Genomic DNA, 72,089 nt, shown 5'->3' on the forward strand with positions numbered 1-72,089 from the left:
CACGTTCATTTAGTATCATGGGATCATGGGACATGATGTGGAACGTGTTCCTTAGGGGAAGGAACATCATGGGTTAATGGACTAAACATGTACTCTAGTTTAATCCCACGTTCTTCATGATTAACACTATAAATATAGAAGTCTAGATAAGTTCCAAATGTGTCTGACTAAGTAATTAAGTGAGTTTAACTAATTAAGTGTCAGTGCCTTCATTCTCTCAATAAACCATTTGTTCTTTGCCTTCTTACTCTAATTCCACTAAGCTTATTTCGATCAATTGTATTTTGGTTTTTGGGGTAAAGGAACTTTGAGTGAAGTTCTGTAAGAGAGGCTTTGAGTGAAGCTTGTATGTGTGAGAAAACTTCGAGTGAAGTTGAGAGGAACTGCTGTTAAGGGAACAGTGGCTCAGGAACTTGAGTTTAGGAACTCAAGGTGTGGCTCGAGTTAGAATTAGGTTGTAACAAAGTTGTTTGGCCTAATTAGTGAAAGTGTTGAGTTTAAAATCCCTAGTGTCGAGGTTGTTTCTTCTTGTTGGGCCCAAGAAGTTTTTCCTCGTAAAAATCCCTTGTTTCCTTTAGCTTGTTTATTCGTTTAAGTTTTAATTTCCGCAAAAAGTTACGTTTATTTCTACACCTACAATTCACCCCCCCTCTTGTAGTGTTCCTAGGGAAATAACAATTATAGTACAAACTAATATAATTTGTAAAGTGTTTAGAAATTGTGATGAATATTTAGATGTAAAGTATTGTACTCAAATTAAATTTGTAAGAGTTTTTTTAATTGAGTAACAAATTTTCTCATTATGTCAAGTTACTTTGTTAATGCTCATTTAGTTTATTACTGGATTTTTAAGGAGACACCAATACACACATGACCCCATCTTAAAATCTAAATATTCAATTATATATTTAGCGAACCACAAAAAAGACTTTTTATAGGGGACACCATAACTAATAGCTCCCATTGATTTATACAATATATAATATAAATAGATAGATAGATAACAATTAACAAGAAGTGTCAATCCGGAAACAAATCTACTTAGATTCAATTTGGTCATTTCTTTTCAAGCCATTGCTCTCCACAGAACCCAAAGGTGGGAAGAAAAGAATAAAGAGGATGAGATAATTAAGGTCTCAATGAAAGGTGGACATGGAAGCTAAATGACGTGCAAATGTGCAATGTAAGGGTCACTACAAACAATCTTACTCACACTATTCTTTCTAAAAAAATCTCTTTCTCTAAAAATATTCTCTCCTCATCCTTTCTAAGTTTTAGAGGAGAAAAACTTCATATAAGACCTAATTCACAAATTTTAATATGATAATCAATGGACGATAATTTTGACTCAAGCGAATTTCAATATGATGTATGTTGTTCATTTTTTTCGTCATTATGCATTGTCGAACGATTTTTATGTATCGATTTGCCTTATTTCGTGCAATCTACATGAAACAGAATAGACTGTTTCGTTCAATCTGCACAAAACAATCTATTATGTTCATGCAGATTGCACGAAACAATCTCTTCTGTTACGTGCAAATTGCACGAAACAATTAATTTTATACCTTCAATAATTTTCGCAGTTTTCTTCTAAATTGTAACTCACAATTTGTTGTTTGCTGTTTTGAAACCACGAGAATGGAGAAAGGAGGAAGAGAAATCGCTAAATTTGTTGTGTTGTTATAGAGAAACCACTTGAAAATAGAGGGAGAAAGTAGCCAGAAATTGATAGATGATGAATAGAGTTATGAGAGATATTTTAGGTATTCTACTAGACTGTGTTAGTAAAGCGAGGTTGCATTTAGCAACCATGATAAACATTAACCATTAACAATCAGATGATTTACGCTGAAAAGCCAAACAACCCATCTACAACCATCCACCTGTCTAGTGCACAAACAACCCCGTACCTCACGCACACATAATACATTTTGTGAGAGGAGATGCGAAAACTCAGGAGATCAAAAACATCTGGATTTTGGATTAGATAAAATCATAAAAGAAGTTAAAAAATTCTGCCGATGTTATTTCAAAAAGCAGGCGTTGTGGCGAAGAAACCGTTGCATGTCACTTTCGTATCTTCTTCTTCTTCGCTCTTTCGGTAGTCTCCTGTAATTTAGCAGAGTGTGAATGTGAGTTTTGCATCAATGGCGGCGAAGCTCCATACGTGTTTTTTAAGCCATGGATTGATCGGATTGAATTCTAAACACTCTAATTTGTGCTCTGCTGATTTCTCTCGTCATTCTCATCGATTGCCTCCTGCTTCTTGCAAGATTCGTCAGCGTAATGTGAGGTGCGCTTTTCTTTTACGTTGATTGGTCTGGAATGATGACTGATTCATTTTGTTGCAGTTTTTGGTTTAGAGTTGTGTTTTTCAGTTGTAATGATTGTGATGTTGATTAGGATGCTCGATTTCAGGTTTCTATTCAGTATTTTAGAGCTTGATCGTTGATTTTGTGTATTTTTGTACTTGTTTTGTGGTATTTTACAGACGGTGAACTGAAAAATGATGTGTTTTGCATGTTGTGGAAAGCGCAGGAGTAATTGATTGTTTGCGTTGTTATTTATTGAATCTGTTGCAGTTTTTGGTTGAGTATTGCTTTTTTTGAGTTCTAATGATTGTGATGATAATTAGGCTATTCGATTTCTGGCTTGAATTGATTATTTTAGAGCTTTTCTTGTTGATTTTGTGTACTCTTAGTACTCATTTTGAGGTGTTAAGGTTAGTGAACCAAGAAATTGTGCGTTTTGGATGTTATGAATGTGTTCTTGTTCAATATGAAACATCTATCTTTACTTGTTTGTGCTCAGAGTAGTGGGCTAAATTTCTTTAACCCAAAAATGATGAGAGTACAAATTTCTATGTACAGAACTCCTCAAATGATGAAAGCACTAACCGAGAAATCTCGTTACCATATATCTCCATTACAGAAATAACGGGAAGGCAACACTATTTCTAATAGTAATTACAGGAGTATAACACCACATAATTGGATTTTGGATGTGAGAGTAATTCTCTCACTCTTTATTGTTAAGTGCATCTCCTCAGTTCTATGGTGCAGACAGACACAGTTGAAAAAAAATGCCTTGTTGCATAATAGATAACATGGTTTATTGGATGGTGGTTATTATTCAAATGTCATCTTCATGTACTTTCTTAAAACGGTAAAAGAATGTTTTAAGGCGTATGATCACTTGTTTTATTGGAATTTGAAGTTTCTTATTAAAAAAGGTCGGCCTAGTTCAGCGACTTATATATCCAACTTTGGGTTCTAATCTTCACTTGTTGTCTGGATGCCCTACTTAATTTACAATATGTATTCTTTTTCTGCCAGTTCTCAACATAAAAGACGACAGGTAAAGAAATCCTCTCCGGAGAAGCTCCGCATAGATGCAAACTTGAAGCCAAATGGCGAAGATGCTGAATTTGGTAATGCTTCAATCAATGGTGTGTCAAGCTCTAAACAAGGGAGCATGCCCAAGAATGGTGTTGATAATAGTGTGGTGAATAAGCTGGACAATGAGAGTAATAGCTTATCCTTGTTAGATGACAAAGTTCTGATGTTGCCACCTCCACGTGACAACAGTTTAACCATAACTCAACTAGACAGCAGCAGTATGCAACACAACGATGATATCAATGCCGATCCTAAGTCTTTGGTAAGCTTAGTGTCATGCTGAGAAATTATCAATTAGCTATTATATAATAATTCTTGGTTTAGATTTCCTGATTTGATGGCTAAAATTTGAGAGAAGACCGATAAGTTCTTTCTCGACGGACGTTGTAGGGTGCATAAAGCACTAAAAGAGATGAATTTGTATCAGTATAGTCAGTGTATTTAAGTTTAATCTATTGTCAGTAAATACTTGGTTTATGGATGTTAATTTATCATCTCTATTATATAAGGGAAGGGGGAGGGTAGGGGGGAGGGGGGCACCAAACGTCCATGAAAAAACAATATCTCAACTTTACTAAAAAACAAAAAAATAAGCTAACTACTCTACGTGGGAACACTAACTTTCAAAATCAACATTAACAACTTAACTTTATTTCCTTAAAAAAGTCTCTAATTTAATGGCACAACTCTCTCTCTCCATAATTAATTATTACACACAACTTCATAGATTATAATTTTTTTTTTTGGTAAAAACATCCTAAAGAAACTATCAGTTCTTCCTCTTCCCTTCCTATGCAGATGTTTACATGCTTTGGCATGCATCGCGTGCATATACGGCTAGTTTCATGTACCAGCTGGTATCAAGTTTAATAAACAATAGGAGAGGTTGGAGAAGTAGAGGGAAGGATGAGGAATCTTTCTTCCTATTTTGCTATTTTCTAGGATGTATAAATAAGGTTTCTAGGCAACCACAAGACTCGAAGCTCTTTCCATGTCCTTCTCAATTATCTACGTCATAAAAGTGGGACGTTGTGCCAGACTATCTACGTTCTTGGGTAATGACGCGAGACGTTATAGGCCCAGTAAAATCATAACACAATGAATTATGTCTCTTATTGAATACTCTTACATATAGGCATGTCAAAATACTTTCCTTCATGTAATATAACTCATGTTACTTGCTTTGGATATGCTACTGCTCCCAGCTATTGTACATTATTTCTGAAACATCACATGGGCTTTCATGGGCATCAACCATCCTATATGATGATCAAATTTGATGGCTTTTTTATATAAAGTGCTGGTTGATTATCAGAGGGATCATTTTAGCTGTGGTGTTATCGCGCCTAGCTTACAATCTTACAGGGATTTGACTAGGGATGGTGATGAAAACTTACCCCCTAGCATTCTATTAGGGAGATAGACTCTGTATCTATGGACACCCGTGGGCCGTGGCTATTAATCTCTCTTAACTGCATCTCTTCTTAGACTTTGTGTCATCTTGCATATTATTGGTCTTAATCAGAAGTATAATATGTTTCATATTACGACCATTCCTTTCTGTGTCAGCGTTAAAGAAAAAAAAGCTGGTATATGAAGGTGCACAAGCATAGGCTCCCTTAGCAACATTTTGAATGATTTTGTAGTTTCATGTGCTAATTTTTCATCTACCTACTTTATCTAAGAAACATTTTGCAGGCGCATTTTGCTTTTTTTTTTTAGGAAACAATCTCTTTAAAGCACCCCTTTCTTTGTCATATTGGCCTTTGTTGGATGATTGAGATCAATCTCACTTCTGTTTTACTCTTGTTAGAGGTAAGGTTGTGTGGGATTTCTATCGGAAGTTTGTGTTTATGCATTCTTCCATTCCTTTTGAATTCATGGAATTAGACACATGAATTTTTTGATTTTCCTGTCAAGTACTTCCTGGTGTCAAGAGTGCCACATAGGTTGCACTTTCTTGTTCTGCAATTGTGGCCCCTTGTTGTGCAATATGGGTGAAAGTACGTTCAAAGGTGGTTTCAGTGGAGATATAGACTTAGTGTCGCTACTGTTTGTGTGCTTGATATGGAAGTTGCTTGTTGTACTCAACCCTAAGCATTTGGTTTGCCCTATTGGAACAGTTTTCGACTTTGGCAATTTCACCGGTACACTTCAGACCGATGGATTTAAATATATTGGAATTTTGGCCGAACCGACCGTGATAAGACCATTTCGCTGACATTTACTTTATTTCCCGTATCGAGATGCTACTTTTCAGATTTTCTTCGAGAGATTCCCACTACCCACTGCTCCCTACACCTCTTCCCAATAATAGCATAAGCAAACATAATAGAATAGATAGAGAGAAGAAGAGGCAAGCAAACAACAATCAATAAATCTGGTGATTTTAAGCGAAAAAATGCTATTTTAGTTATTTTCTTATAATATACAGCATTGTTACATGGAACGCAAAACATTCCGAAACGTGGTACGGAAACGGGAACACGGAATGCAGCCACGTTCCAGGACGCGTCCCCTGGAACGTGGAACGTGGAACGTGGCCACATACCACGTTCCCGGTATCAATATGACTAGAAGAAGGATGAGGGATTTTGAACGGTTTGGATGTAATAGTAGATGTGTTGACAGATGGGATATGACCGGAAGAACCAGTGGGGGTTTTGAGCGTTTTTGATGTAATAGTAGATGTATTGAGAGGCGGGATATGAATGGAGGAAGTAAGAGGGACTTTGAGCTGTTTTGATGTAACAGTAGATGAACCAAGAGGTGAGATATGACCAGAAGAAAGATGAGGGATTTAGACTGGTTTTGATGTAATACAAGGTGGGTTTTTCCATATAGCTAATGGTTTGCTAGTTAGTTGCACTTTCTGTATTCAAACATGGAGACATAACCTTTGTTGTGGTGACACTTGATGGGTAAAATGGTCCAAATCTAACATTAGAAGGAGCCTCATGTGGCTGTGATTGGAGGATTTATTTTTTGTTTCGTTGTGATGCATTTTCGGTCGAAGGAGAGCTTTGTGCAGCAGCACCTGCACCTGGTGACGGCGAAGATAATGAACTGGGTTGGTCATCTGCATGTACAGCGAGGGACGTACATGCAGATGACCAGCCGACTTCATTGTCTTCGCCGTCACCAGGTGCTGCGGCTGCACAAAGCTCTCTTTCGACAGAAAATGCATCACAACCAAACAAATAACAAATCCTCCAATCACAGCCACATGAGGCTCCTTCTAATGTTAGATTTGGACCATTTTGCCCATCAAGTGTCACCACAACAAAGGTTATGTCTCCATGTTTAAATACAGAAAGTGCAACAACTGGCAAGCCATTAGCTATATGGAAAAACCCACCTTGTATTACATCAAAACCAGTCAAAATCCCTCATCTTTCTTCTGGTCATATCTCACCTCTTGGTTCATCTACTGTTACATCAAAACAGCTCAAAGTCCCTCTTACTTCCTTCGTTCATATCCCGCCTCTCAATACATCTACTATTACATCAAAACCGCTCAAAACCCCCACTGGTTCTTCCGGTCATATCCCATCTGTTAACACATCTACTATTACATCCAAACCGCTCAAAATATCTCATCCTTCTTCTAGTCATATAACAATATGATCAACCAGGTGATAGTTTTTTTTAACTAAATATTGAAAATTTACATTTTATTATTGTACTGTTATAATATTGTGGTATAATCATGTATACTCCTAAAAAACATCTAACAAGGACTATAAACTGTGACGCGTTCTCGTTGAATATATTTGTTCAGTTCCTATAAAACCACAACCGTCTCGCGACCATGATAGAAATTGTATTTTCGAACCACGACATACACTAAGTATAATTTTTCAGTATTTTATACGTTGATAAGAAATTTCTCAAAGCTACCAATAATAAATTGTCCTTTCTTGCTTCATTTTAAAATAATGGTATGGTGACCATATCTTTTTTTCTGATTTCCAGTCCTTGAACTTAGTTGGTGCAAAGCAGCTATCATCTATTCAATTGAAGGATTTGATCAACATGATACGAAGTGCCGAGAAAAGTAGGCAGGCTATTGATGTAGAACTTCTTAACACTCTTATTTGATGTTATCTATGAATAGTTGCTTACTAATTCTGGGTTTTTGGCCATGTGTTAGATGTTCTCCTCCTCAATCAAGCTCGAGTTCGAGCACTTGAAGATTTAGAAAAGATTCTCCAGGAGAAGGAGGCGCTGCAAGGAGACATTGATGCCTTGGAGTTGAAACTGACAGAAACTGATGCACGAATCAAAATTGCAACCCAGGAGAAGATACATGTTGAGCTCCTTCAGGATGAGTTGGAGAAGATGAGGAAGGAAGTCTCTAAGAGGAGTGATGCTGAAGAAGTACATGATATTTCTTACAATAAAGATCATAAATCATTGAACAGTGATTTTTATAGTCTCAGCAATGAGCTTAGTGCACTTAAGGCAGAGAATGCATCCTTAAAGGATGATATAGAAGCTCTTAGAGCTGAACTTAGCAATGTCAGCATAACAGATGGACGAGTAACTTTACTGGAAAAAGAGCGTATGTATTTGGAGTCCACTGTAAAGGATTTGGAGTTGAAACTTGAAGCATCTCAGGAGGATGTAAAAAAACTTTCTATGCTTGAATATGAATACAATAGTTTGTGTGAGAAAGTACATAATTTGCAAGCATTGCTTGATAACGCAACCAAGCAAGCTGAACACGCCGTAGTAGTCTTGCAGCAAAATCAGGAGCTTCGTAAGAAGGTTGAGAGGTTGGAAGAATCTTATGCTGAAGGAAATGTTTATAAGCTATCATCAGAGAAGATGCAACAATACAATGAACTAATGCAGCAAAAGGTAAAGTTATTGGAGGAGCGCCTTGAAAGGTCTGATGAAGAGATAAACTCCTATGTTGACATTTACCAAGAATCAATGAAGGAATTCCAAGACACGCTTAATAATCTGAAACAAGGAAATGAGGAGAAAGTTGTTGACGGACCTGTCTATGATATGCCTTGGGAATTTTGGAGTCAAATGCTGCTAATGGTAGATGGTTGGTTGCTTGAGAAAAAATTATCATCAAATGATGCAAAACTATTGAGAGAAATGGTGTGGAAAAGAGAAAGTTGTATTTGTGATGCATACTTGGAATGTGAAGAAAAGACTGAACGTGAAATGTTGGCTAAATTTTTGAGTCTGACTTCTGCATCTACACGGTATGCTTCCTAGTGTACTTAAAACACGTGTGCCATGTTTTGGAATTCAATGTCTCCAACTCCATCTATCTCAAGATATTTGTTATACTCAGGTCTGCTTTACATGTTATTCACATTGCAGCAGAGATGGCACCAGTTGCAAAGGTAAGTTGACTGCTATATTCGGTAGAAGCGTTGTTTTCTTCTATATTTGTGTGTTTATATATGTGAGTATAAAATTGCGATCAAAGTCTTTAGAGTTCCAAAGTCCAAAAACAAATGGTAGAAGTAGAAGAAGAGGGAGTACGTTACTTATTACAATTTTGAGATAATAAAGTCTTAAGCTTTTTATCTTTTATGTTTGGTAGATAGTAGATATATTTTCCATCTTGCACCTTGTTAAATATTTATTTCTACACCCAGACTTAAAGAGAAAAGTTTGCAATAACTTGATTATTATAGGATTGATCCTACATTCAAAAAGTTGTGCATAATTGTGTATTTTGCTTAGTTAAGATCAAGCGTTCAACATGTTCTTCAAATATTGTCTTCATGTTCATTGATGCAGAAGTCCTTAAATTGTACTTGAATATCACAATTTAAATTCTAGAAGCATATTTTGCAATAGGGAAATAAGAGCCATTAGAATCCTCGTTCACTGGCTTGTTTCGTAATGTGTACAACCAAAGTATCATAGGACATAGAGGGGATATCATTGAACCACCTTTACTTGGGGATCTATTATTTTTCCACTTTAGCACCTTAAATTGCTAATTACATAATTTTTTTCTATGAAACCAATGTACCAATCATGTATTAGTATGAACTCAAGTCCAGCACTTAGAGAAATTTCATCAAAGTATCTAATTTTAGAAATCTTATGTAGATGAAACGTGGTAGGAAAAATGTAAAAAGAGACGATATTGTTACATATAATGAGAAAGATATTGGGCCAAGGAGAATTGGCAAAAGTACGATGATCAAAGTAATCCTTCCAATCCAAATAGCTTTGTGTTACGACCCTGGCCCCTTGGAAGTAGGGGATTCAAAAGTATAACACAACTAAAATGTATGTTTCAATATCTAGTAATCATCATCATGATCCTAGACGAAGGAGACTCCATTATCCTAATCAGATGGAGGAGCTTCATGGGGAGATTAGGATCGCTGATATGGGTCGCGCCCAAAGGTTAGAGTTCTAATTATTGAGAAGAGACAAAGGACTTCATTGTTCTTCTGTTTGACATAGGCACTGAAAGAACTAAAACATGACTCTCTCCATATTGCAAAAATTGAATATCCTATGTTTTGATAATCTGCACTTGGAAGTAAAAATGTAAGTACCTTGCATTTGGTTTTAAAGTTTAAAGCTTAAAAATTGAATATCCTATGTTTTGATAATCTGCACCTGCATTGTGTTAGTTCTAGTAGCAATAGGGGCCAGTTTAAAGTTTAGGATCCAATATGGGGTCGTAGGGGTAAAATTGGCTAGTTGATTACCGGATTGGGTATTGAAGTCTCGTATTTGGTGCTGCATAGTGTTGTAATCAAATCTGTGTAATTGTTTTTAAAGGTCTTTTTGCATGTAGCCCTTAGGACCATGTATGAACATTATATTTATTTCCTAAAATAGTATTTATTCTTGTAAACGCAACACTTTCCCATTTGAAGAATGTCATATCTGTTCTAACATCACTTAATATGGAAACTTCTGAGTGATGCAATTCCATATTTGCCCTTATGTTATCTCCAAACACCCACAACTAATTCCTAAATCATACCAGTTATAACATAACAAATTCATCACTTTTCATCCTTCCAGCAAACTCATCCAGCTCAATCGCAAGTCCTACCCCTCCCCAACCGCTTACATGAGCCCTAGTCACACAATGACCTTGAACCAAAGTTAATTGGGCTATTCATTTTAACTCGAGAGTCGAGGTGTTGAATCTTTGACACTTGGAGTCTTGGACACTTCATATTGGGTAAAGTCACATAACTTCATTTATAATATAGCAGAGTCATGATAAACTCGTGTTCAATACGAATACTCGTGGCCAAGTAACATAACCAACGAATCATTGGGTTGATCACCACCATCAAGTCGTTATTCCTATCACTGTCACAATCAGGAGCCTGACCCCATTGTTTATCACACCACCGTCACCATCACTAATCCCAAAGACAAAGAGAAGAGATAAAGAGATAAGGAGAAAAAGGAAGAAGCCACCATTAATTTCGACATGCAAGAACCGATTTCGCCTTCACCACCATTATTTAAACCCACAACCATGTATGATCCTCCACTACCGACAAGCGGAGAGAGAGAAAGAGAGAGAGAGAGAGAGAGGTGGGGAGATATATGTAATTAGAGTGTTGATTTACTGTGCCAGTAAGAAAGACGAAGGAGGAGGAGGATGTAGACACAATGGTGTGAAGTGGAGGGAAGAGACAATGAGGGAAGGAAATTAAGAGTTCTTGATGCGACCAAGATTAAGGAGGTGGCTAAAGGAATCGAGGAACTGAAGGGGACGTTCTCGGGGAACATAGTGGAGGTGGGAAGATAGAAGTTGGGGTGAAGCTGACTCAGGAGGGGTCATTAGGTGGTGGACTGTTAGTGGATGGGTGGTCTGGAAGGAGATCAGAAGGTAAGGTTGGTGCTGGTTAATATCTGGCGACATATTGAGCGGAGGTAAGAGGGGCTGAGGTTAAATAAATAACTTGATAATTAGATGGTATGTTTACCCCTTCACCGTTTCTCTTTCCTTTGCCTTAAAATTATGTGCAATTCCTTTGGTTGCAACCAAAATGAAATGGTGGAAGTATCAATTTAGGAATTTATGACATAATCTCACGGCAATTGATGTCATCAATGCTGATTTACTGGTTTGGGCTTCATAAGAATAGCCTTCAGGGCTATGTATTACATCTGCCTTCTTTTTGTCCTTTTATATCTTTGAATCTTAATGTTTCTTTCTTGTGCTTTGAAGGTTGGAGGTCTAGGAGACGTGGTGACTGGTCTCAGTAAAGCACTTCAGAAAAAAGGACACCTGGTGGAAATTGTTCTTCCAAAATATGATTGTATGCAATATGATCTTATTCAAAACTTACGGGTACACTAACTATTGTTGTCTGTTCATTATGGTCGAATGTTACCTTCTTTTAGGGTGTAGCCTCAGATATATTACTTTTTGTATGTTTCATGACCTAGTTGTTCGTGCAGGCTTTGGACGTGGAAGTAGAGTCGTATTTTGATGGACAGCTATACAAGAACAAGATCTGGATTGGCACAGTTGAAGGTGAAGCATTTTATAAGCTCGTGTAGGCTACCTTATACGTCTCGAACAGTTACCACTTGTCAAAGTGGCAATTCTAGAAATCTGTTAATTTATATAAACAAAATAGTTGATGAGAATACATATCTGGACATTTAAGTTGTATTTTTTTTCTTTTCCTTCTTGACAGGCAACATATCTACTGTGCGGTAAAATTAGTGCAAGATTTGGATAACCTATTATTACTCATAACTTTTAAAATATCTGCAGGCCTTCCTGTCTACTTCATTGAGCCATATCACCCAGATAAATTTTTCTGGAGGGGACAACATTATGGGGAGAATGATGACTTCAAGCGATTCTCATTTTTTAGTCGTGCAGCACTTGAATTGCTTCTTCAAGCTGGGAAGAAACCGGACATAATACATTGTCATGATTGGCAGACAGCTTTTGTTGTATGTGCACAACTTCAGGTTCTACAGTCTTATTTATTTGATGACAAATTTAATTGAATTACCATTGTATAGGCACCATTGTACTGGGATCTTTACGCACCAAAAGGACTAAATTCAGCAAGGATTTGTTTCACATGCCACAACTTTGAGTATCAAGGCACTGCTCCAGCTTCAGAACTGGCTTCGTGTGGTCTTGATGTTTACCAGCTCAATAGGACAGACAGGATGCAAGACAATTCTGCTGATGATAGGATTAATCCCGTCAAGGTAGAACAAAATATCATGTGTAACCAGCTAAACTTTTGCCTACCTATAGATGTTTACTGATATATTCTAGTATTTTAGGGTGCAGTTGTGTTCTCCAACATTGTCACAACAGTGTCACCCACTTACGCGCAGGAGGTTCGGACCCCTGAGGTATGAATGTGATCATATAGGAAGATGTTATCATACCACATCATTTTTCGAGCTTTAATCAACCCGGGGGGGGGGGGGGAACGTAGTTTTTGTGTTTCCCGTGAATTTACAGGAATAAAAGGATCCCCCTATCTTAAAAAGAATCAGATTTTTAGCTAAGACTGTAGAGCTGTAGGTTACATTGCGTTTGATGGAGGAAGATCTTTCAACATTTCTTCTCTATTCGAATATATTATGAGCCATAGGGCTGAAACTAGTAATGCGCATTGATGCAAAACCTTGATCATTTCTTTAAACTCTGGAAATCTCACTTTTTGATGAGAACTATGATATGATGCTAGTTTCACTACTGGTGCCTGTGATTTGTGACTTGTGTGTTATTTCACCTTTTGGGAGGAGGAGAATCTTGTGATTTTCAAAACTAGTGGTTGATCTGGGAACTGATCAGCTTCATAGTCTAGCCACGTGATTGTTAGAACATAAAATCTAAACTATCCTGTACAAAAAAAATAGAAAATGTTAATAATGACCTAAAATCTTAATCTCAAGACCTGTGTTTTGTTCCATATACCAATTTGCAAGTCCTGGCATACATAGTTCATGTTGGATTGTTGTGAAGTTGTGCTCACCGCTTTTTCAAATTTTACAGGGTGGAAAAGGCCTGCACACAACACTTAATAGTCACTCCAAAAAGTTCATAGGAATCCTTAATGGAATTGATACTGATACATGGAATCCGGCTACTGATTCACGTATTGAAGTGCAATATAATGCAAGTGATCTTCAGGGAAAAATGGCAAATAAGCAAGCTCTACGAAGGCTTCTTGGACTACGTCTTTCAGACTCTATGCAGCCATTGGTTAGTTATTAACTAAAGTGCTTAGGGAACATTAAAAGGCTGCATATTTGGTCATGCAATATGCTTTAGTTATTTATCCCTTTATTTGCATCTTATACACTTTAATAAATATTATCTTTTGTTGTGGTGCTATATGATAATTAATTAACATTCTTATTTTGTGAAGCTATCATAATTAGTAATAATGCTTCTTTGGTATCTCAGCATTAATGAATGTGTTTTATCGTAGTTTGACAAAAATTCCTCAGTTGAAAACTACAAGAGTTTGTTATTTACATTTGATGATTGAACGATGTAACATTTTCTTTACCTTTAATATTCATGATGATACAAACTTGGACTAATTGTGGTGTTACATAAGTCTTAGAGGAAGGTATAAAAGAAAGATAATTGTTTAAAACTTTTTTTTAGGTCTATTATTAAGTGTATATTATGTTATTAGTTGCTCATAGCCTCATACAAATCTGATCGTCTTTAGAAGTATGTATTCAGCTAATTTTCTTCAGGTTTCAGCTTATCTCTAAATATGGCTTATTGTTTGCTAATTGTTGACATATTCATTCTCTGAGTTGGAAAGAGAGATAATCTTGGCACCTCTGAATGCCATGGTCGTGTGGGAGTCTACTTAGCTCCGACTCTTTCTTCCTTTTTGTTTCCTGTTCTCCGTCCTCTACCCTGATTTTCTTCTCCTTTCCTTTTTCTTCTATTTATTCTTCTATACACCGGGTTTTTGGTATATTAGCCAACTTGGCCACCTCCATACCCAATGCATCTTCCATAATTTCTTTAATATTGCTTTACGTCATCTGTATCAATTATATTACAAATGATTACATATTATATTCGCTGTACTCAATTACATTTTCGAGACCAGATGCTCATCTAGTAGGATGAACCCAAGTGATTGAACAATGAATACGTAAATTCGTAGTACTGAGGCATTAACTTCAATTTCTGCCATTATGCTATATTCACTTCAGCCTTTCAGTAGTTATTTGTTACAACGATTGACTTCATTGCTGACTGAACAGGTTGGTTGCATTACAAGGCTGGTTCCGCAGAAGGGAGTACACTTAATAAGACATGCTATATATCGGACAATAGAGCTTGGAGGGCAATTTGTTCTTCTTGGTTCCAGTCCTGTCCATCATATTCAGGTAGTTTCAGTGATGATGGGTGAGAAGTTGTTCTGTACTCTTGTTTTATGTGAAAAGCTATGGTTACTGAGGCATATGAAGCTAAAGTTTGTTAACACAACACGGTCTATAAGCTGTGAATTCCCATCATAAAATACCTGCTTTTGTTCTAGTTCTGAGGTTGAAATGCTGAAGTGTGTCCATTTAGTCATCATAGAAAAAGCAGCCATTTGTCTTAAGCCAGTTCAATTTGAATATTCTTATGTCTGCCAATGTCTGATTTCTCTCAAGAGGTGGCTTTATGGTTTCAATGTACATCAAGTCATCAAGAACATTGTCATGCCACCAAAACGCTCCCGCCTGAGGCAGGATGAAGAGTTGAAAGTGGACAGCCTTACACTTCCGATGCCTCTAAAAGACATTCTTTGGTCTTGGTAATGAAACCCAGTTCAATGCTGCCATATTAATTTTAATGTAGAAGGTTGTTGTCATTAGATGTTTCTGTAAACAGAACTGTTGCTACTCACAAGATATAAGTAATGCACATCAATTACCTAATTTGCGATACGAGAATGGTTGGTAACGTGATAAGGTACTTAGTTTTGTAAATTGTCCGAAACTATACCACTAGCTTGTACAGATTTGCCATTTTCAGAAGTGATTCAATTTCAGGATGGTGGGGTTAGTCTCACTTGGATCGCGATTCACAGATGTGTGTTGTGAATTAGGACACTGATGCAGACACTTGATGAATGATTGCCATTCTGAAATCAAAGAACAGTCAGTCAATCTATTGGTTCCATCAGATATGAACAGTAGGGTTTGGAAGTTATATGGACTTCGTAAAATCTTGGATTGAAGTTGGAATTGGTAAAAAAGTGAATAGATAGAATCTTCGAGTTATACCAGGGAGAATAAGTCAAGTGATTATTAGGAATGACAGGCACCTGGTTACTTTTTTTTGTTTCTATCCTTTTTTTACCAGGACAGACACTCAATTATGTGATTGAGTTAGATCAGGGTTACCTAATTCGCCCCTACCCCCCACGAATCATGTTTCGATTCGTCCGTTCCGAAACGCGATTCGTTTGCGCACCAAATCGGTGGGGAACGCGACTTAGATCGACAAAACTGGCGTTCCAAATGGTGGGTAGAGATTTCGAAATTTAGGGTATGAATAAACCCTAATTTTGTTAATGGAAGGGGAAATATAACAAATTTTGTGCTGTAATTATGGGGCTTTTGATAGGAATTTGAAATCGAGTGGATTGAAGTGTTTTTGAAGCAACCCAAATACACAATACATTCTAGGTTTCAATTTCGAAAATCCCAAATTCTCTCTTAACTCACCTGCGAAAAGTGCGAAGTTCTGGGATTCTTCATCGCGTCGCCGCCTCTTTGCCCGCCGGTCACCGGTCTTCTCGGTGGTCGTTTTATTCTCCTTCGCAATTCAAAATTTCGAAGCAACTCAGCTTTTTCTTCTCTCTCATCTTCATCTTTTGGTAAATGGTACTGTACTCTGGTTTACGTTTTTGTTTTGAACGTGGGGAAGGGGAAGGGGAAGGGTTAAAAACTTTAAATGACACGTGAAAGTGAAAGTACAGGCTTACAGCTGTCCAACAGATTATTTTTTTAAAAAAAATATGAAGTTGTATGACTTGTATTCTTTGCACTACTTTTGTACGTCTTTCTCTGAATTATGTTTTTTTTTTCTTTTCTCTCTCTTTTCTCTTTCTTTTTACTAAATCAAATTATTTATATATATATATATATATATATATATATATATTGATTTTAATTTTTATCATATAATTAGTGCGTATTATGTTCCATCGAATTATGTTCCTAAAATCCGTTCCGAAAAAATTCCCCATTGCGATCCAAATTCTTTCCACTAGCGAATCGCGTTCCCGTTCCGCGATCCAAGGCGATCCGCGAATTAGGTAACCCTGAGTTAGATCATGTTAATGTTCTTGTAACTGCAGATCACTGTCAATTATCCATGATATAGATCAGATATATTTCTTTCTAAGTTTTGCTTGTCTAATTTCACTAGTTTAAACATCTTGTTGCCCTTTTTCTATGCAGAGAGAATTTGAAGGCATTGCCAACCAGTTTCAGAATCATGATAATGCTCGGTTGATACTGAAGTATGATGAGTCACTATCTCGATCTATCTATGCAGCATCTGATATATTCATCATCCCCTCTATATTCGAGCCATGTGGGCTCACACAGGTAAGTTTGAATCTAAGTGATGCATTCTTTCTCAGTAACTACTATCCAAAAGCTGCTTTCCACACTGGCCTGCTTCCTCCGCAAATTTTCTGATATGTGCTTCACCAAGGGGAGAGCATAAGGTGAAAGGATATGTCAATTGTCAAGTTAGAGGTATTAGATATGAATGTAGTAGTTAGGACAGTAGGAGTCTAATTAAGACTAAAATATATATACTAGACCACAAGAAAACATTGATTTATATGGGGTTATTGCTGTGAGAGAAGTTCTCTCAAATACAAGGTTTTTCCTGAAAATTACCGAGACTTTTTGGGAGGTCATCAAATCCCACATAATTCGTTTTTGTTTCCGAAGTTGAGCCTTAAAAATATATCCGTCAATTTCTAGATTGATTTCTGCTTGAATTGTTCCCACAGAAATATCCTTTGTTTTTGGCTTTTCTTTCAAATCAATATAAAGTACCCAATTTAGTCTACTTTTAGGAAATTATTATTTAATTATAAATCGGAAAGTTTCTAGAAACTATGTTGAATTTATTTTATTGTCCGCATCTTTGTGAGGATTGAGAATGTTTAGGTGTGACTAGATTCTGCAAAAGTTCCATACTTAGTATTGCAGAACGATAAAGACGAAGATGATGCTCTATAACCTTAGATTTAAATTGCCATCATATTGCCGAAATTGAAATTTAAATGCCGTTCTGAATGTTTTTTGAAGTTCAGGAAATAGTTATCCATATATTGGAGTCATATTTGTTTAGGGTGTTCACTTCAACTTATTTTTCTCGAACTTATTCTCTTTTTTTCTGGAATTTTCTGAATTCTTTTGAATTTTCCTAACCTATCATATTTTTTCTCAACTTTTCAAAACTACTCTCTACTTTTTGTTAACTTTTGCTTATATATTCTGAACTTCTCTTATTTTTTCTATACTTTCTAGAACTTTATTGTTATTTTTTCAAAAAAATTTCTACACACAAGTTAAAATAAGCTGAACACAATAGACCCTTATTTCTGCGATTTATTCCGTTGTCGCTCGACTTTGTTCAAATATTGCTATTCGGTTGTCCTAGGAAAAAAATTGCATATATCTATATCAACTAAACCTTTTCATCTCCTCATAACTTGTTTTCTACCATTTTTCTCGCTCTATCCACTATTAAATTCTTTTATTCAGATTAACAGTCTCACATCCTTGCCTGCGTTTTGATGTAATCGGGAATGATAATCAGTGAGATAAATCTGATTGTCATTTATTGCCTTGCAGATGATAGCAATGAGATATGGTGCCATACCTATTGTGAGAAAGACTGGTGGCTTAAATGACAGGTTGCTTTTTGTTGCTTTAGAAATTGATTTGTTGGTCTTAGGTTAAATTTTTGATACACTTCACTTATTAGTCTTTTTCTATTGTAAACCTATAGTGTTTTTGACGTCGATGATGACACAATACCGCCTCAGTTCCGGAATGGATTTACATTCTTGTCACCTGATGAACAGGTTAGTCGGACTGGCAATACCGGGTTTCTTTGCTTGTGGATACTAGTATGTTTGTGGATAATAGCACATCTTCATATGAAGAGTTGTTAGGTTTGGAAACATGACACACTCTTGAGTTTTGATATCACCTTTTTGTTTCTTGGATCGGGAAAATCCTTTGCAGGGTTTCAACAGTGCGTTGGACCGCGCAATACAGTACTACAAAAATGATAGGGAGAGTTGGGAACAGCTCGTCCAAAAGGTTATGAGTATAGATTTTAGCTGGGATTCTTCATCTGGTCAGTATGAGGAACTTTATGCTAAGTCAGTGGCTAGAGCAAGAGCTGCAAAACGTGCTTAATTTCTTTAATCACAGTACCTGTACTACTGGGTACTAGTCTGGAGGAGCACTGTTATCATGCAAGGCATTCAATGATAACTACTACATACAAGGGCCGGTCATGCTGACTTGTTAAGGTCGAGGTCACATCCCTTTTGGTCATACTCATTACAGAGTATATGCTGGTTAGCATAGGTTTGAAGTACTCAAGAGTGATCTTTGACATGAATTCATTACAGTTCAACAGATTGTGGGTCATTAGTCAGCTGGGTCAAGCAACAATTCGTTATCATCAAAAAGGTTGTCTTCTTTATGTACGATACTCTCAGGTGATTGCTGCCTTATATGCTGAACGGAGGAAAAAATGCTTGTACTGTATCTGTACAGATTTGTACTTATATTTGTAGAATAGAGGTTCTGCATTTTGTTTCAGGAGGCAGGCAAGTATATCTTGTATAGCACAGCCACATTGTATATATAAATACTCTTACATAACAGGAAAGAACTGGAGTTGATGCTTATTGAATATTGTGTGCTCAATATTTCTTTTACATGATAGTGTCATGAAAAGCCAAGAAGTAACGCTTGCCTCGGGAAAAAAAAAAGTAAGAAATTGTTCCTTCATACAATCAATAACTTTGTAGGTTTTGAAAGAGAAATTTGTCATCTCGATGGATGAAAGTAATAGTGAAAAAATAAGTACCTGTCAAGATAAATTTTTTTACTTTGACCCAGAGAATGTATTTTCATGTTCAGATTTGCTCTTGCATTTTTTTTTGGATTATGAAAAATAATTGGTACAAACACCAACCCCTGTTAAATTACTAGCATGCAAGTAGGGGTGTTAATGAGCCAGGGTGGCTCGCAAACAGTTCAAGCGCAGCTCGGTCAAAGCTCGGCTCGAGAGGGCTCAACTCAAGTTCGAGATCGGCTCGTGATCTTAGCGAGTCGAGCTTGAGCTTAGTAGAGTTCGGCTCGAAAGTTTGTAAACATGTTCGTTAAATATTGCGGAGGAAGCAAGAGTAATAAGGGACCTCTTGTAATTATATGGGCATGTATAGATAGGAGTAGAATGTATGGTTGTTTGGGCTTGCCATATTTAATGGAAATTAGTCAAACATCCATACTTATACTTATAAAGAGTTTGATAAAATATTGGGTTATAATTATTCTAAAGTCTTGGTTAATGTTAAGCTGAATTTTCTTTCAATTTTTAAAATTTTGATTTCACGAGCCGAGCTTATTGCCATCAAACATGCATACACTGGATCAGTGTTTGTGAATTATTTAGTTAAGTTTTATAAGTCCCACATCGGTGAGGCAAAAACAAAACTTCACATCTCCAAATAGATACATGTTATAGAAAACATGACACATTGGGGAGGAAGCAAAGAGTAATAAGGGACCTCTTGTTTTACATAGGCATGTATAAATAGGAGTATAATGTATAGTTGTGGGCTTGTCATATTTGATTAAAATTAGCCTGACAACCATACTTATAAAGAGTTTGACAAAACATTCGGCTATATCTAAAGTCTGGGTAACGTTAAGTTCAATTTTCTTTAAATTTTGAAATTTTGATTTCACGAACTGAGCTTCAAGCCAAATTTTTGAGGCTCGACGAGCTTTGAGCTCGAAAGGCTTGGTATAAAGCTAAACAACCCAAAAGCAAATATATTGTTGGGATGGGGATTTGAACCTTGGGCAATGTCTTGGAATTCAGGATGGTACTCCACTGAGCTACTACCTCTCCCCATTGTTGTTAAAATCCCGATCCGAATCTTACGATTCTACGATTTTACGATCCTGGAGGACCTCACCGATCCCGATCCTACGTAGGATCTTAATTCTGTAGGATCTTTCGATCCTGCTCAACCACAAAAAATCACATGATAGGATCTTAACACGATTCTACGATCCTACAACTCTACGATCCGATCCTACCATATAAAAATCATAAAGTAATTTCACATATTATATTTCTCCTATTAGATTTTGATCGCATGTTACTTCAATCTTATTGTATTGAAAAACTATCATCATTTGCTAAGTAAGAAAATCATTATTAATATGTGTAAATTTTTAACATGAGGTTTTCACCATATTTTAGTATAATTATTATCTCTATTTCACCGAATTGTAGGATCTTACGATCCTACGATCCGATCCCACCGATTCGATTCTACCAGCCCCTACGATCCAAAGTAGGATCCTGATCCTGATAACATTGCCTCTCCCTCATTTGCTCTTACTATTGATTTTACATTTCATGGATTTGCTTGCTGCCGCCTTGTTTCTATTTATTCATACTTAATTAACTTGGATTCAAAGCAGAGGCCACATGACATCCTCGTAGTTGGGTGCAGGTACTTATTGAGGAGAAACAGGGCATAATTGGCCTCTAGGAAGCAACAATAATATAGAGCTTGCAATTAACTAGCACACAATGTCAATATCATAGTAATGGAAATTGTCCAACAATGTCAGCAAAGCAAGTGACCAAGCTAATTAAGCATTATATCAATCCATTAATTTAGGTAACATATTTACATTGAATAACAAGAAGTTGTAGCTAAAAAGTAAATCACTTGCCGGGAACAAAGTTAGTTGCAAATGCCCATGCATTGTTGTTAACTGGGTCAGCGAGATGGTCGGCAAGGTTCTCCAATGGACCTTTACCAGTAACAATAGCTTGAACAAAGAATCCGAACATCGAAAACATGGCCAACCTACCATTCTTAATCTCCTTCACCTTCAATTCGGCGAAGGCCTCTGGGTCATCAGCCAAGCCCAATGGATCAAAGCTACCACCAGGGTAAAGTGGATCTACCACCTCACCAAGAGGCCCACCTGCAACACGATAGCCCTCAACGGCACCCATCAAGATAACCTGGCAAGCCCAAATAGCAAGAATACTTTGTGCGTGTACCAAACTTGGGTTACCCAAGTAGTCAAGCCCACCTTCACTAAAGATTTGTGATCCTGCCTTGAACCAAACAGCCTCGCCAAACTTAACACCGTTGCGGGCCAACAACTCTGGGAATACACAACCTAATGCGCCCAACATGGCCCATCTGCAATGGATCACCTCAAGCTCACGGTTCTTGGCAAAGGTTTCTGGGTCAGCTGAGAGTCCAGCAGTGTCCCAACCGTAATCACCAGGAAATTCACCAGTGAGGTAAGATGGTGCTTCACCAGAGAATGGACCCAAGTACTTAACACGGTCTGGGCCGTACCATGGGCTGCCTGATGAAACTTGCTTGGGCTTACCAGCAGTTTTCCTCATTGTGATTCTTCCCTCACCAAGAATTTCGGAGGCGTTCGGGCCGAGATTGACAGCCTTCCCAGCGAGTGAGGGAGAAGAGAGAGCCATTGTGGAGGTTGCCATTGCAAAGAGACTAAGAGGAGAGAGAGTGAGATTAATTTTAGTGGGTTGAAGTTGGCTTGTGGTGATGAATGAAAGTTTTGAGGTTTGGGTTGTATTTAAATAGAGCAAAAATGGGATATGATCTTTATCTGCTTTCTTATTTGCTCAGGAAGATTTTGGTGCTATCCTAGTTGGCAATTTCTAAGCCATGGAGTGGGAACTGGGAAGATTGTATACACTAAAAAATAAGCGGGAAGATTTGATACCGTTATGTTTGCTGACCAATGCCGGAATGACATGTGGAGATTAAGGGATTGCAAAAATCTAGTAGAAATGTCTTGCTGAGGTCCTTCACGAGTTGCAACTTGCAACCAACGATCGCTATCTGGCCAACGCAGCTACATTGGATTACTGATAAGATTTGACACATATATCTAGTATAGTGATGGCCATTGGTGCGGGTTGGGCGGGCCGGACCGTGGGCCGTAGTGGGCTGGGCTAAGATTTCACGGTCCAAGACCAGACCGTGAAATTCATGGGTTGGGCAAGCTGGTCCGCGGGCTGAAAAATCTTGGCCCACACCGGTCTGTTACCGGTTTTCACGGTTCGTGGGTCTGATGGGCTGGACCGGGCTGACGGGTCGGCATGAGAATTTTTTTTAAAAAAATTATTTAATCATTGAAATTATTCATTATTCTTACATAAAATCTTTAAAATGAATTAAAAATATATACAAATATTAATATTAATGAATAATTTCATTATTTTTTAAATTTGATTGAATTATAATATATGCAATTTGATTAAAATATATACAATTTGATTAAAATATATACAATTTGATTAAAATATACATAATTTGGTTCAATATTTACTTGGATTGGGTTGGTTTGGTTCATGGGTCTGGTTGGACCGGTTTCATGGTCCGGACTGGGCGGTTTTAGTAGTGGGCTTTAGTGGGCTGGGCTCAAGAAATCTTGCCCACAACCCACCCACCAATTTCACGGTTCGAGCTGGGCTGGACCGGGCTTTTTCTGGCCCGGCCCACATGACCCACGAGGTGGGCTGGGATGGGCTGGATTGGCCCACACTGTTGGCCATCTCTAATCTCGTACTCTCTCCGTTTCTAAATAAGTGTAACATTTCTTATTTTCACGTTTGCCATTGCATTATTTTAACCATTAATATCTTCAATTATACATAAGTAAAAATTATAAAAAGTTGATATTAAAAAAATTCACATTCAGACGAATCTAACAAGATCTCACATTACTATGTTTTTCCTAAAATGTAAATCACCAAAGCTCATTAAAGTTTAAACTGTGAATAGTAAACACTATGCAAATGTTGCACTTATTTAGAAACAGAGGAAGTATTTACTACCAAATAGTATATCAAAACTCCCAAGATAATCACTTGGAAAAATATTTTAAATGGACACGATGTATATTAACTTAGGGTGCACCAGATTGGTATTGATATTAACTTCATATAATAATTGTATAGAGATATAGTTACCATATATACAATATAGTGGATTTTATTAACGAAAAATATATAGTGACATTATATGCAATATGGTGGAAGATTTAATTTTAATGTTTTAAAGCAGGAATATGTAAGTTGTGTAATATATGTCGTGATAAAAAAAACTAATATGAACCCGGTGCACACTAACTTAGTGTACACCTTATCCATCTCACGTGAGTTTTACTGATTACAATTTTCCGTTTTTGCCGCGTTCAGTGTTGCATGTTATAGTGTATTTTAAAAGATATAGTGTATTTTAAAATCATAGTGTTTTGCTGAGTTTTTTTGCATGATAGTGTTGCATGTTATAGTGTATATTGACATGATCATATAGTGTATTTTGAAATGATATAGTATATTTTGACATGATAGTGTAGCATGATATAATGTGTTTTGACATAATATAGTGTATTTTGAAATGTTATAGTGTAGTTTATTTGTATATTACACAAAATTATCATAATCGATCGTTATAGTGTTTGACATGATAGTGTATTTTGACATGATATAGTGTATTTTAAAATGATATAGTGTATGTTTGTTCTGACAACTGTTTTTTTTTAAATTTTAGGGCGAGAGAATCTTATTGAAGAGAGAGAAAATCGTGCGGATTTTGGAAAGTGGGAGTGACTAATTTGTAGTGGGACACATGTCTGAGCCTGGTCCACACTATTTTTGATGTGAAGCGGGTTCACACAAGACGGATTGATATCGTGATACCTGCTTTAACATGTAGAAAGATATAGTATAGTTTATGCATGATATAGTGAGTGTTTGAATGATATAGTGAGTTTCTACATGATAAAATGAGTGTCTGAATGATATAATACATTCTTAAGAAACGTTGTAATTTTTGTATCATATAGTATGTTTCAGAATGATATGGGGAGTTTCTCCATTATATAGTTAGTTTCTAAATGCTATATTGGATTGTTTAGAAATAATATAGCATATTTATAAATGATATAGTGAGATCTGCATGATGTACTAAATTGTATAGAAATAATACGTGCTTTTGACTTGGTGCACGCTAATGTTAACGTGAACAGGGTTCACGTAAGTCTGACTGTTCAATTGGATAAAAAAATTTTGTGTGGCAATGGTAACTGGTAAGGCTTTTATTCAAAGAAGAGAAGTGTTCTGGTCTGCTAGAGTATTTGAAAACTAAGATCATTTATTTGCTTTAATTGGTGCATAAAGTAGGAAATCACGATGACTGTAAAAGGAGTAAAAAAAACTATTAAATCTCGCGTCGATCTAGTTCTTTTAAAACAGGTACTCTTCAACAATGGATTACTCGAAACATTCGGTATCAAGCTAAAAATGACATGTCATCTGAAACATGGCCTATCTTTTTTGCTATTGTCATTTGGTGGTTATGGAGATGGAGGAATTGTGTTGTTTTTAATAACACTCAAGCTATCCCGGTTAATCTCATTCCTTATGGCGAGATTTGAGGAAACTTGGAGGACCTTAGGTGACAACATTATGGTTTCGGGGCCTACTGCTCCTCTGCGAACTGAAGCCTACATTCGCTGGCTGGCACCACCTGATGGTTGGTTGGGGTTGAACTCGGATGGTGCTGCCAAAGGGTCCCCAGGACCATCCGGAGGAGGTGGTGTTATTAGGAACAGTGCTGAAGACTTTCTATATGCCTACTCACTCAACTTTGGAGTTTGTCACGCATTTATGGCGGAACTCAAAGCTGTTGAGTTTGGGTTGGATTTGGCGAAGTGTATGGGAATTAGTAAACTGCAGGTGCAGATGGATAATCAAGCGGCTATCCCAGCATTGCAAGGAATTGAAACCTACGGAGGAGCATGTACACACATTATCCATAGATGCGGGAAGATGATAGAAGACCCAAGTTGGATCGTGGAAATCAAGCATTGTTACAGAAAAGGAAACAGAGCTGCAGATTGGCTCACCAATCAAGGAGTTTATCAGAACAACAAGATAGAGTTGATTCAAGTCCCCCCGTTAAATCTAGGTCGAATTTTGTTTGAAAATGTCGTGGGTGTTGCTATACCCCGCTACATTCCTTTCTAGTGTGTTTTTCTTTAATTGGTTTTTGTAGTGTAGCTGTTTTGTTTGTAGTTTTTCGCGAGCGCTGCCTCTTCTTAAGCATCAAAAAGAAATCTTGCGTCGATTACCTTTGTTTCAGGCGTTTCAGCCTCTAACCACTTCCGATTTTACTTTAAATTCTACCAATAGAACTCTCATACTCCTCGTCCAATGTGTAGTGCTAATTGAGTTAAGCACGTGAAAGTCTGTCAATAACTTGAGCTTGACTCATTAAATGCTAGACTTAATTCGGTACTTTAACGAGCCAAGTTGAGCTAGCCGAAACTCGATTCGATAATAAGCTCGTGCATTAGTTGTTCGATAAATTTTGTAATCATTATATAATTCTTCCGTTTCTTTTTAGTTGCAACGGTTTAATTTTTACATTATTCACCAACTCTACTTGGTTTTTGTAGTTAAGGAAAAACATATTTATGTGGAAACTTGTTAGATTCGTCTCCATATATATTTTTCAGATATGTACTTTTATAATTTTTAATTTTCGATAATTAAAGATATTAATGGTTGAAGTTATGTGTTGGCAAGTGTGAAAGTCAAATAGTTGCAAGTAAAAAGAAATATAGGAAGTATATTACCTCCTCAGTTCTGTTTTAAATGAAACATTGGGTGAAATAACACTATTCATTGATAAACTTTGACTCCAATTTATCGCCATTATATAAAGAAAAACATAGTCAAGTGAGATCTTGTTAGATTCGTCTCGATGCAAACTATCAAATTACAACTTTTTATATATATATATTTTACGTGTGCACAACTAAAGATATGAATGATTAAACAAGCGTTTCGGGTTGCGTGAAAAAGCAAACGTTTCATTTAAAAGAGAACGAAGTAATAAGTATAATATTTCAATTATAAACTATTTTTAGGATAAATATAAAACTGATTATTTATAAGTTACTTGAAATGACTATCAAAATTAAGAACGACTTTACATTAAATACATATGGTAATAGATTAATAAAAATAGATAAAACTTTATTGAGTTTGTCTTGTAAGAGATTGCCTACTTTTAGATTAAAACTAGGCAATGGTAAGCCCAATATCAAAAAGAGAATTAGCCCAATAGTTACTAAGTTAATTTCTTTCGGTGACTATTTTAATCCATTTAGTGACTAGGTGTACTTTTTATATTAAAATTAAACCGTCTCTTTTAATAATTTTTGAACTTTATTGTGATCTATTTACAAGAACTAATCAAGTTCATCTGCTCGCAAGCAAATCAAATTCGACTTGAAACCTTACAAAGTCGAATCGAGCTAGATAATTTGATGCTCCATAAGAAATATCTCGACTGGATAAATAAAGAGTCAAGTCAAGCAAAAGACAACACATAACCGACTCGCTCGAGAAGCGTCCCTTACTACAAAATTTCACATTATGAGCAACTAAGATTGATGACCTTCCCCAAAAAGTTAGTAAATAAAAAAAAAAAACCTCATCGTATTAATAACGAACACTGACTAGTAAATATATTACAAAATTATTTATCACAAGAGAGGTAAACACTGCCTATCTACCACTACTTAAAGTTACCAATAGGTTAAGGAATGGTATAAACTATAAAAAATGTCTCGACTCGTGAGTATATATGAAATTATGAAAAGAAAGATAAGCATTAAATCTCTACCTCTACCAATCCTTTGTATTAACAGTTTTTTCACCATATACTCCTAGAAAAAAAAAAAAAAAAATTGTTGCATTAACATCATGCATAGGTAGTAATTTAGAATTTAGTGGCTGATATACACCAACAACAGGATGATATCAGACTAATGCTATAAAAGATGATAAAGTTTATCTTATATTAGTTTCAAAACATTAAATTTGAGGTTGGTATTACTCACTCCGTTTCATTTTAATCTACACACTTACACTTTTCACGCATGCCAATGTAAAACTTTGGGGACATATATCTTTAGTTTTGTATTTGTAAAAATTATAAAAAGTATATATTAATAAAATACATACTAAGACGGATCTAACAAGATCCCACATGACTATGTTTTTATTCACGAATAAATCACAAACGAGGGTCAAAGTGCAATTTGTGAATAGTGTAAAATGTCAAAGTGTGTAGATTAATATGAAACAGAGGGAGTAGAAACCTATTTTGGATTTTGGCCATATTTGCTCAACTATATAAGACAAACATTTTTCCACTGTATCCACTTCCTCTTAATAAGTGTTTCCAAATATCAATTTTTCATTGGTTTTTTTACTAATATTTAATTAATGATATTAAATGTCATTAATAGTTATTGTAGACCTTAAAAAGTTGAAATAATGAAACTAACGGTGTGCCTCACTTATTTCTATTATATAAGCTAAGGGAGGAGGTATGGTATCCTCATTTGAAAAGACTTTTTAACCCTTAGTTCAATATAAATTATTACCTATTTAGATTTTGAGATTTTTCTCAATCATAATCTTTCCTAATTATGTCAAAGTAAGTTCAAAGTAACTAAAATAAACTGTCATAAAAATATGTATTGTGAGAGAAAAAATTTATGATTGAAAAATAAATTAACATAACTAAAGCAGTTTTCAAAGCAATTATAAAACCAAAGACATAAGAATTTTAATTCTACCTAAACTCTGAAATGAAATAACAATACCAACATCTATTAACAAGTCAACAAAATAACGAGAAAACAACTTATTTATCAAGTAATTTTTATATTTTATATTTACATGACTACATGATATTTAATTAGAACTAAGGATGATTATAAATTACACCCCTTAAAATTACATTTAGAAAAAATTTAATAATAGTCGTCAAAATAATCCACGCACGCATCGCGTGCAAAGAAGACTAGTTTATCTATTGTACCTCAACGTATTCGAATGAATTTGAACTTATTAAAACTTATTGCGGATTATCTTATATTAGCTAAAATAATCAAAATGATCCTCAAAGTTATTTTTAAAATGATGACGTAGAAAAACACAATTTTTATTACGGTTTTTTCAACAAGTACCCCCGAGTTTTCAAAAAAATCAATTGGTACCCTCCAAGTTTTCAAAATTCATAGGGTACCCCTAAGTTTCAAACTAATACACGCGGTACCCTTAAATGCCCTTAATGACTAACGGCGTTAACCGTAGTTAGTCATTAACCCTAATTTTCTGTTTTCAACTCTAATTAACCTTTAAACCTAACCCTAACCCTAATCCTAATCCTAATCCTAAACCCTAAACCTAAACCTAACCCTTCCCCCACCCTCCCACCACCCCTACCCCCTGTCCCACCCCCACCCCGCCGCCCCAGCCCCCTCCCTCACCCAGCAACCCCCTCCCCCACCCTCGCAACCCCACCCCCACCACAGCCCCCACCCTCCCTCCCCCACTCCACGCAATTTTCGCAGCCCCTGAAATCTCACCCCTCTCCCACACCCCCCACTCCACTCCACAGCACACCCCCAACCCCGCGCCACCACAACACCACCTCGCTTCCATTTTCGCACCCCTCCCCCACCGTCGTTGCACCACCCTCCTCCAATTTTCGCGAAAAAAGTCCCCCCACAGCGAAAAAACAGAGGGAAGAAAATGGAGTTGCGGGCGGCGCGGGGGGGCAGGCGATGGGGTGCGAAAATAGAAGGGGGTGGTGATGTGGTTGGCGTGGGGGTGGAGGGAAGGTCAGGGGGCGCGCGATGGGGGGAGGGGTGGGGGACTGCTGAAATGAACTGAGAGGGGAGGAGGGCGGCGTGAGGGTAGGGGAGGGATGCGGGGGTGGGGGAGGAGGGCGGCGCGACGACGCGAGGGTGGGGGAGGGGCAGGGGTGGTGGGAGGGTGGGGGTGGGTGGTGGGGTGGTGGGTTAGGGTTAGTGTTAGTGTTAGGGTTTAGTGTTAGGGTTAGGGGTAAGGGTAAGGGTTAGGATTAGGGTTAAGATTAGGGGATTAATTAGGGTTAAAGTAGAAAATTAGGGTTTATGACTAATGGCAGTTAACGCCGTTAGTCATTAAGGGCATTTAAGGGTATCCCATGTATTAGTTTGAAACTTAGGGGTACCCTGTGAATTTTGAAAACTTGGAGGGTACCAAGTGAATTTTTTGAAAACTCGGGGGGTACTTGGTGAAAAAACCGTTTTTATTATACACCTTAGCATACCATTTGTATAGTTTACCTAAGACAGTTGTTCTTGCTCATTTAGGAGAGTTCAAAATGAGCAAATGATAAGTAGGATAGGAAAGTTTCAAATGAGTATAAAAAAGTTCTGGGAGTAACATTTGTCCATATACTCAAAGGGTTCGTTTGATTCAATTTATTTGTCTTATTTTATCTTATTATTTTCGAAAATGAGTGAAGATAAATTAAACCATTATTATATCTTATATAGTGAATGGTTTCATTTTAGAACGACCTTTTTTTTTTCCACAATCCCACATTCTCCACTGTCCGCAGATAAAAGAAACGAATATACTACTACTATCATTATTTTTCGATTGTTATGGTAACGACGAAGTAGTTAACATAGTCAAACGTAAATTTATGAATATTGTCGAAGTTCAAAATGTAACCATTGAAAAGAAACGGACAAAATACTACTATTGTTTTTGTAAGTGAAGACGCTGCATTATAAATTTCCTTTGGGTACCAAGGATGTCTTGGCGTAGTGGTTAAGATTGAGGTGCTGTGAACGATAGGTCAGAGGTTCGAATCCCCCTCCACTTCTTTGTACTTTGTGCTGCCTTCGTGGCTCATATGGATCAAAAAATAAATAAATAAATTTCCTTTGGGTTCTGGTAGTTCGGAAGGAAATGTAATTTTCCATTACCACCTGATAAATGATTACATATGAACATTAATTTTTTGTAATTTGCTAAATCTTCCATTCAAATAAATTAGGATTGTCACGCAAAATATCCAATTAAATTCAGGCCAACCAAATGTACAACCTACAAATACTACAATTGACATTATAATTTATGATCTTCGACGTTCAAAGAAATCAATCCATATAAGCTAGCTATCTCAGGCAGTCAGGCATCTTGTTGCCATCGAGCAGCAGGGCAATGTTTTTGAAATCTCATAAGACTACTTCACTTTACTTGCCGGGAACAAAGTTAGTTGCAAATGCCCAGGCATTGTTGTTAACTGGGTCAGCCAGGTGGTCAGCAAGGTTCTCCAATGGGCCTTTTCCGGTAACAATAGCTTGAACAAAGAAGCCGAACATCGAAAACATGGCCAACCTACCATTCTTGATCTCCTTCACCTTCAATTCGGCGAAGGCCTCTGGGTCATCAGCCAAGCCCAATGGATCAAAGCTACCACCAGGATAAAGTGGATCTACCACCTCACCAAGAGGCCCACCTGCAACACGATAGCCCTCAACGGCACCCATCAAAATAACCTGGCAAGCCCAAATAGCAAGAATACTTTGTGCGTGTACCAAACTTGGGTTACCCAAGTAGTCAAGTCCACCCTCACTAAAGATTTGTGATCCTGCCTTGAACCAAACAGCCTCGCCAAACTTAACACCATTGCGGGCTAACAACTCTGGGAATACACAACCTAATGCGCCCAACATGGCCCATCTGCAATGGATCACCTCAAGCTCACGGTTCTTGGCAAAGGTTTCTGGGTCAGCTGAGAGTCCAGCAGTGTCCCATCCGTAATCACCAGGAAATTCACCAGTGAGGTAAGATGGTGCCTCACCAGAGAATGGACCCAAATACTTAACACGATCAGGGCCATACCATGGGCTGCTTGATGAAGCTGCTGGCTTGGTTTTCCCACCAGTCTTCCTCATGGTCACTCTTCCCTCACCAAGAATTTCCCAGGCGGTTGGGCCCAGTTTGACGGCCTTTCCAGCAAGGGAGGGTGAAGAAAGAGCCATTGTGGAGGCAGCCATTGCTAGATTATTGTGGATGTTTATAGATTTGTATATGAGTTTTAGAGAGAAGTATGTATAAGTTGATGTTTGTAGATGACTGAAGGATTTCCTATTTATATGAGTTATTCCTTAACTTAAGCTACAGGGGGTCCTTATCCTAAGGGATCATTATCTCTATTGCTATTGGCTTAGATTTTTGGCTGATCATCTAGGATTTTTCATGCTTACTTGGCTATTTGAGCACCATCACTATTCTTTTGTATTTTAGCTTGACATAATCAGGAGCCACAAGAGTTGAAGAAAATGAAAGTATACAAATTCGGGGAAACTGAAGTGCACCAATAGAAAGCTTTCATTTGGGTGAATGGGTTGAAAAGATACTTTAAAAGATAACATCTCTAATTCTCAACGATGTGAAATTTATTTCCTTATGTGTCAATGCTATTATCTTATAGATTTTCTAACATATTTTAATTTTAAAAAAGCTAATATGAACCCAGTGCACACTAATTAGCGTGCACCCGATCCATATCACGTGAGTTTAGGATAGTGTATCTTGATATGATATAGTTTAGAAAAAATTGTGAATAACCACCTGTCAGATACCCTTGTTTCAAAATAACCACCCCAATTTCATTTGCATTTATTAACCACCTCTACTTAGCTTCACGTTTTTAAATACCCACCTCTTAACAGAAAAAGGTGACTCCGTTAACAATGGGGCCCATTTTTTTTTTACTGACCTAATCTCCCTCCAACAAACCACACATTTCATACTTTTCTTCCTATTCTCTCTTTCCTCTCTCCTATTTCTTCTTCAAACTTCAATTATTGTTTCACCTTCCCCTCCCCATTTTAAATTCTTCATTCAATTTTCCGGACAAGATTCTTTCTCTATCTAATATGCAACTCAGTTTTTTATAGTGAGAAGAAGGTGTGAGTGACGGTGGTGTTACCGCATTGTGTCGTGAAGTTGGGGCCCAGTGAAGTTGATTATATGCCCTAAACAAGGTGTGAGTGACAGTGGTTTAAGCTGAATAATATCAGTTTCTGATATGGAAAAGTGCAAGTGTGTGAATATCAGTTTCTGTTCAGTTTGTGTGTGATATGAGTTTGGAAAACATATATCAGTTCATCGATGAATCTGTTTGATATATCAGTTCAATAAATTGACATATGGATGATGATATAGCTAAGATAGGTTCATTCTTCATTAAGAGTGAATGTCAAAATACATGATCATTCCACCATTACATAGCCTAGTTAAGTTCATTCTTATTAACTAACTTGGTTCATTTTTCCTAACACACCTACTACAACAATAAGCTTTCTCACTACTGGAAAGCAAACTAAAACAAAAAAAACTCCCTCCTAACTTAGCTAATACAACACTAATTGCATCTTATATTGCCCTAGCGGCTGCAATCAACAACATACATAACACACAAACAAACATAAATCCCTTGCATAATCCACCCTTCATTTGCTTTGGATTGGCTTTTTTCTTCAGCTTTAATTCACCCTTCAAAGTCTTATACTTGACCTCCAAATTACCATAATCATTCACCAAACGTCTTTATTGTCCTTGTAAACTGCTCACTTCATCTTCCAATGACCTAACTCTATCCTCCAACAACCTCTTCCGCAGCATAAGTTGATTGATAAATAACTTCTGCCATTTAGTTTGTCTCTCATCAATCCATCTAAAAAAACCGCAGCCGCTCCTCTCCGTTTCATGCTCATAGAATTTGCAAGACATGAACCTTCGTCCGGGATTCTTGTCAGTCCAAGAAGTCCTCCTTGCAACAAGGAGAGTACAATGGCAAGCAATTGATTCCCTTTCAGCCATAGCAAATTCCTAACAAGTTCATAAAGGTAGAATTTTTAGAATTCATAAGAATACAAGAAAAAACCCTAATTTCCCCTAGATAAATCCATTAAAACCCAGGAAATTGCAAAGAACATACCTAAATTTTGAGCTTCAAGAGGAATCACAGTGGAATTGAAGTAAATCTTTGCCAAGTTTGTTTAGATTAGGTTTGTCAATGTTAGAGATATATATATATATATAGGTCAAAGTCGAGCAAAATTAGCGGGAAATTTAATAAAAAGCGTGTCAACATGCCTCAGAGGTAACAGAGTCACCTTTTTCTATTAAGAGGTGAGTATTTAAAAACGTTAAGCTAAGTAGAGGTGGTTATTTAAACGCAAATGAAATTGGGGTGGTTATTTTGAAATAAGGGTATCTGGCAAGTGGTTATTCACATTTTTCCTATAGTTTATGTTAAAATGATATAGTATATGTTACTCCCTCTGCTTTTTTTTACTTGCTACATTTGGTTTTACACAACATTTTAGGTGATGTCTCTTTCAAAGCCTTTTAGTGTACTTTTTCACTCTTTTTGCATTAAATGAAGAAGGTCAACATCAGTTAATTAAGGAGTTATGGTGGATATTTTATAGGGCCACAAAGTTAAACCATCCGGTTTTTTTGGGATTAACTTTGGTGGGAAATTTTTGAAAATTTTCACTTCCCTCCAAATGCAAATAAAAAAGCACCTGTTGGACTAAATTTAAATTTGGAGCCACTTTTTTGTCAACATTTCACTTCACATTTCAGCCATACACAAAGGTTTCTCATCACAACATTTTGTAACCATACATTTTTTTGTAACCATACAAACTTCAACTTTCAGCCATTACAAGGAAATTGATAAGAGAAAAAACATGGGGAGGGGGGGGGGGTGATCACTCTCAGTTAATTCTCATCATCGAGTGATTAGGGACTAATTTTTTTTTTTTGTAAAAATTAGCATTTTGCTTCACTTGAGGAGAGTAGATGAGTTTCTTTGGCAACATCATGGTCTGAAATAGCATCTCAGACCATGGCTTCTCAAAGCCCTCAAATACCACCCTCCTCATCAGCTCAATCCGTATTTTGAAGGCAACATGAACCACCAACAAGGAACCACCAACAGCAACATGAACCAGAAAGAGTGAACATCTTCCAGCAACATTTGATTCTTGAAGTTCATAACTCAGCAATCTCCAACAGTAATCTCCAATAAGTAAATGAACATCAAGATAATGAACAAGGCATCAATCTGAATGAAGAACCAGAACATCATGTTGCAGAACCAGAACATGAACAACAACAACAACAACGCATCAATCTCAATGAACAACAAGGCATCAATCTCAATGAAGAACCAGAAGTGAACATCCAAATAAATCTCAATGACGAACCACTTCCTAGTGAGGAAGAGATTATGTCTGATGAATTTTATGATTCAGATGCAGAGGGTGAGATACACATGGAGTGGCTTTCTGATGATTCTGATATTGAAACAATGGGTTATGACTGGACAGATTCAGAATCAGATGAGGACCAACATGACCTCACAACAAACACACAGACAATCAATACACACTTTGTTTGGTTGAATGAATTTCGAAGGAACCAAGTAGCAAACAAGTTACAGCAACTTGCAAGCGAAAAAGACACACCTTATGGAGCGAAGTGGAAATTGCCTCGTGGCACAATCAATAAGTTAGCAACAAAGTACTCTGTTTCAAGGTGGACAATATCAAGAATATGGCACAAGGTAGAAATGCAAATGACATCAGATGCATCTATTGAGATTGGTTCCCTCAAAAAAGGTAGAGTTGGGAAGAAAAGAAAGATGCTAGATCCAAATGCATTAATGGAAATCCCTTTGAGGAAGAGGACTACTCTGAGGTTAATGGCGGCCGCATTAGGTATGCACAATTTGACACTTTATCGATTGATGAAAAGAGGTGCATTAAGGAAGCATATAAACACTATGAAACCACATTTAACACAATCACATAAACTTGCTAGAGTACTATGGTGTTTGAACGCAATTATTCCGGCAACTCTAAACACTATACCCAAGTTTTCACACATGTACAATATGATTCATATTGATGAGAAGTGGTTTTGCATGTCAAGAATTATGCAAAGATACTACTTGGATCCAACGAAAAAGGCACCTCGCAGAACATGCAAGTCAAAAAGATTCATAGTGAAAGTCATGTTTGAAGGTGTCATGTCTAGGCCACACATAACATCTGAGGGGGTGTCAATTTGGGATGGTAAGATTGGTATCTCTCCTTTTGTAGACAAAGTACCAGCAAAAAGACGGAGTAACAACAGAGAAGCTGGAACCTTGGAAACAAAACCCATCACAAGCATTACAAAGGAGGTTATGAGACAAAAATTAATTCAAAGTGTAATTCCCGCTAAAAACAGAAATGGCCACCATATGCATGCAAGGACATATGGATACAGCAAGATAATGCACGCCCGCACATTGACAACACAGATGCAGATTTCATAGAGACAGCCACATCGGATGGATTTAACATGAGACTAGTGAATCAACCAGTACAAAGTCCAGACCTAAATGTGCTTGACTTGGGTTTCTTTAATGCTATTCAATCCCTAAAAGATCAAAAGGCACCAAAGACTGTTGATAAGTTAATCAAGGTAGTTCAGGCTGCATATGATGAATATGACCCAAAGTTAGGAAATCACATTTTCCTAAGTTTACAATATTGTATGATTGAAGTTCTGAAGCTCAAAGGTAATAACAACTACAACCCTCCCCATGCGGGCAAGCAAAGAATAGAAAGGGAAGGGGTGCTACCTATTAGTGTAGAGATTCCAAGAGAATTAGTTGAAGAATGCCGAATATAGACTGAAATTGGTGTGCCTGAAGAAGTGGAGGGAGAGGCTAAACATGGGGCTTATAGTAGCACAGATTCAGATGATGAATTTGGTTACATCTAGATCGAGTCAGGCAGATTGCAAAACATTGACATTGGATACTGCCTTATTTGGGTTTTTTTTGTTAAAAGGAAGCTCATAGGAGTATAATTTGCCTTTTTTGTAGATAATATGGTTCATCACATTTTGTAAAGCGAGAAAGTATTATGTTTTGTCATTGAAGGAATAGTGCAATGTTTTTATTGACAAAATGTACAAACTGTCAACATAAAAAAATGGGATACAAATTACTCAAATGCCTCAAACATCAATTCTCTATCTAGTAAAGTATTGGAGTGGCATCAAGTTATTTGTAGCTCTCTGGAAATGCCTCAAACATCAACACTTTCATTAAAAAAATGTTGGATGGCATAAAAATAAGTTGAAATGAGTTACAATCATTCAAATGCATCAAACATCAACACTTTCACAATGAAGAAGTGTTGGAGTGGCATAAAAGTGTTTATAACTATCAACTTGTTTTTTACATCATAGAGTACCCAAAAAAAATTCATGTTAAGTGATAAAATTGCCTCAACCATCAACATTTTTGTAAGCAAAAATGTTGGAGTGGCATAAGTTTTCACAAAACATTCATGAACCAAATACTCCCTATGCTTTTATTTAGTTGCTACATTAGTTTTTACACAATAATTTAGGAGTAACAACTAACATGAATATAAATAATAAAATCACATCTCAATGTAATCTCAAGACAACAACTGCTACTAATCAACAGATAACTTAGTACTTCCCCCACTAAAGCCCCCACTAAAGAAATCTAATCAATAATACAAAGAATACCAAAGATCTAATGAATAATACAAAGAAGCTAATCAACGTGTGTGATTTGGTGTTTTATCACATTAGATAAGTAAAGAAATTTGTCGAAGTATTCTTTAAGAGATTCTTTAAGTTGTTACCCCATATCATCACCAAAGATCATGCTTAAATTTATTAAACCTACTTGCACACAGTTAGGCAGAACAACATTGTGTGAGCAATAATCCATAACTTCTTTATTTAATCAATAATGCACACAGTTAGGCAGAATACGATTCGTTAGAAAATGAGGACTCAATCTTCATTACTAGATAAATCACACAAACAAAAGGTCCTTCATCAGATGACCCTCAATCCCTCCAAAAAAAAAAAGCAACTTTAACAACAGACAAAGGAAATCAAGAACCAGATATCCAATTCTTAAAAAAATCCTAATCAATTACCACAAATTACCACCTTCACTACAGATCCAACAATTATACAGCAAAAAATACAACATACAAATAATAACTAGATTTTTAGAGAGTAGTACTTCCCTTATTCAAAGCCGACTCAGTTTTGAAAGAGGCGAGGGACATAGATCTTCAAGAGTTGGAGAACAATATCAGGAACCCCAATTGGAAAATCTGGGTACATATCCAAAGAAAACCCATCTTGCAACCTATACTCTGAAAGCCCCAAAATTTCCACTAGCAAATCTGGATTTGGCTGTCCGAAATTCAGATCTTCCCCATTTGTTTCTGAAAAACCACACTCTTCAACTTGTAACACGCCCATGGTCGGGTCGTGTTCATTCGACAAATCGAACCCTAGATCCAGTTGGTCAGGAGCGTCTGGGACAACCAGATCTAGATTATCCAACTCAGTAGCACAAGGATTCTGATCTGGAGTGTCCGGTACCATAAGTAGATCATCTTCATTATTTTCCGGTAAGCCGGAATTCATGGTGATTAGTGAGATCGAAAGAGAGAAAAGTTGTGAAAAATTATCAGTTGAAAGACATGAGGAAAGGAGAGAGAGATAGAGAGATGATGAGAAAGAAAATAGTGCAAAGGATTAGCACCAGGAGTTAATGTGAAGGATGGATCCAGAAACTCCATTAATGGGGGTAGGTGGCTGGTGGAGAGAGAGAGAGAGAGGGGTTTTTTATGGGGAAATGAAGATGGTTAGGTGAGGAAGGATTAATTAGCCCTTAATTGTTTGTTACAAAAATCCCTAATGACTGAAAAAGTAAAAGACAATGTCTCTTTTTATGGGCCAAATATATCAAATAAGGAAAGAGGAAGAAATGTAGCAAATAAAAAAAAGCAACCCTTTTAGGAAAATGTAGCAAATAAAAAAAAGCGGAGGGAGTAAAATGATATAGTGTATGTTAAAATGATATAGTATATGCTAAATTGATATAGTATATGTTAAAATGATATAGTATATGTTAAAATGATATAGTGCATGTTAAAATGATATAGTGTACCTATGTATAATATAGTGTATCTATTTTTGATATATATAGTGTATCTATTTTTTATATAGTGTATCTATTTTTGATATAGTGTATCTATTTTTGATATAGTATATCTATTTTTGATATAGTGTATGTTTCTGTAATGCGTTTAAGTAAATATTTTCCTATAGGATATAGTGTACCAAGTTATGATATAGTATTCCTATAGGATATAGTGTACCTAGTTATGATCTAGTGTACCTCTGTATGATATAGTGTACGTAGTTATGATATAGTGTATCTATATATTTTTGATATAGTGTATCTATATATTTTTGATATAATGTACCTATGTATCATATAGTGTATCTATTTTTGATATAGTGTATAAGTGAGTACTTCTCAACCGGTCACGTGCCTGGGCCTGGTCCACACTATTTTTAGTGTGAACCGGGTCCATGCAAGACGAATTGTTTTAATTTCTAGTAGTATGTAGCAAGGAGAAAATAATGTGGGTGAATACTGCATCTGGAAATTTATTAAAAATCTCAACTTAAAACAGATGACATTTAAGTCAATCTCCAATACAGTTTAAAAGTATATTGGGTTTATGTGAATTAATCTCCAATACGGGGCTACGATTACGCCAAGACTATAAAGCCTTGTACAATTTCTCGCAATGGGTACTCCATTCATTATTTTAATCACGAATGACTAAATGGGTCCAATGGTTGTTTTCCCCGTGTATTGGTATGTCCGTCCAAAGAAAAAGAAATAAATAGTCAAAGAGACAACTATCAACATTTATTATACCACCAAACCCCCTGTTTTTCCGGCCACCCTGCGCACCGCCACCCTGCTGGCTAGCATGCCGCTTCCTCCGTGCCACCTACTCGCCGGAGCTCTGACCAGCCCTCCCCTTCGTTGCCTACTTTGTTTTATAAGCAAGTAAGTTGTAATATTTTCCCTCTTATTATTGTTTTGAAAAGTTTAAGTCATTAGTTCAGGTCTAATAATTTACATGACCCATTAGTATGTTGGACTAATTAATTAAACTAACTTGAATTGTAGTCTTGCTTTTGTAATTTAAAATCTATACTATAGGTAGTAAATTTAGTTGTGTATAACTGTACTTATAATCTTTCAAGTTAAATATTGAAACTTAATATGTTTAATAAATCAAGTTGTTTGAACTAAGTTAATTAAACTTAACGTTATAAAATTCACTCTACGTCATGAAATAATCATACATCTTAAATTATGGTCTAAAATATATTATGAAGTAATCATTAGAATTTCACATTAGTGACGTAAAGGGTGATTTTGATTAGTTAAATTATAGTTTTCCATGTATAAGTAACTAATCGCATGATCACTTGTTCATAGCTTAAATATATCGAGTATGAAATACTACTACTTAAGTACACTTGGATTATTACTATGGTAAGTTAACGAGAAATATATATATAACTTAACATATGTAAGTTCTTTTATAAAATGTGAGTAATGTAAATGAAAGGTACTTGTTTTCACTTATTAACAATATGAATCCCACTTTCTAACTTTTAATTAAATGAATCTCGATCATGTCTTAGCTAAATAATTGAAAATAATTTTTAAGTACTTATTAGGAGCGCGGTAATTAGTAGACAATAATTTTGATAGTAAAAGCATACTATAATACGATACTTCTATAATCACACCTTCAAGTCATTAAATGAATTTCCATGAATGTTACGTTATAAGTATTAGTTGTAATTAAATAATTTTACATAAGATGGACTTAGAACTCATATTAAATGTGTCATATATTATATTAATATTAAAGGACATGTATAACAAATTTAGAAAGTTAAAAATTATATTTTAAGTAATAATGATGATAATGAGGTTCCAAAACCATTAATTTCAAAAACTCACTATTAAGTCATATTAAAGTACTTCATATAATGTGCACATGATGGAAATGGATCCTAGAGCTTAAAGATCTAGAATAAAATATTAGTAAGTCGTCCTTCATCAATTCTTGAATAGATTAGAAAGGAAAAAAGATATTATAAGCCTCCCCCGGCTATCAAGTATAATAATCGCGACTCGAGGTAACGTCTACTGCTAACACTCGCACTCCCCTTCCATCTACGTTTTATGACGCTTTTACATAATATTTTGATGATATGTGTTTATGGCCGGATTGCGGGATATGAAATGTTTCGCTAAATGATGTTTATGATGATAAATTGGTTTTCATGATGCTTAAGAGATGTTTTATGACGTAAATGTAAAAATGAAAAAACATGATAAATGAAAGTGAAAGACGGTTCTTGGCAGTACTTTATGCGCACCGCAAGTGTCACCTTTGTTGTGACCGCCTTTCGGATATGAAAACTGCAAGTGTCACCATTGATGTGACCGTCTTTTGGATTTGGGCACCGCAAGTGTCACCTTTGTTGTGACCGCCTTTCGAATTAATGTTATGGACACCGCAAGTGTCACCTTTGTTATGATCGCCTTTCGGATTAATGTTAATGGCATCGCAAGTGTCACCTTTATTGTGGTCGCCTTTAGATTTAATGATTATAATGTTGTACTTGCCAAGTTACCATTGAGAAATGATGTAAGAATCTTAAAAGGATGATATCTCATAAATGGTTGAACTTATGTGTTTATGAAATGTTGTTTGCAATATTCTCTTCTCCCTGATTTCAAATAAAATGAGTTGAACTGAATTTACGCTGTTAGAGTAGTATATTATTGAGTCTCGGCTCATGACGTTTTGTTTTCTGTTTTAGGTGTGACAAAGCATATGCAAGGGTCATATTATGGATTATGTTGAAATGACTCTACATATATTTGGGATATTTAGAATACTCTTTATTAAGGGTAATTATCACTTTAAGTTGAGCGTATGTAAGTTCAGGAGGAAATTTTAGGCTATTATATTAATAGTGGGCCCTAACCCACAAGCTTAAGTTATGATTCCGGTGCTGATTAAGGTTTTGTACTTTTGTGGCGTTACAGAATCCCAGGTCAAGTTTCGAGACTGACCCTCACAAGTCGAACCAAGTTTAAGTCAGGTCAGTATCAGGTTAACCGAACAATCAGATTTGTTTCTTACATTCAGTAATAAAATGCTTGCACCTTTCTTCTAGAAAAAGGAAGTCGAATAACTACATGAGACAAACTATCTTGGAAGGGGTAAGCTACTAGAGCTGTCAGCTTGGTAAATAAATTGATGGTTGAACTGAAACAACTAAAATTTGAACAAAATTAAATTAAAGTAGGAGTAATTGTAACTGAAATCAACTGATAGATTATGAACTGAAACTGAAATAAATTGTGAATGAAAAATCAAAACTGAACTGCGACTGAACAGAAACAAATTGTAACTGAAAATAACTATGAAAAACTGGAAAGTTGATCGATTAACTGAACTCAACTGAACCGAATATGTAACTGAATTAACTGAACTGATTCAAAATGAAACTGAAACCTATTTAAACCGAAATTGTTTCAAACTGTTTTTTAACTGTATTCGAACCGAATTAACATGTTACCCGAATTCATGATAGTACTCCAATTCACATACAAATTTTATCTTGATAATTTTCAACTATATCAAGTAGACTGCTTTAACCCTCCAAACTCAGTTTAAATTTTACTCAATTTAATACTCCAAACTATGTTAAATAATTATAACAAAAGATGTAACTTTTTTTACATTATATATTGCAAACAATACTTTCTGTTAATACATATAATCTCAAGCAAGGAAAAATACACATAATTAGCTAGTCATCTAAACTAAGAAAGTTAAATCACCGTGTCTAAAGATTACAAGTTATATGCAAAATATTTATTCCGCCGCCTTTTTATCAAGTCTTCAATACTTGTATTTCTGATGCTCATCAAACATGACCTACAATATGAAAACGAACTTGAGCTTATACATATAGATACCAAATACGAATTACCTGCTAATGCAAACATTATCATGGTAGCAGCACACACACAATAATCTAAACACTCAATGTCCTTTTTTTAGTGACTCAATGTCTTCTATAGACTACAATGGTCAAGTCCAAACATGTGATGGTTTCACGAGAGGAAAAAATATTTCAGGAATTAAATTGAAATTAATACATGAATTAAGCAGAGAATAGGGTGTTAACAAGTCAAATCGAGACCGAAAATGTCCAAGCTCGGCTCGGCTAGAAGATTGTCAAGGACGAGCTCGGCTCGAGCTCAGAAATTTGGGCTCGGCTCGAGCTTAAGAGAACCTTACCCAAGCTCGGCTCGAAACTCAACTCGAAACTTAAAATTAAAAATAATAAAATAGAGATGGGTTGAGCTTAGAGAAACCAGGCTTTAAAAAATATGAAGCCCAACTAAGCCTTGTCGAACTCAATTGATTAATTGAGTCAAGGTTGTAGATGCCCAAGAGTCCGACCCATTAGATTAACTAGGCTCAAGCTCAACATCCACAATTCAACTCTCCATGTACACCCATCTTTATAGAGTTGATTTCTTATTACACTTAGGGGGTGTTTGGTTTGGATAGGGGAAAAGGTAAGGGTATAAGAAAGAGAAACAAGGAGAATGGAAAGGAAAACCCTTTGATTAAAAAGGTTGTTTGGGATAAAAAAAACTCATCTTCAACTTCTCACCATTCCTCCACCATGTTCCCCCTCCCTCTCTCTCTCCAAGAACCACTCCACCTCACGTTACCCCCTTCCCTCGGCTCTGCCACCTCACTGCTGTTAATAACCACCGTCCACCACCACCCATCACCACCGCCAAGTAACCATCGCTCCCATTCTTTCTTTTCTTTTCTACCACCATTGAAGGAGAAATTTGAGATTTAAAAGGTCAAATTCGACCATAAAAACTTCAGATCTAAAGTTTTTATGGCCGAATTTGACCCTTAAAGACATAATTATTGATAAGAAGGAGTATTCATCCATTCTTACTCTTGAATTTTTTTTCTTTCAAGTTTTTAGGCTTCTGGGTTTTCAAGTGTTGTTGGAGGATTTTTGGGGTGGTTGTGTTGTTTGGGAGGTTGTGGTGATGGGTTTATGGGTGCATGAGGTGGATTTGTTTCCGGTGGTTTGGTGGTGGCAATTGCTTACGGCGGCAACATGATGGTTAGGGTAGCAGGGGTGGTGGAGACAGTGGCTAGGCTGGTGGGTCGGTGGTTGGTGTGGCGGTGACGGTGGCTAGGATGGTGGGTCGGTGGTTGGTGTGGTGGTGACGGTGGCTAGGATGGTGGGTGGGTGGTTGGTATGGCGGTGACGGTGGCTAGGATGGTGGTTTGGGCGGTGGTGGTACAATGTGTGGGTGGTGGTTTGGTGGTTGGACTGGTGGTCAACCATTGGTCAAGGTGACCATGGAGTAGAGAAGGGAAAGGGTAAGTGAAACCTTAGGGGGGGGATGGGTAATGGAAGTAGAGGACTTTGGGGTAATGAGGAGGGTAAAGGGAATGATTAAACCGTGTTAACAAACAAGAAGTAAGGGAATCGACCTATTTGATTCTCTTACCCTCTCCTAAAAACCACAAACCAAACTCCCCCTTATTCTAGATTCGATGTAGGACTTTTAGAATCAGAGAATAATATCACCCTAAAGCTACCCGTAGGCGTAGACTAGTATAGGTTTTATATTTTACAAAATCTTCCCAGCGTTGCAACATCCTTTCCAAAAGGAATTACCTGCAACTACAGTAACTAGTCAACACTTCATATATTTACATAATTATTACATAGTCTTTCAGTAATTATTAGAAAATTAGAAAACAACTAAGATATGCCCGAGTTCACAAAATTATCAAAGTATAGAATTTCCAAACAAAAGTTCAAGTCTAATTTCCTTAGTACCCAATAGTGTAGGACAAAACAAACAATAAATAAGGGAAAAGTAGGTTATAGTTTGTTTTCTAAAATGATGTGAGACATTTACAATTTGCATAAATATTACCTTTGAAGTTTTCGAGGCTGCTCACAAGCTTGCGAGCCGAGCCATACATGGTTTGAGCTTGGCTCGTTAATATTTCGAGCCGAACCCAAGCTCGAGTTAGCTCGCTCGAGCCGAACTCGAGCTCGAGTTAGCTCGAGTCGAGCCCGCTCGAGCCGATCTTTGACTGAGCCGAGCTCAAATAGTTTGGGAGCAGGCTTGGCTCATTACAACCCATAGCAGAGAATTGGCAATTTATCACCATTCTATATCTAAGCATTATTCACAATACCCATATGATCAGTATCAATAAGAAAATAGGAAGCATTATCAATTCCAAAACACCAAATTCCATCAAAAAGCCAATATAAAACAAATGGAATTTCATGCAAGCATTTTAACAAACACATAGTAAGCAAAACAAAGACTCCAAAAAAAAAACCAAGAAAAGAAAACTTACGTATGCATCAAACTGACAATTAAAAAACGAGAGCGATCTAGATAAATTTCAATCTGTGTAATTGTCAAACTCATAATAAAATTTAAAACAACCCAAATATAAGTTTGACAAAATTATCGAAAATTGTAAAAAAAATTGCAGTAGAATTTCCCGACAAATTGAGAAACCTATTGAGTTTCTCCAAATCTAAGCATCATTAAAGCAAAGCATAAGAAACCAATACGAAATTATAAACTAAATGAAAAATTTAACTGCAAAACAAAAAAAAAAACATACAAATGAATCTTGAGTAAAAACGAGGAAACACTTCTATAACAACCTTGAAACAAATGCAAAATTTTATCCTGAAATTGGTTGATGGAGATAGAGAATGAATGGTATAAATGTTATAGAGGAGTATTAGAAGAAGAGGTTTCCTTTTTTTTATTTCAAAGTTTCCTTTCATTGCTAACCGGAAAGATATCCGGCTTTTAGTTTTCAGCGAAAATTTCAGCATTTAAAATTTTTGCGACAAGATTTTGAAAGTGGATGGTGGGTGAAGCAAATCATTGGTGGTAGATGAAGATATATGTTTTCTTTATTTGGCCAATCACAAGTCATTATTACTACTTGTATAGGTCTTACATTAATACTTAAGGTATTGGTTATAAAATTATATTAATCTATGATTATTTGTTTTATTAAGATAGATTTTTTATAACCTTACTTATACAATTATTTATTATTACTCATCTATAAAATAATTTAATGGGAAAATTCCTCAAGTACCCCTGAGGTTTGGCGTAATTCCCAAATTACCCCCCACATTTGGGGAATTCCTCAGATACCCCTGAGGTTTGTGTTTGTGCTCAAGATACCCTTACTATGGATGGAAACCTAACGCCGTTAGATTTTCCTCTCTTTCTCCCCAATTTTCTTTTTCTCTCTTCACCCATCATCCTCCATTGATGAACATGGAAGCTTTCTCTCTCCTCACAACCCACTCTAAAGCCCTAACCACCCAACCCCCACCACCTTCCTTTCCACCCCACCCCACCCCCGCAACCCCCACCCCCTGCCAGCCGCAGCCCCCATTCTCGCAATCTCTCTCTCTCTCCTCTATTTTTCCCAAATCCCAAATCTCTGACTGAAGAAGATCGATTTTTCTCTGGCCTGCTAACTTCACTGTTCGATCTTCTTCGTCGGGCATCGATTTCGCCACTGCTCATTAACCAAACTGAACTGGGCATCGATTTCAACTGGGTGAGGAAGGGGTGGGGTCGATTTCAACAGGGGTTTGGGCGTCGATTTGGATGGGGTGGGGTGGGGGACGGAGGGGTAGGGTTCTCGCGCCGGGGTGAGGGAAGGGGGGGCAGGCTGTGGGGGGTGGGGCTAATCTGGTGGGGGAGGCGGGGCTGCTGGGTACGATGGTGGGAGGGTGGGGAAGGGGGCTGCGGGGGTAGGGGTAGGGGTGGGGTGGGGTGGGGTGGGGAGGGGAGGGGGTTGGGTGGTTAGGGCTTTAGAGTGGGGTGGGAGGAGAGAGAAAGCTTCCATGTTCATCAATGGAGGATGATGTGTGGAGAGAGAAAAGGAAAATTGGGGAGAAAGAATAGAGGAAAACCTAACGGCGTTAGGTTTCCATCCATAGTAAGGGTATCTTGAGCACAAACACAAACATCAGGGGTATCTGAGGAATTCCCCAAATGTGGGGGTAATTTGGGAATTATGCCAAACTCCAGGGGTACCTGAGGAATTTAATTGTATTCACTTAAGTGAACTTATATAAGTTCTAACAGGCCTTAATCAATAATAGACGTTGGCTTATAGTATACTACATATACGAATTTTCGCTTCGTATCAATATCCAACTAATAAGCAATATGATTTACTACGACATAGTAATAATACTCACTCCGTTTCCTAAAGAGTTCTTCCTTAATATTGTTCCTACAGATACCAAGGAGGATCCATTTGTATGGGGTGTGGGGCGGGTAAAGTAGGAGAGAAAAAAGGGTTAAGATAAATAAACAAATAAAAGGGGTTAAAGTAGGAGAGAGAAATAAAAAGTGGGCAAAATTGAATTAATAATGTAATGTGGACCATATGATAGGGACATGAGAGGGTAAAAATGACAAAATAAATTCCAAAGAAGGAATAAAGTAAAAGAGGGAATATCTTTTGGAAAGGCACGTAAACGGAAAGATGGAGTTCTTTAGGAAACGGAGGGACTAATTAACTACTTGTTTCAATTCAATTATATGATTTGGGTTTCAAAACAAATTTAACTTAAAGAGGATTACCTTAAATAAAGTATTGTTATCCTCTATTAAGTTAATTAATTAACTTACATTGATACATTTGTTGATCCTATCCAATAACAACTCATTTTAATTCAATTGGATGTTGAGTTTCGAAATAATGAATACAACGTAATGATGATTATCTTAAACGAACTTATGCCATCTTAAATTAGCTAGTCGACTTACATTGATACATCGATCTAATCCAATATCAACTTGTTTCAATTTAAATTAGACGTTTTGAGTTTCAATATGAATTTAACTTAGAAACGATTAACTTAAATGAAGTATTGTTATATTGAACCAATCTACTGAGTTACACTTGTCTACATCTGTTGCAACTGAATTATATGCTTTCGATTCCGAAATAAATTCAACTTAAAGATGATTAACTTAAGTAGAGTACTGTTATTTTCTTGAATTAGTTTATCGACTTATATCGATACACTCATTCCAATAATAAAATGTTTCAATTTAAGTAAATGTTTTGATCAGTTTCAGTTACTGGACTGACTTATATATGTTGATACATTCATCTAATGTAACATCAATTTCTTTCAGTTTGGTTAAGATACATGAGTTTCAAATTGAATATAACTTATTAACGATTTACTTAAATGGAGTATTGTTATCTTGATTTAACTTATTGGTTCACAAAAATACCTTGAACTAATCCACGCACTATTAACTTATTTTACGTCGATTATATGTTTTCAGTTTTCAAAAGCATAGAGTTTAATGACTAGTATAGTTATATTAATCCATTGATCTAACATAGTAAGACTAAGGCATTGATCTAATCGACATTTTAAAAAATGTCTAACTCGTCTTTCGAGGAAGTTTATAAGAACTTATACTGATATGAGACGTCCTTTTTATACAAACATGATGTAATTTGTATACAACTAAAAGTTTGAATATCGACTTATATAAAATGTCTTATTTCAAATTGTCGAATATATCAGTCTTGTACACAGATATCGATGTCACTTTCATACACTTTTTTGTGAAGTACACTGCAATCGGTTGTTTTCGAGGCAAGTGTCATATTACACTTATTTGCTACATTAATTTAAATCGGATCCTGAAAAAATAAGTGGTGAAAACCCGACATGAAATTTCATTTTTATCGAACAAATACAAGAATGTGACTAATTTCTATCCGAACCGATGCGATTATTGTGGAACTTATGTCATTTTCGTCAATAACTGAAATAAACTGAAAATAACTGCAACGTGTTTTAACTACTATGGATTCAATCGTTGCTTGGTTTAAATGTTCGGGTAAAATTGTTCAAACTGCAATTGAACTGAACTAAAACTAGAAAGAAAAATAACTAAATTAAACTGAATTGAAAAATTTGTTAACTGAATCGAACTAAACTATTAATAATTTTAACTGTTGTAAACTGAATTGATATTAAATCAATTGTTTGAATATAACCATAACTGGACTGTGATACACCCAATCGCCCAACTATCCAAGTGGCAACCATTAATTGGTGGGAGTGAAATTTGCTAAATTCTGCGGACCGTCAGTTTCGTGGTAAGACCCAAGTTGACACAGCAAATCTCAATGTATGGCCATTGAAAGGCAATAACATTAAAGATAATGATCCCTTCAGATAAGGACCTTTCCCTATAAATAGGATCAATTCGCCCCATCAACCAAAATAAGCTTAAACATTAACTACTTCACTTCCTAAACTTGACATCCTCATATTGTAAAATGGCTGCTTCCACAATGGCTCTTTCTTCACCCTCCCTTGCTGGAAAGGCCGTCAAACTGGGCCCAACCGCCTGGGAAATTCTTGGTGAGGGAAGAGTGACCATGAGGAAGACTGGTGGGAAAACCAAGCCAGCAGCTTCATCAAGCAGCCCATGGTATGGCCCTGATCGTGTTAAGTATTTGGGTCCATTCTCTGGTGAGGCACCATCTTACCTCACTGGTGAATTTCCTGGTGATTACGGATGGGACACTGCTGGACTCTCAGCTGACCCAGAAACCTTTGCCAAGAACCGTGAGCTTGAGGTGATCCATTGCAGATGGGCCATGTTGGGCGCATTAGGTTGTGTATTCCCAGAGTTGTTAGCCCGCAATGGTGTTAAGTTTGGCGAGGCTGTTTGGTTCAAGGCAGGATCACAAATCTTTAGTGAGGGTGGACTTGACTACTTGGGTAACCCAAGTTTGGTACACGCACAAAGTATTCTTGCTATTTGGGCTTGCCAGGTTATTTTGATGGGTGCCGTTGAGGGCTATCGTGTTGCAGGTGGTCCACTTGGTGAGGTGGTAGATCCACTTTACCCTGGTGGTAGCTTTGATCCATTGGGCTTGGCTGATGACCCAGAGGCCTTCGCCGAATTGAAGGTGAAGGAGATTAAGAATGGTAGGTTGGCCATGTTTTCGATGTTCGGATTCTTTGTTCAAGCTATTGTTACTGGTAAAGGTCCATTGGAGAACCTTGCCGACCATCTCGCTGACCCAGTTAACAACAATGCATGGGCATTTGCAACTAACTTTGTTCCCGGCAAGTAAAGTGAAGTAGTCGCATGTCGCATGAAATATCAAAATCATTTACCTGCTGATGGATCATGGATGGGAATAGGAGGCCACAAATTGCAGCTTTATGTGGATGGAGTATGTTCTTATTGTTCGTTGTGAATTCTGATACATTAGAGCTTCAAAAGTATCATTTTCTCATGTAATTTGTAATTGTGGTAGGTAATACATTTGGCTACAAATTGTGGTAGGTAACAAGGTTATTAACAGAATGATTGGGATAATGATTTTGGAATCTCCACTTTTATAATGTAAATATCTACATTCGCTACTAAATTATTCGAGGAAAAGAGTTAATTCTGTTGTTTTCACATACTACGTATGTATTGATCAAGAAACAAAGTAGTGCTGGTGTAGGTTTATCTTTCTTTCCTTGTTTTCCTCAAAAATCTCCAAATAATGTCATTTTTGTTACAAGATTAGCAAACGAGCATGTTAGGTAGATATCATCAGTCTTGGGACATTCCCATAAACTGATAAACTTGAGCGGTGGTGAGCATGCGCAATATATGTGATCGAGCCTCTAAATACCTTATTTAGTGTGACTTGAAACAAATTTCTTATGATAGTAGTTATGAGTATTACATTTGGACCCGTTTATGTGAATATTTTTTATTGGTTATGTGTGGCTATTTCATTGTTTCATACTAAGAAAAAACTTAAAATATTTTGCATATTATAGCTCTTCAAACTTATTATTCAAAGGCTCAATCATTTGTTGCACATGGCTTCAATAATAATTGAATCACCCCTGCTCATAAAAGCGAAACATCTACTTCATCCACATTCTACTACTTGGAAGAATAATTCTCAGGGTTTGGGCATCTTGTAGTTATTTTCTAGCTTCATTAGATAAGACAACACCGAGTTTATCTCAGGTCGATTTTCAGGAGTTGGTGAGGTGCAGGACAATGCTAGCTTGAAAATTTCAATGACAATTTCTTCTTCATTTCTTGTGATACTTGAAGTTAGATCAGGGTCGACAACATGAAGTGCCTTGTCTTCTGCTATGGCTTTTTCCATGAAATGGCGCAGGGTGACCTCTTCTGTAAGACCTGTTGGCCTTTTTCTCGTGAGGAACTCGATGATTATGATTCCAAAGCTGAATATATCTACTTTGGTCGTAAGAGTCCTCATATATGCAAACTCTGCAGTAAGAAAAATACATGCTTTACTACATGTTGAATCTTTAATGTCCATATATTCAGGTTGAGGAAAATACAGTAACAGTAACAGTAACAAAAGACTGCAAAATGTTGTGCAGTAGAATTACCTGGTGCCATATAGCCAACTGTGCCTTTAAATGATGACGTTGTTGTACTGTTATGAGCATTCGGCAAATGAACACCCAGCATCCGAGCAGTTCCAAAGTCGCTAACATGGGCTTCCCAATCTCCATCCAAGAGAATATTTGAAGGCTTCAAGTCACAATGAATTATGGGAAAGTCGTAACCCGAATGCAAGTAAGCTAATCCTTTAGCTATCGAGATACAAACTTCAATTCTCTTCGGTAATGTCCATTTCGAGCGATCTGCTGAAGGGTGATGGATGATCTGCTCTAAATTCCCGTTCTCCATGTACTCAAGAACTAGTGCTTTCAACTTTCTACTCTCCCAAGCGTAGCCAATCACCTTAACTAAGTTTCGGTGTCTCAGCTGACTCAATATTTTGGCTTCTCTGTAGAAACACTTGTCAGATTCTGCTGCAAATTGTACCAAATTCAACTTCTTTATAGCTACAGTTCGTCCATCTTCTAATCTGCCCTGATAGACAGTGCTTAGATTGCTGGTACCAAGAACACGACTTTCACTGAAGTAATCAGTTGCAATTTCTATGTTCTTTGTATCAAATCTCTTCAATGTTAAAGCTGCAGCATTATCTATTTCTGGTGTCCCAGCTTCTTCAATACTTCTCTTCGGACTGTGCTGTCGCTGTTTGTAAAGTAGGACGAGTAATGCAACAAATAATAAAACTGATGCACACAGTATGGGTATCAGAATTAAAAGGCTTTTCCTGTGTAAAGAACTAAGGATGCTTTTCTTAGTACAGGAACCAAGAAATTTGGTTCCACAAAGTCCTTTGTTTCCTGCAAAACTTGATGCAGGAAAGTTGCGGAATACACCATATTGTGGAATAGCACCTGCAAGCTGATTGTATGAGACATTCAAATATGTTAAGCTTGACAGGTTACCGAGGTTCTCTGGGATTTCCCCATTTAATTGATTTTGTGAAAGGTCAAGTGAATTCAGGTGCACCAGCTTTGCCAAACTTGCTGGAATATGGCCCTTCAGCTGGTTTCTTGACAGGTTTATGCTTGCTAGAGGATTTGTCGCATCGAATATGTCTTCTACAAGAGGACCTGAAAACTCATTCACCGACATATCAAGGCTCAACAGGTTTCTGCAGCCTCTAAGAGTTGCTGGAAGTGGTCCCGAGAAATTATTATTTGATATGTCAATGAACTGTACCATCTCCAATGAACCAATATCATCAGAAATCGTTCCGGACAGAGAATTGTGTGATAAGTTCAGGTAACTTTGCAATTCTTTCATGCTTGCAAAAACTGGTCCTGGAACTGAGCCACTGAGATTGTTGACAGAGAGATCCAACATTGTAAGGCGGCTAAGTTTAGCAATACTTACCGGGATGGACCCGTGGAACTTGTTTCCACCCAGGTTTAAGGTCGAAAGAAGCTCCAGATTTGAGAGAGAATCTGAAACTGGACCACTTAATAGATTGTTCTGCAACTCTAATATAGTAAGCTGTTTCAATTGGAACAACTCCTCTGGAATTTCACCTTCTAGTTCATTATCATGCAAGGTTAGGGCTTGGAGAAGAGTGAGCTTGGAAAGTTCAGGTGGAACTTTCCCTGACAACCTGTTCCTGTCAATCTGTAATGTAAATAACTTGGTAAGATTACCAATTTCTGGTGGAATCTTACCAGTAAATGAATTCGCATGTAGTTGCAACCTCGTTAGATTACTCAATTTTCCGATACTTGGATGGAGCGTACCACTGAAGTTGTTTCCAGCCAAATCAAGAGTTTCAAGACTAGAGCAGTCAAAGATATCATCTGGTATGTCACCAAACATAGAATTGTTTGATACCGAAAAGAATGTCATGTCAGATAATTTCCCTAAACCATATGGGAGCTCACCGGTTAACCTATTAAAACCGAGACTTACAGCAAGAAGTTGTGTGCAATTTGTTATACTAGAAGGAACAGGACCACTAAGTTGGTTTCCATTCAAGGTAAGGTTCTTCAAGTTATAAAGCTCCCCAATATCGGATGGTATTTCTCCTGTTAGGAAATTGATACTTGCAGAGAAATACGTCAAGTTTTTCAGGTTGGTTAAGGAAGATGGAAGTGAACCACTAAAATTGTTGGAGTGCAGCATCAACATTTCTAAAGACAGTAAAGACCCGATTTCAGAAGGTAACTTTCCAGTTAACTCATTATTTGAGATCTGCAAATGTGTTAATGACTTGCAGTTAAACAAGGACTTGGGGATTTCTGAATTCAACTTATTTTTGTACAACCTTAACTTTTGCAGGTGAACTAAATTTCCAAGCTCAGGAGGGATTCTTCCTACAAAATTGTTACTGTACATGTTGAGAAGTGTAAGATTCTTGCACTGCCCAATTTCAGGTGGGATTTGTCCATAAAACAAGTTCTCAAAAAGCTGAAGTGTTTCTAAATTTTTCAAGTTCCCTATCCCTGAAGGAATTCTGCCTGATAATTGGTTTTGACTCAGGTCTAAAACTCTCAACACTGTCAACCTTCCTACGGAATCAGGTATGGGACCTATAAAGCTGTTAGTATAACCAATAAAAACTTGAAGAGACGCTAGATTTCCTATGTTCGACGGAATTTTACCAGTAAAATTATTGTTGTTTAATCCAAGTGCTCCTAAAGCTAAGCAATTCGTGATACTGTCAGGAATACTTCCATTGAGGAAGTTGTTCCCTAAGTCTAGTGATTGCAAGTTTTGAAGGTTTTCTAGTTGAGGTGGAATGTTGCCAGAGAGTGCATTATCAAAGAGGGTAAGTTTACGAGTTGAGAACAGTTTCCAAGTTCAGCAGGAATTTGTCCAACAAAAGCATTAGTAGTTAGATCAAGAACCTGAAGTTTTGACAGGTTACCGAGAAAACTCGAGATTGTTCCCTGGAGCTGCTTTTCAGTCAGAGATATCGCAATCACATTGTTTGTGGATGGGTCACACGATATACCAGTCCAGTTGCAGTGGTGGCTGCTGCTATTCCACCCGGCAAGAGAGCGAAGAGGGTCGTTGGTGATCGAGTTCTTGAACGCCTGCAACGCTTCTGCTTCAACCTGCAGGTCAGTTTCTGCTGATACAACTGTATTTACTGTGAAACAGAGAATTAGTAGAATGTAAGTGGTGAGGAAACTGGTATTTTGGGATGGCATTTTTGTGTTATTGAGAGAGTACATCACTTTATGAGTAAATCTGATATATAAATGATCTTGCTCATAAAATCAAAACTTGACTCATGAATTATATTGAGTGGAACCGTGTTTCAACCATATAGATGTACTATTTAGTCCTTAAGAGTCAAGCCGGAATTGAAATAGAGTTCCCAAAGGGAGTTGACCATTTATAGATACACTCCACTACTGCATAATGGAATGAAGTTAAATATACAGCTGTGTGGAGCAGCATGGGTATCAATTGGAATCTAGTCCTACCCACTGTTTTGGTAAAACGTCAACTTGCTAGCACTTTGTTCTCAAATCTCAACATACTTTTCACAAATTTCTTTTGTATCACTATGATTTGTAAAAACTATCATATTTTTAACTGATGGTCAATAGATAAGACTAAATTTGACAAAGTTGACTTTTTCTCCGCAAAATATTATGTTAGTCTTTTAAATTTTTTTTAGTGAAAGTATTGGGTCAGACCGTCTGACCCAATATTCTCGTCAGACGGGCTGAGCCCAGTTCACTCTGTTACTCTTTTTCAGCTACACAGAAGTTGCCGCTTCTTCATCCTCTCCGTAGCCTGGTCTCCACAAGTCCTCCCTCTTTCTCTTCCTCCATTATCTCTTCATCCCTCCTTTTCTCTCCTCCCAATTGCTCTCACCAACTTCACACCCAAATTCCATCATTAACTCATTTCAGGATTTGATTCTCATCATCTATGGCTGAGTTACGGATTTTGTTCATTGGGTTTCTCGTTGGGGTATTCTAATGCACCCTTGATGTTCATCAGTTTGTGGATGTTCAACTTTTGCTCAGAATTTTCTTCAGGATGCTAATGCTTGTTTGGCTCTTCATAGAAAGTCGGATTTCTTGCGTGGCTCTACATTATCCTTCCTCTTCTCTGATGTATTGATGGCATTTGTGTTTTTTTGCCCTTGAACATGGCAACTGGAGTTTTGGTCCAGTTGGTAATGTAATTTGTATTGTATATTCGAAGCTTTTCCCAGTAATGAGAGAGGAATTGAAATTATCAAAAAAAAAAAATGCTTGTTTGGCTTTCGCTCGAGATCACCCCGCTTTGTTGTGGTTAGTGAACTTTTTACTGAGGTTAGTGTTTTGTTTTCTTTTCAGTTGGTCTTTCTTTTCTTTCAGTTGGACTTTCTTTTCTTTCAGTTAGACTTTCTTTTCTTTCAGTTAGACTTTGTTTTCTTTCAGTTAGACTTTCTTTTCTTTCAGTTGGACTTTCTTTTCTTTCAGTTGGACCAACTGAAAGAAATAATGGGCCAACTGAAAGAAATAATGGACTAATGAAACAAAATGAAGACTACCTGAAGAAAAATGTAGACTACCTGAAAAAGAATAAAGACCAACTGTAACCCAAGTAAGTCTAACTGAAGCACAAAAACCCACTGAAAAACAAAGAAGACTAACTGAAAACAAAATGAAGACTACCTGAAAAAAAATTGGAACCACCTGAGAAAAAATGAAGACTACCTGAAAAAAATTGGAACCACCTGAAAGTCGTCCGACCAAGATTATGGTCGGACGAGTCCGACACAATACGTTCTCTTTTTTTTATCTTACTTTAATTTAGAGAAAAAATATATATTGACTTCAGCTAGATGTAGTCCGACTCAATACTTAATCTGAACATTATAAATCCGAATTTTATCCAATCCTAAATCCAAACCTAGCTCAAAAGAAATATATGTCCAAAACTATATGACCTAAAATGATTTGCCGGAATACAATCTAAACAAGCTCCTCGTCACCTCACATGATGACATGATTTACAAAATGTTTTTTTATCTAAGTTCAAGCTTGTTCGTCACGGGTGTTTAAAGGGGCATTGAGCTAGGGGGCTAATCTTGGAAGGGGCTGAATCTTGGTAGAATGGAAAGAAAAGAAAAATTTTAGGGGAAAAATTTTTTTTTTCTTCAAGTTCACATCTAGAATTACGCTCCACCAGCGAAACTGTCTTCTCCTCTCAATCTCATTCCCTTTCTCTCTCCGAGATCCAAACTCTTCTTCTCATTTCCAAACATATCTCTAGACACCATTAAACTCATAAAAAATTTCATATTTACCTAAATTTTAGACCGGTATTAACATTAAATTTCCTAGACCTTCTCTTAATTATGACAACGGGAATTTCTTTCTACAATTTAAATAGGGCTAAATCACATCTGAATGATGCAGTAGGAACTATAGGAAAATATTGAAGTTAATGTTATCATTAATACTTTTGCACCTCGAAGAGTTGATATAATCCATATATTTTTTTTATTGGTTTTTAATATTATTTATTAATTGATGACATATAAGTTGCTTGAATAATTTTTTTTGGTTATTTTATTAGTGAAAGTGTATCCTCTTCAACAACGAATTATGATAATATAATTATTATCATATGTTTTTATTTTGTTCTATTATACTAAGTATATTATATATATTTTTTAAAGGGACCCATTTTACTATTTTATTTATGGTCCCAAAAAGATCGGGTTCAAGGATATCTAAGTTGTGAGTTATACATGCTTTTTTATTATCACTTTAGAAATGTTATAATCCAAATAAAGAATGAACCGTATTTTCTTAGGAAAATTGATAACTTTTCCAAACATCTAATATAGGATTTGAATTCAGATAAGGTGATATAAATTAATATTAGGGCAAATGTTACCTAGTGGACAGATTGCCTACTCATAACAGGAAATCAAAAAATAATTGTTGATAAAGAGTTGAATTCTACTATCTCAAAATAAGAAGAATAATCAGAGTTTTACCAACAATCTTCTATAATTTTAATATTTAATGTTTCAAAGTAAACCACAATAAAATCTTATAATTATATGTAACTATAAAGACATTGACAAAATTTTTGATATCTAACAATTTCATTAAAAGTAATAACATTATCTTACCCCAATTTCATGAAATTGTTATATTTAGCCGCAAATCCATATAGTTTTTAAAACAACTTATCATGCCGTAAAATCTGTTTTCCAATTTTGCACTCGACATAATATTATGAAAAGGTAATAAAATTAATTATTAAATTTATAAATAATAACATATTTGATAATTGTAACTGACGAGGAAAATCATCCAAGCCAAAATACTAGTTTAATTTTATTAGTAGTAGGTAAACCACCCACTCGATTAACCAAGTTAAAGTAAAGAATTAAATGCTATAAAAGATTTATTCAATTTTTCTTTTGATAGAAAAACTTCCATCTATTGTAATATATACAAGTGTACAATATTGTTAATTGTGTACCCTCAACTAAATGACATAAATTGTGCCTTCCAAAAAAGAAAAGGAAAATAAAGAAAAAACTAAATACCCCATCCATCCTACAATAATTTAAACGCTTTTTTATGTTCAAATTAGTTTGTACACTTCTATTTTTGGCATGGTTTTGCTTAGTAGCTAGTGATAATAAGCTTGGTATGTTTGTGAATACTTCGATTTCGGCTCGGTCAAAAGTCGGCTCGTTGTGGCTTGACTCGAGACCTTAACGAGTCGAGCTAAGTTATGACAAGCTCGGCTTGAAACGCTCGTGAACAGGATCGATAACTTTTTATATATGGAAATAATGTATTATGTATGTATACATAAATATATCAATTCAAATAATAAGTTAATAATTTTATTATCAAAGAATAAAATAAAAAATATATAAAAAAAAGAAATATAAAGAACATGAGTTAACTAAATATAACGTACAATAAGTCAAGTTTGTTTGTGAACAACTCGATAACGGCTCGATCAACAATTGATCAAAGCTCGACACTGTCACAGTTAGGTTCGTCAAGTTTTGAGTTTGGCTCGAGTTCGAATAAATTTAAATGAACTCCAGCCGAGCTAACCAGAGTGGGAGCTCAACTCGACCGATAAGCACTTGTAGTCCCGCTAATACGATATATATTAATCATGTTATACTCTTTTGCCTCCCACTCTATCTTTATCAATAAACAAATTATCCAATTTTCTCTCTACTTCAATAAAAAATACTCAACCAACTCCTATCGTAGTTATATTTTTTAATAAAATTACATTTAATAACTATATTAGAACTTATCATCTTGAATCACATGTCTTAACAAATGTTCAGATATTTGTGTAATGGAGGGAGTAACAAAAATTATCGCCTTACGTAATTGTTCCATTGGTTCTAATGGGTGTGACGGAGGGAGTAACAAAAATTATCGTCTTACGTAATTGTTCCATTGGTTTTATTGTGCAATTTGCAGAGTAAACTAGAAGAGAAAGGGTAAAAAAACTAGCTTCAGCAAGGAGGGCGAAGATTCCCCCGACGTGGTCTTGTTCCTTATCTGGCCTCTTTCGGATTCACGGGTGTCAAAACTCCAACAATATTGACATACATGATACAACACCACAGAAAGTCGGGAAAGTATAACAAAAAAAACACTATTAGGACAATCCAAACCTACCCATGCACATGATGCAGATATATTATGGGATTCAACTCTACACAAGTTTGGACTTTTAATATTAATAATCTTATATCAATGAATTTATAAAACGTTTAATTAATCAACTATACCTATAATCAATAATTAAAATTTCCCACTCTTGTCGAGTTGTAGTAGAGATCCAGAAGACATATTATGTCCAAGATGCTATTTCTAAAAAATGAACACACACATATATATAAACATATATATATATATGTATATATATGTATATATATGTATATATATATATATATATATGTATATATATATGTATGTATATATATATATATGTATATATATATATATTATATGTATATATATATATATTATATGTATATATATATATATATATATGTATATATATATATATGATATATATATATATATATATGTATATATATATATATATATATCGGTTATTTCACCAAATACCCCTGACAAATCAAGAAATTCACAATATACCCTCAATGTTTCAACAATTCACCATATACCCCTGACATTTAATTTTTTTGCACCAGTTACCCTTTCCGTTAACGGCCGTTAACTGGAGTTAAGTTTGAAACTTATTGCACCATATACCCCTACAGTAAACTTATTGCACCAAATACCCTTTTTGTCATAACGGCTAATTTTCCAGATTTAAAAAAACTAGCCGTTGGGTTTTATCTTATAAATGTAGTTGCTTTTTTGACTGTTTAGCATCCTCATTTGTTAGCAATGAGTTCACATACTAAAAGTTCATCCTCTTCTCATGAATATCCATATGTTAAGGTCCGTAATTGTTACTGTAGTTGTAGAAGAAGATTTAGCATTCGAAGTTCAGAGAGCTCAACAAATCCAAGCAGGCTATACTATAAGTGTGATGATTGCAACAACTTCAAATGGTGCAAAGGGACATTTGAACAAAATAGAGGAAGTGTGTATGAAGAAGAAGAAGATAGTGCAGCAAGTACACAGTTGGGAGAAGAAGTGAAGCAACTTAGGAAGAAACTTAAACAACAACAAAAATTAATGCAAGCAACAATTAAAGTAGGTGTAATCATGTTTGTGGTATTGATATTTGTAATCTTGAAGTGAAGCACATAGTAGCTTTACAAAAGTAGTTTGGGCTCTTGGCCTCTAGCACTGTAATCCAATTTGCAAGTTAATGCACAAAAAAATTCTAATCCATATTGTTTGCATAAGTAATGAGTGCTAATCCCAATTGTTATACAAAAAGTTATAATCCCAATTTCAACCCCAAAAAACTGTACAAAATAGTAAGTTATCACTTCTTGCCTCTCTTAGGTGCTGCTTCACTGGTGGAAGCTCCATCTGCCCTGGAAGTCTTCTTGGTTCTCTTAGGTGCTGCTTGACTGGTGGAAGTTCCATTTGCCTTTCTCTTGGACCCTTCCCCTTCCCTTTATCAGTCCCACAGGTTCTGGAGTTGTGGCCCACTTCCTTGCATTTTTTGCACCTAACTGAGCTGTGCCTCTTCCCTTTCTTAGCTTCATTAGGCGCTCTTCTTCTTTGCTTCACAGGTCTGCCAGGTGGTCTCTTGATATCAGGTGGTGCAATTTGAGGGAGGTTGAAGTCAGGCCATTGAGTGGGGTCAGGCATAGGGTGGATATGATCCCCATATGTGAGCTTGTATGCTGCCCCCTTGAAAAATGGGGATACAAAGTCAGCAGGCTCAAGCCTTTGATTGAATATAACCCTTAGAGCATGTTTGCAAGGGATGCCTGAGCCTTGCCATTTCCCACACCCACACTTATAGTTTGTAAGTGTAATAGGGAAGGTGACATTGCCATCCCTAACCTCATACTCACCACCTCCACATGATGTGGCATAGCAGAACCTTGACTCATCACTCCTTGTTTCTAATATCCTCTTTGCATAGTCTGTGAGATCATTAGGACCTATGTCCACAGCTTTATCAAACCTTGCCCCAGTCCTCTTCATGCACCATATTCTTATTTCTAAAAAACCAAAAGGAAAATACAATTGGTAATTCAGTGGTGGTGATTAAAAGAAGTTGAAATGATAGAAGGAATAAATCATTACCTTCAAGCAGGGTGATCACAGGTAAGTCCCTGTAAGGCTTAGTGCAGGCATTGAAAGATTCCACAAAATTTGTGGTGTTGTGATCACAACAAACACTACTGTTAAAGAATGCTCTGCTCCATTGCTCAGTACACTTCTCCAAGTACTCAACAGCTTTGGGATTGTACTTGGCTATCTTCTCCATAGCCTTAGTGTACACATATTGGTTGTAAGCATCAGCTGCTGTCCAAAATAGTTTGTGGAAGGCTGTCCCACTGAAGCCTTCATTCTTGCAGTTGCTGTAGAGATGTTGGCAACAAATTCTCCTTGTTGCCTGAGGAAAACATCAGAAAGTGCTGATCAACACCCTGAAAATAAGAAAACAAATAAGTTAAAGCCAAAAGGAAATAAGTTAAACAATTTAATGAAATAAACACAAAGAGTTAAGGAACTTACCCTCATCCTATCACTGATGAAGGTCCAGTCAGTCCTCTTGCACCCTTCTTGCTGGAATATCAGTTTGAGATTGCTGAAGAAGTAGCTCCAAGAGTCAATGCTCTCAGTTGGCACAATAGCATAGGCAATGACAAAAAGTTCATTGTTGCCATCTATGCTAACTGCTGTCAACATAACCCCCTTGTATCCTCCACTGAGATGTGCTCCATCTATCCCAATAATGGGCCTGCACCCCTAATGAAGCCCTTAATCTGTGCACTGAAGGCAATGAAGCAACTCTTAAATTTGGGCTGACTTTGGGCTGTGTCCCTTGTCCAGCTGATGAGGGCATAACTCCCTGGGTTTGTTTCCTTAATGACCTCAGCATACCTAGGAAGCAACCCATATGCCTCATCAAAGCCCCCATACAGTCCACCCTTGCCATGCTCCTCACCTTATACAACAACCTTCTTTTTCACCTCAACCTATCCTATTCATGCAGACTTTTTGTAGGGACTCAACTAGAATGTCTGGGTTCCCCCTAACCTTATCAGCCAACTTGTTGCAAAGCCACTTAGATGTAACCATGGGGTTCTCCTCAAGTCTGCCACAAGTAGTATGCTCACCCCTAAGTGTCTTAATTGCCCAAGATACATCATCACTCATAATTGATGCATGTATCCTCCATTCACAACACTCCATAATGCAAGTTGCTGTGAATCTCTTCCTATCAGCCTTCTCTATGTTCAATCCAAACCCCTCCTGTATACAGAAACCCTCAAAACCTGTAGGAACTCCTCTTTGTTAGGGAAGATAAGCCAAGGCTGCAATTTTATTGATCCAAATGGTGCTTCCCTCCAAATTTCCCATTTTCATACAACTTATCTGTTGCTGCACTCCCATCAAGGTGATCTCAAACTCTTTGTCACCTGTCTCATCCTCAGCATCAATATGATTTCATCCTCTATGAAATCAGTTTCAAATATGTCATCCCCACTGCTGTCATCATCATCCAACAGCTCAAAATCTTCATCACTAGACTCCTCACTCACCTCAGGTTGGCTCTCAGTTACCTTCCCCCTAGACCTAGTATTCCTAACATTAGCTGTCATCTTAGGTCTTGGAATCCCAAACTTAACAGCAGTGCTTTTGGACACCTAAACCCAGCAGGCCTTGTCCTAGAAGGACCTTTCTTGGATGATGTCCTTCTTTGCTTGGAGGAGGTTTGTTAGGGGGGCTGTGAAGGTGCAGGCTGTTCAGTTTCAGGTGGTGGTGTTGATGTTGTTCAGTGGAGGGTGGTGGTGTTGATGTTGTTCAGTGAGGGTGGTGGTGTTGAGTGTTGTCAGTTGAGGTGTGGTGGAGGTGAGTAAAGTGGTGGTGAAAGAGTAGGAGGGCTAGGTGGTGGAGGTGGAGGTGAGGGGGTTGTGAAGGGTGGCAATTGGAGGTGAAGGAGGTGTGTTGGGTGGTTAGGTGGACTGACAGGTGGAGGTGAAGGAGTGGTGTTGGTGGTTAGGTGGATGACAGGTGTAGGTGAGGGAGGTGGTGAATGGGTGGCAGTTGGGTGAGTTGTTAGGTGAGATGTAGGTGGTGGTGATGGTTGGTTCTGTGACTGTGGGGGTTGTGAATCCCCAGGAAATACCTCAACATAATCTTGTGAGGAGTAAACCCTCATATACTCACACACAACCTCAGGTGCATCAGCATCCCTAACTGGGACCTCCAAGCCACTAGGAACTCCTTAACTCCTCTATTCCCTTTCTTCCTCCTCTTGTTTTTTCAATCTTTCCTCCTCTTCAGCCTGTTTTTTCATTTTCTCTCTTTCCCTCTCCTTCCTTAACCTCTCCTCATAAAGTCTCCTCTGTTCTATTACCTCCCTCTCAGCTTGTTCCTTCAAAGCTAAGTATGACTAAACACATACACTAGGTTTGTTGTTTCCTCTACCCAAAGTTCATGGTGTCACTACCCCAATACATATCCCACATTTATCAACTCAAGTCAGATGCAAGCTCTGTTTTCCTATTTGTTCTAGGTCTTGAATAACAACCTAAATGCTTTGGGTAAGAACACACTTTGCTTCTCAGATTCAGTTACTATATCCTCACAACCCAATCAAATGACACAAGTCAGTGTCACTAACCCTAACATCAAAGTCATTTAGAACCATAATGCAACAAACAACCACACAGCTACCATCCTAACACATGCACAAAAACAACAACAAAAAAAATTCAAATTTAAGCAAAATTCTTACTTTAGTGTATACCAAAAAACGCATAAACCCAAAAATCAACCCTAAAAAATTGCGAACAAATTTTTAACTTACCTGAGTTCGAATTTTGTTCAAAATTTTGAATTTTGACCACCGCAAAACTTCCGAAAATGCTTCCTCTAAGTTGCTCTTCAAAACAAATGTGTCCTCGAGTTCAGTTGTCGAAGAAATTCACTCGCGAAAATCGTTTTCAGTGGGTTAATTCTAGGGTTTATCCTTGATTTGTGATGAACAATGTTTAGGGAGAGAAGAAGATGAAGGGCCCTAAATTTTTGGTTGCATAAACTGCTAGAGGATTACGTGTCCAACACCTGACAAACTGCCGCCAAAACACTTAATACTAAGTAAGGGTAATCTTGTAAATAAAGGCTAACGGAGAAATAACGGACGTTAAAAAAAGGGTATTTGGTGCACAAAATTCAAATGTCAGGGGTATATGGTGAATTGTTGAAACATTGAGGATATACTGTGAATATTTCAATTTGTCAGGGGTATTTGGTGAAAAAACCGTATCTCTATTATATAAGGGAAGAGGACCTATGGCGTCCTCTTTTGAACTGACTATTTTGTCCCCCTTCCCTTTCTAAATTACAAAAAGAATATCAATACCAAAATGGGGGTTCAAACAAAACCACCGGAAATTAAATTTCAACATCACTCACAAATCACTTATATCAGGAAACTTTACAAATCACTCAAAGAATTGAGAAAATCACGTTGAAGAAATCACGCAAATCACTCACATGATCAGAAACTTTACAAAAAACTAAAAATTAACTTACAAACTAAAACTAATATATTAGAACGTCAATACATACAAAACATTCACAAAAATCACTTACAAATCATTGTTCTCAAAAATCATTCACAATTACATACTCACAAAAATTACCTATAAACACAAATCTGAGAAAACGTAAGATTTTGACAATCATAACACACATTCGTCCCGGCGATTTTCGAACTTTCAAACAGGTATATAATTATTTTAATCTTCAAAGTTATTTCACATTAATCGATTGTTATGTAGTTGAAAAAATGGATAATAGCAATTAGTTGAGAAGGCTTTTATATAATTTGATTCATTTTCATATAAAATCATAAAACAAGATGTGTATGAAATTTGATTCATTTATGACACTGATAAAAAGTAATAATTTTAGTTTTTTTTTATTAAAATTCCAATATAAAATCTTTGCTCGAAACTTTTGCAAAATATCCATGTTCAATTAAAGGGGGTCTATACTCTTCGGACCGTAAATACTATTCTCAATTAAGAGAGGTGAATCATAACTTGAAAAACTGCTTCCTCTAAAAAACGAGGATTAAGAATATTTTTGCAAAAAGTATACATATGAATAAAAAGAAATGAAAGAAAAAGGAAAAAGTAAAAATAAAAGAAGTAAAAATAAAGCGGGAGAAAATAAAAAGGAAAAAGAAAACAAAAAAAAAGGAGAGAAAATCGAAGAGTACGGCAAAAGTCAAAAGGAGTAAAAAGAAAAGGAAGAAAAAAATGGAAAAAGAAAATAGAGATAGAGAAAGGAAATCAGACACTGAAGCATCAGACCCCCTTTTTGCGAACAACTTTTTCAAAAATCCATTTTCAGAAAAATAAAATTACATTAATTTGCGAAATCAGATTGTTTATGAAAAAATTAAATTTCATTTCAAATATAATTGAAACTCAAAGTGTTAAAATTTTAAAAAGGAGAAAAATTAAAAATGACCATTTTATGCTAAAGTAGATTGTGTATGAAAAACTTAAAATTTAATTTCAAATATAATTCAAACTCAAAGTGTTAAAATTTAGAAAAGGAGAAAAATTAAAATGACAATTTCACGGAAAATCAGATTGTGTATGAAAAATTTAAAATTTTATTTCATATATAATTGAAACTCAAAGTGTTAACATTTAGAAAAGGAGAAAAAAAAAACTGAAATTGTATTATACTTTTCGGTTACAAAATTAATGAAATCCATGATTTAAAAAAATTACCTTTCTTTGTTACAAAATCGACCCAATTAGATCTACTGCTTCATGAGACTTGAATTGAAATGCTTGATTTTTTGAAGTTGTTCTTTGACGTTGACTTGAAAATCTACTGTTGCATGTATTTCTTTGATGTTGTTCGAAGATTTTCTGATTTTGCTATTGTATATTGCATACTTTGATGAACTGGGTGAACTAGGTTCCTTGAAAATGTAGGTTGTAGTAGATTTGTAGTGAGAGGAGAGAGCGAATGAATAGTTAGAATTTAGGCTGAGAGGAGAGAGAGAATGAATAGTTGGAGCATTATTGTTTATTTTTTTTTTTGATTTGATGGTATTCAGTTCACTCTCACTCTTCACCAATTTACATCCACCAAGTAAGACCGTGTAGATTAATCAGTTCCACACCATTGATTACATATTTGAAGTTGCTGGACTGATGAGTGTGCGTGGATTTTCAAGAAATTTAGTTAAAGTCAACAAAAAAGTAGTTACAAATGCAATTTAATTACTTATACTTATTTATTAAAGTGTTTTTAAATACTATTTGATTGTATTTCAAAGAATCTTATTCACAAAATGGAGGTGAACTTAGATACTAACTTGCATTTTCTTTTTGTTTACTACTTAGTAATAATTAGGCTTAAAAATGTCATCGCACGCATCACGTGCATAAAAAGCTAGTGTGTATATATGTATAGTATGTATGTATATATGAGAATGCTCATCTCAGCCACACGCAACACCCTCTCATCCTCTCTCGTCGCCTGTTCATCGCCGCTCATCTCAACCACCACAACACGCCAGCTCTTAAGATCTGTTTTAGATTTCACTTTTAGATTTTAATTTCACTTTAAGATCTGTCTCGGTGGTCACGGTGGTCGCGATGGTCGCACGACGACGACGACGCCTGAAATCTCAGTGGTCGAGCGAACGTTATTTTAACAACCACCAACTGCTAGTCTCAGTGGTAGACGCTTGAAATCCCGATGCTCGTCAGATCTGGGCGACTATCATTCCGATTAGAGTTTTTTTTTAATTTTTTTTTTCCTTTTTTTATGTTTTATAGTTAGGTTTTGTTTGGAAGTTTCTGATTTTTTGTTATTATTTTGATTTTTATTTTATTTTTTAGAATTGATATTATGTTGGAGGTTTTCATATTTATCTTATTTTTCTGTTTTTTTGTTTTATTTTTCTGTCATATTTTCTCCTTTTTTTTGGTTAGTATGTTTTAGATTTTTTTTGTATATTTAAGTTTTTATGTAATCACATCTTGAGAATTTTGACCCTTACTTCTAGTTTGTATTGTTTGATGTTTGTAATAAATTTTTATCTTTCGAATTTAATGGTAAAATACAAAAAAAAAGGCTTACACTTGTACCTATTGCTGCGGTTTTGGCTAGGAACCGCAACAATATGCCTATTTTTTATTATTAAATACAACATATTGCTGCGGTTTTACCCAAAAACCGCAGCAATATGCTTTATGAATCTGATATAAAATAAACGGTTATTTCACCAAATACCCCCGACAAATCAACAAATTCACAATATACCCTCAATGTTTCAACAATTCACCATATACCCCTGACTTTTCATTTTTGTGCACCAAATACCATTTTTTTAACCGTCGTTAACTCACCGTTAACTTTATTTACCATTTTGCCACAATTAACTCATAACCCTATAATCTAAACCTAATCCCTAACCCTAATCTAAACCTAATCCCTAACCCTAAAATCTAAACCCTAATCATTAACCCTAAGCCTAGCCTAGCCCAACCCAGCCAGCCAGCCCTCCCTTCCCTCCTCCACTCCTCCACATCCCTGCCAACCCCACCTCCCGCCGCAGCCCCAACCCAACCTCCCTCTCTCCGTCGCAACTCCACCCCTCCCGACCCCTCCTCTGCCGCAACCCCCCCTCCTCTCCCCCGCAGCCCGCGAAGTGTTTTCGAACACCAAACTCCACCCCTCCCCCTCCCCCTCCCTCTGTCGCACTCGCTTTCTCTCTCCTCTGTTCATGGTTATTACCTCGAATTCCCAACGAAGTGTTCTCTCTCCTCAGCTCACCGGAGCTGTGGCGTCGTTGTCGCGTTTTTCTCTCTCTCCTTCGTTGCTGCTAACAGTGAATGCGAATTTGGTTTGGTGAACACAGGGGAGCCGGTGTTCGAAGGGGAGGGGTGGGGGTTTGGTGTTCGAAAGGGAGGGTGAGGAGTACGAATGAGCAGCACGTGGGGAGGCCGGCACGCGTATCAACACAGGGCAACATCCACGAACAACAGTAGCGTCGACGAAACAGAGAAGGATAGGAGGGAGTGCTGCGGTATCTCCGATAAGCCTGACAAATTGCTGGCGAATTGAAGGGGAGGGTGCAGCGAGGTCGCAGCGAAGAGAGAAGAACAGGGGAACGGGGATGGCAGACAAAAACAGAGAAGGGGGATGGGTGGGGGGTGCTGCACTAGTGAACGAATAGGGAGAGGGGGAGCGTTTTTCTGATTAGCGTCACACTCGCAGGGGAGCCGATGTTCGAAGGGGAGGGGTGGGGGTTTGGTGTTCGAAGGGGACGATGAGGGGTGGTCGGCGATGAACGGATGCGCAGGGGGTGGGGTGGGGGAGGGGAGGGGGTGGGGGCTGCCAAGGGGTAGGGTTAGGGTAAGGGGGAGGGTTTAGGGGTAGGATTAGGGTTAAATTAGGGTTAGGTTTAATTAGGATTAGGGCTTAATGCTGGTAAAATCATAAATAAATCTAACGGTAGGTTAACGACAATTAGGAAAAGGGTATCTGGTGCACAGTTTTCTAAACTCAAGGATATACGGTGCATTTCTGAAACATTGAGGGTATATGGTGAATTTCTTGATTTGTCGGGTGTATTTGGTGAAAAAACCGTAAAATAAAATATTGCTGCGGTTTTACCTAGAAACCGCAGCAATATGTTCAAATATTGCTGCAGTTTTAAACCGCAACAATATAATAATAATCTATTGTTGCCCCCTTCATTGTTGCGCGGCCAAAATTGCTGCAATAGGTCAGTTAATAACCGCATCAATAAGCATTTATTCTACTAGTGTCACTAATCTTAGATGTCCAACAATTAATGATTATCTTTGGTATAGGAGATTTATTCCTTACTAATATTTTTAGACATAATGATGGTAATCAATACTTGTGGAAAGAAAGATTTATTTATGGACTTCCTTCTTTACTTTCTCAAAGAATATTGCTAAAATTAAGAGAGACTGTAGGCCAGAATGAAATTTTATATGATAGTATGACTTATGGACAAATATTTTCCTTTGTAAAAAAATAAGGATTTGCTTTATGTCAAGAGCTTGTAATTCAAAAGCAATATATTCATCGTATTAAAGAGAAAGACGTAAAAATTTGAGTAATTTTTGTGCTGCATTTAGTCTATACACCTAAAGTTCAACCTTCCCATGTCAGTAATAGAAAAAAAAAGAGAAAATAAACTTCAGATCAAATAAACAATTTATGAATACTGACCATATTATAAAAACCCCTTCAAAAAAACCAACAATGCCACCAAAGAAAAATATAGAACCCAAAAAGCCAATTATTGCTATAAATGTGGTCGGGTAGGTTATAAGGCTAACGAATGTAATATAAAACAAAAGTTTAATGAAATATGTGGCCATGACTTTGACCTTCAACAAAAAATTTAGCATTATATGTTTATTAGAAAAAATTCTTGAGACCATAGTCTCACTATCCCAGTGAAGATAATAATCTACTTTAAATAGAATATGACAATGAGTCAACCTCGTGTTGTTCAAAAAAAAATATCTCTATGTTGTCAAAAAGATTGTTCCCGATCTCTTATTTTATGTTGTCCAAATAAGGTAATATTATATGTAGGAGAACTTTATAAAACTTCCATATAAATAAGGCAGGAATAAGATATAGAAACGAAGGGAGTATTATACAATATCCAAAAATACATATTAATATATACCAATTATTTGAAAGTTATGTTGAAAATTTAATTTAGTTTCATTAATTGGAAATCCGAGCATGAATTGAATTGTCAAGCACCTGCCATCCCATCCCCCACAACATGGGGTGGACAGTAGGGGCCAAGCCCTTGCCAACCTCCCATATAGCTTCTTCCATGTGCTTGATAATTCAGTTCATGCTCGAATTTTCAATTAATGAAACTAAACTCCAATTTTAGCGAAACTTCTTTAATTTCAAATAAATGGTATAAGTTAAAATTTATTTTTGGATGCTGTATAGTATTCCCTCCTTGCAGATTTTTTGTATATAGAATAAATGAGGCCTCTATAGACATGATTTACATTGACTTGAAGGTTAATGACCTAGTGAAAGTTTGCATATTTTAAGAGGTCGAGTCTTTTTGACGACATCAATTGAATTTTGTTTTTTCAATTTTTGAGGCCCACTTAAGCTATTCACTCTATTTTTCTTTTATTTTTCATTTTATGTATTTATTTATGTATTTATTTAGTTGGTATGAAACTTTCGCTTTCTCTCTCTCTTGGTACTCCATAAGATTTTTTTCTTACTCCTTTATTTCTCCTTCTTCGTAAACATTAAGGCTCCGTTTGGTAGGGCGTAAAATATTTTCAGTGTAAAATGATTTTCATGGAAAACAATTTACAATGGAAAACACAATTCCAAAATTAGTTTTCCGTTGTTTGGTTCAATGTAAAAAAAAATGATGGAATTTAAGGAAAATGAAAGGGAAAGTAAGGAGGTAGTGAGAGGAGTGTACAAGAGAGAGAAGGAAAATGGTTTTCCCTTCATTTTGAAAGGAAAATGGTTTTCCATCCTTGGGAGAGTAATTTTACCCCAGGGAAACGGTTTTACACTATTTTGCCAACCAAACAATGTAAAACTGAAAATAGAGGAAAACAGTTTTCCGGGAAAACGTTTTACGCCCTACCAAACGGAGCCTAAGGTTGTCCAATTTTTGAGGTAACTAGAGCCTATCTATTAGGTTTCTAGTGAGCTTGCGTTTTTAACTTGAACTTTAGTAAAATTCGAGCTATTTTTGACCGAGTTTCAACCACACTTAACTCCAATACCTCGCAAGTTAGAATGATTAATTTATATCCTTTTATATTAGCCATTTTTTTGATCCTTGAAAAAAATAAATTATCCTGCCCTGAATAACTATTATAAATTCCTAGCTTCACTCCTGACTAAACATGGGCAATAATAGTGCATCCCTAATATTCCTATTCATTCATTTATGTAGTAAAGATTAAAATCTTAATATTTTATATGATAGCTCCAAAGGCCAATAATGGCCAATTAATTTGAGAAGGGAAATTCCACTACTTCGCAAAATAAGAAAATGACTAAGATTAATTCCCTGCCTTTATCAACTTACCATCAAAAGCTCAGAAAACAACAGAAATGAGCAGATGGTCAACAGAAGAGGAAAAGTTTGTTTCTATTAAAATCGAATTGCTAAAAACAAAATAAAGTACTGGTGCAACTAATTCCTTTTTTGTATCCACTAGAAAGGCTAGAACTTAGAAGCCGTTTCCCTTCACATGCCTGCTTGCTTTCTCTTACAAATTGTAGTAGAGTTATTAACAACAATGAATTTAGTATATTACTTACTGTACAATTTTAATTTTATTATTAGTAATAAACAAGGCAGTTTAGAGAATTGAATCATCTCCCTCTATTTAAACCACTCTCTAATGCCCTTTATATCACAAGAAGCAAGACCCCTTGCACTTACGTGAAAAATTCTTCAAGCAAACATACAAAAGAAGAAGAATGGCAAAATTTTCTCTCTCCTTCTCATTCCTCTGCTTCATTGTCCTCTTTTCGTCCTTAGGTATATCTCTGATTCCATATTATGTGTTCCCCCGTTTTTTTGCTATTATCTAGCTATTAATGCTAATTTTAGACACCAATCCTTGTTAATTGCTCCGAATACTTATCATACTGTTATGTACTCCATACGATCAAAAAGTTATGGTCAATTCTTAATACATAATGATATATAGATTTAGGGTCAAAGAAAAGTCAGATCAATATCTTTTATATACTATTGAATAAATGTGTATTTTTTTGTCATGTATTTTCACTTAGGCTCCGTTTGATAGGGCGTAAAACGTTTTCTTGGAAAAGTATTTTTCCTCTATTTTCTGGTTTGCAAAGGAGGGTAAAACCATTTTCCCTAGGAGTATTCGAATGATGGAAAATCATTTTCCCTTCAAAATGAAGGGGAAACGATTTTCCTTCATTTTTCTTATCTTTCCTTTATATTCATCACCTACCTCCTTACTTTCTTTTTCATTTTCGTTTCTTTTCATCATTTTTCTTACATAGAACCAAACAACGGAAAACTAATTTTGGAATTGTGTTTTCCATTGTACATTGGTTTCCCTGAAAAGCATTTTTACACTGAAAATGTTTTACACCTAACCAAAAACGGAGTCTTAGAACAAAAAAAAATAATGCAAAGTTAACTAAGGAAATATGCATATTTTACTAAAAAATTGCAATGTGTCCTCATTATAAGTTGCCTAAACAATTGAACTTAGCTCACTAGCTGATGCCCATTTTTCTTC

At 36.4% G+C, this 72,089-nt stretch overlaps 5 protein-coding genes across 6 annotated transcripts; 3 read left to right on the forward strand and 2 right to left on the reverse strand.

Moving 5' to 3' along the window:
* The first annotated feature begins 1,911 nt into the window (after window positions 1–1,911).
* LOC104883661 (probable starch synthase 4, chloroplastic/amyloplastic) lies at window positions 1,912–19,351 on the forward strand. 2 transcript variants are annotated; one of them, XM_010668209.4, is made up of 16 exons: window positions 1,914–2,296; window positions 3,339–3,663; window positions 7,377–7,458; window positions 7,555–8,623; window positions 8,716–8,767; window positions 11,593–11,715; window positions 11,826–11,901; window positions 12,148–12,332; window positions 12,405–12,599; window positions 12,678–12,749; window positions 13,399–13,608; window positions 14,640–14,765; window positions 16,833–16,982; window positions 18,249–18,310; window positions 18,406–18,481; window positions 18,645–19,351. In XM_010668209.4, the coding sequence occupies exons 1-16, from the start codon at window positions 2,151–2,153 to the stop codon at window positions 18,819–18,821; spliced, it is 3,126 nt and encodes a 1,041-aa protein (XP_010666511.1). In that variant the 5' UTR covers window positions 1,914–2,150; the 3' UTR covers window positions 18,822–19,351. The 2 variants fall into 2 exon arrangements, with proteins under 2 accessions (XP_048490623.1, XP_010666511.1); XM_048634666.2 differs by lacking the exon at window positions 12,678–12,749 and having other exon boundaries at window positions 1,912–2,296.
* Window positions 19,352–21,296: 1,945 nt separating this feature from the next.
* LOC104883672 (uncharacterized) lies at window positions 21,297–31,715 on the reverse strand. The gene is made up of 3 exons (XM_057391475.1): window positions 30,838–31,715; window positions 24,347–24,417; window positions 21,297–22,331 (listed from the first exon to the last, which is right to left on the reverse strand). Exons 1-3 carry the CDS (start codon window positions 31,638–31,640, stop codon window positions 21,385–21,387), a joined length of 1,821 nt encoding a protein of 606 aa, XP_057247458.1. The 5' UTR covers window positions 31,641–31,715; the 3' UTR covers window positions 21,297–21,384.
* Window positions 31,716–34,891: 3,176 nt separating this feature from the next.
* On the forward strand, window positions 34,892–36,342 carry LOC104883673 (uncharacterized). Its single transcript, XM_057391476.1, has 2 exons — window positions 34,892–35,848; window positions 35,896–36,342. Exons 1-2 carry the CDS (start codon window positions 34,892–34,894, stop codon window positions 36,340–36,342), a joined length of 1,404 nt encoding a protein of 467 aa, XP_057247459.1.
* A 12,650-nt stretch (window positions 36,343–48,992) lies between these two features.
* On the forward strand, window positions 48,993–50,191 carry LOC104883662 (chlorophyll a-b binding protein, chloroplastic). The gene has a single exon (XM_010668210.4). The coding sequence runs from the start codon at window positions 49,050–49,052 to the stop codon at window positions 49,854–49,856; it is 807 nt and encodes a 268-aa protein (XP_010666512.1). The 5' UTR covers window positions 48,993–49,049; the 3' UTR covers window positions 49,857–50,191.
* Window positions 50,192–50,614: 423 nt separating this feature from the next.
* LOC104883663 (LRR receptor-like serine/threonine-protein kinase FLS2) lies at window positions 50,615–54,850 on the reverse strand. The gene is given in 3 exon segments (XM_010668211.4): window positions 50,615–51,028; window positions 51,154–53,934; window positions 53,937–54,850. Coding segments are annotated over 3 exon segments (3,516 nt in total). The 5' UTR covers window positions 54,334–54,850; the 3' UTR covers window positions 50,615–50,690.
* Window positions 54,851–72,089: the final 17,239 nt, after the last annotated feature.

The sequence above is a fragment of the Beta vulgaris genome, chromosome 8, assembly GCF_026745355.1.
Source record: "Beta vulgaris subsp. vulgaris cultivar EL10 chromosome 8, EL10.2, whole genome shotgun sequence".
Lineage (NCBI taxonomy): Eukaryota > Viridiplantae > Streptophyta > Magnoliopsida > Caryophyllales > Amaranthaceae > Beta > Beta vulgaris.

Coding starts and splice junctions, on each gene's coding strand:
- LOC104883661 (XM_010668209.4), top strand. CDS start 2,151: ATGGCGGCGAAGCTCCATACGTGTTTTTTAAGCCATGGATTGATCGGA. Junction 12,750..13,398: donor AGGAGGTTCGGACCCCTGAG/GTATGAATGTGA, acceptor CAAATTTTACAG/GGTGGAAAAGGCCTGCACAC. Junction 14,766..16,832: donor GTCCTGTCCATCATATTCAG/GTAGTTTCAGTG, acceptor TTTTCTATGCAG/AGAGAATTTGAAGGCATTGC.
- LOC104883673 (XM_057391476.1), top strand. CDS start 34,892: ATGTCTGATGAATTTTATGATTCAGATGCAGAGGGTGAGATACACATG. Junction 35,849..35,895: donor TCACAAGCATTACAAAGGAG/GTTATGAGACAA, acceptor CGCTAAAAACAG/AAATGGCCACCATATGCATG.
- LOC104883662 (XM_010668210.4), top strand. CDS start 49,050: ATGGCTGCTTCCACAATGGCTCTTTCTTCACCCTCCCTTGCTGGAAAG.
- LOC104883672 (XM_057391475.1), bottom strand. CDS start 31,640: ATGGCTGCCTCCACAATGGCTCTTTCTTCACCCTCCCTTGCTGGAAAG. Junction 24,418..30,837: donor ACTAACTTTGTTCCCGGCAA/GTAAAGTGAAGT, acceptor ATGTTAAAGCAG/GTATCACGATATCAATCCGT. Junction 22,332..24,346: donor TGTGGACCAGGCTCAGACAT/GTGTCCCACTAC, acceptor AATCTTCCTGAG/CAAATAAGAAAGCAGATAAA.